Genomic DNA, 60,948 nt, shown 5'->3' on the forward strand with positions numbered 1-60,948 from the left:
GTGAGAGAAGGTCTCACTCCTGCATTTGTCCTAAAAAGACAAAGTGATTGTCAATAAACAAGGAACAATTGAACCCCCTCGATGTATTCAACAGGCACTTCTGCTGTTCCTCTGGGATGTTCATGGGGTTTCAGGAGAGCTTCACTTTTCCTCGTTCTAGTTTCGTCCGTTTGACTGTCCACACAGACATCAAGATCACCAGAGCAAGCATATTGTAGCTTAATTTTGGGATAAACTGCAAGACCAGTGCTCCATATTTAGGGTTTTGTATTTTTTTTTCTCACATAGGCTACCAAAATTCAAAAGCACAAAAACCTGCATTTCACCTAGTTAAATTATACCAGTCATATCTGCAGTTGGACTTTGTAATGTAGCAGCAAACCAATGCAGCTGTTCCAGTGGCAAGTTGCTCTGAGGTAAACATGGTTGCGGGAAAGCCCCTTATTATTGTGCTCCGGATGACGTTCCTCACTCTTCCAGTGTTTACCGTGGAAAAAACTCTTTGCCAGCGAGCAGGTGCTTCCTCAAACAAAGCTTTGCTCTTCCAGAAGATTTGAGGATTAGATTCATCTCAACAAATAAAACATGAATTATTGGTATTGCTCTGAAAGAGGTTATGGTGAATATTGATTAGAGGTATCCTATAGCATCATTACATTTAGAAAATGACATGGGTTTTGCCATATCTCTTTTATAGCAGGTTTTTATTTTCAGCAGTAGTAGCAATAATTGAGTGCTGTTATCGCATTTCCTCCTTGAGGAACAATGTCACATTATGCTCACAGCAGACCTACTTTCACATGAATGTGACCAACAAGCATTTTGAACCTGCTGACATAACTCTACACAAACCTGTTTAGACTAGGCCTACATTGTTACTCCTCTAGCTTATTAAACATAAGAAAGAGTCATTTCTAAAAGAAAACAATGTGTTAAATTGTGAAGCAGGTAATTGCAAATGCACAAATGTAAGATCCATTGTACCTCCCAAGCTCCGCCTACACAGGTGTTTTCACTGCTTTGGTGACATCATCATATTTGTGTAGAAGTAAGTAGGCTAATTAAAAACAGGTGAGGATCATGTGCAGGCCTGAAATACAAAATATAAAAGAAAAAAGAAAAATCTCAAAGCTGTAGGTATTCACCTGTTGTTGGCCACTAGAGACAGAGGAAATCTTTTTACATAGCACGTAGCGTAGCCTAGGCTAGTGTAGGTAGTGGTACTGTAGCTACTCCCAGCACACATGGAGCAACATTGTCATCAGTGGAGTCGGGTTTTTTCTGGAACAAGAATGAATGTAAGTCCCGTCACAGTTTTAGCTCTGCAGTCTTAACCCAACTCCTGGGGAAAAAAATAAAAAAAATCGATTGATGTTGTTTTCAATGTAATTTTATGAATTAGCCTAACCTAACAGCTAGCTTAGTTGCTATCTCTGCAGCAGCCATTTAGCCATCACATTTCCAGGCTGTAAAACCGAAGAACATGGTATGGACGTCTTTGTCATAATTCTCAATTTAACTACACTGTGTTTTAATCAGGTGGTTCCCTAACTGCTTGTTTGCTGTCTTAACTGCCAAATTGATTATCACTATAAGGCCAGTTTGGAGATGTTGAAAGACACATTTATGGGAGGTGAGTAATTCTCCTCAGTATTTGTGCGAAGCAAAGCAAAAACAACAAACAGGCAAATGTATGTGAGTGGGGGCATGGAACCTCCAGGTAGCTTATACAGCAAGGTGTACTTCTCTCAATACAAAGGCTTTAGAGCAGAGGCCTGCACCTGCACTGTGGCGTTATGCAGTCAATCAGAGTGACACCAATTATGTATGTCACATGACCTCAAGAGACTGTAAATGGAAACTCTGAGAGGGGCACATCCATCAGCTCCATCTAATGGGGTTCACTGTAGAAGGGGAAGTCTCAACAGACTGCCTCACGCACCCATTCAGATCTTTCCACAGTAGTTGATTATGGGATATCTATTATGCTTTCAATTATATTGGACAATTCAGTAACCCACATATAATTTAGTTCATTGATTTTAATGAAATAGGCTTCAGAAAGTGTCTTTGGATGGCCCTGTAGATCAGAAGGTGATGCTTAATGTTACTTCAGCTGCAGAGATTGGTCATTTTTCTTTTCTTTTTTTGTTGTTGTAATTTTACACACAATTATGTTTTGGATAGAAATGTTTGTGAATGTGGTGAATTGAACCATAGATTGTGTTCAATCATCTTTATGTTGTTGTTATTGCTCATCCAATATAACATTGTTTTTTTGTTTTTTACAGATTTACATCTGTGGTAAGTAATGTTGATCTGACTGTCACCATACAGAAACACTTCTGGAGTTTTAGTCAAACCAAGAATGTTGCATGTGTTGGTGGCACACTTTTGAAGTACCAGGTGTGATTTCTTAAATTTAATTTTTTTTGTTGTTGCAAACTTTAGTGAGAATAGATGAGAAGCCTCAGTTTATGATGCAAATGTCACAGGTCAGTGTCAGTGTTCTGATTATTGTGAACTTGAATTGTACTGGTTATAAAAGTGACGCAAACAATACACTTGAGTTTAAAGTACATTTATTTTCAAAGACAATTAGTACAGTACAGTACATTGAGCATAGGTAATAACCTCTGTACCACAGAGAATAATGTGTTGTCTTACTGATAAACACTGAACACAGAACTTCATAATACATAAAACCCTGCCATGACTTTTGCTACCTTCCAGAGATGTTTGATTTCATTTGCTATAGCAAGCTATGATTACCTGATGGGATTATGAAGATGCTTGCACTGATGTTTATCATCATCCAGATCCTTGGATGCACCACTAACATCCTGACATTAACAGTACTTTTTCTGCACAATAGTATGTTAAACATTCAAAATGGATATTATCAGTATTTTCTGGCTTTCCAGGAAGGTAAAGTATTAACTAGAAACAAACATAACTTTGTCCTATGTTAAAGGTGCTATATGTAAGTTTTCTCTGCTGCTGTGCCTGGTTTCAGGTGATAGATGTGGTGGAGACTGGCCAAGAGCTTCAGCCATTGTTATGTTTACAAGACATGAGGTCAGAATCCACGCCATGGGGAGTTTTACTTTTTTATCCTGTCGTGGTGGGTAGACTGGATGCTACAGTAACTCACCATCACAAGTGCTATTACAAGACAGGAGTGGATGTAGCTTGTAGTATTAAGTGCTTTGAATGGTTTAATAGGACTAGTAAAGTTCAGTTGATTTATCTTTTGGAAGAAGAAAAAAAGTGACAGGAATAGACACAAAAATAGTCAAAATTGGTATAAATAAAGAGCTTTTTAAAAACTTACATTTAGCACCTACCTTTTAAATTTTAACATAAATCTTCAAATAATACTTTGGATTACATTAAATACATTCACAGACCTGCTTAGTCCTGCAGAGAAAATTTGAGCAGCAATAATGGTGTAAATATACTGCAGTAGTTTGAGGAAAAACTACAGTATATGTGCGTTCATGACATCTTATATTCATTAATTTAACATTCACATAGTTAATCATTAATGAACACTGCCACGTTCTGTTTTAGGCTCAGTAAGTGTTATGAAACAAATAACCTATAGCTTAGTTCATGGAAATAAAAGTTTTAGTTTTGCATAAAACTATGCAAATGTTCTACATATAGTATATACATTCAAGTTTTAAGATTACTTTTTCATACCAGTGTATGATCAGTTGTGCATATATTCAGTCTCAGTGTTAGGAATGCTCTTACAAAGTGTTTGTATTTCTTAAGAGCATGATTAACAATGATTTAATATTATCAAGATCCCTTTTCTCTTTTCACTTTAAATGAAAAGTAAGACAAAAAACAAAACATTTCATTGCTTGTAGCATCAACATCATTAGCTGTCTTCTTGTCATTTTCTGTAGACCCTACAGTAGTTCTCTGGAGCAATTTCAATTACAGGGTCACAGTCAGGTTATGACTTTGACTCAAGGCTTGTAACTCCTTCTTGGGTGTTTATTTCACTCTCAGAATCCTCAACATCAGCATAAGCACCATCCTCAGATTCTGCATTCACTTGGGCCAAAGTGTCAAGCGGGATTAATGTTGTTTCCTCAGCTGGTTTGTTGGCTGCCTCTTGATTATCTGTCTTGCTTGGAGTAAACTCTTGTTCTCCGTCATCAGTCTCCTCCTCTGGCTCCTCTGAATAATCCTCTGCCTCATCTTCTCCATCAGCTGAATCTCCCTGGTTTCCACTCCAGTCTTCATTGGCTGTCTCAGTTTCTTCCTCCTCCTCTTCAAAAGGTTTGACACAGTCTTCATCATTGCCCTGGCTTTCACTTTGAATGGTTGCATTAGTATCTGCCTGTCCATCAGTGCCTTCATCTGTATTTTCCACTGGTGTGTTTTCTTCATTGCTTTCTGATATTTCCTCCACATCCTCAACCACAGCTGGATCCAGCTCCACCACATCATCAGGGCCTTCTGTTTCATTATTTGTCTCTGTTAAGGCATCCTCTCGATGTTCCTCAGTCATGTCACTTTCTTCACATGTTTGGTCAACTTTGTCAGAATTAGTCTCAGACTCATTGCCACTATTTTCTACAGCATCTTCATCTTCTCCTTCAGTCAGTTGCTGTGTGCCATCTTGTGCAGATTCATCCTCTGTGTTATCTGTGGGTTCTTGCCTTTCCGTTTGACTTTCTCCACCTTCTGTTCCTGATTCTTCTTCACCATTGCTTTCAGTATTGTCATACCCTGCCCCTTCAGTTTCTCCCGACTTTTCCCCTGCTGTTCCACTTTCTTCTGTCTCATCTCCTGTTGTTGCAGCCTCAGTGCAATCTTCACCTGTCACCTCCTCAGATTCCTCTCCAGTTGTTTCAGCTTCTGCTGGTTCTTCGACATGAGATGTATCATCTTCTTCTTCACCTTGTTCCTCTTCTCTTTCAATGCCATTGCTTTCTGTGTCTTTTTCAGATGGTTCTGACTCATGGAGGTCTTCGGCTTCACCATGTTCTGCATCGTTTAAAGCCTCATTTTCAACTGTAGATCTTTTATCCTCTTCTGCTGTCTCGTCTTCTCCTGTAATTCCATCTGCAGTCTCATTTTCAGCCTCAGCCTCTGAATCTCCTGACTCATTATCATTTGCAACGTTTGAGGTATCTTCTTCACCTGCAGTCTCACTTGCATCTGTTGTTGCATTGTTTACTGATTCATTTTCATCTGTGGCTGATTCATTGTTCTCCTCCCCTGATTCATTTTCTTTGGAGATTTCTTCTCTTGCAGAGTCAGGATCAGCGTCTACATTCTCATGCTCTTCTACAAGATTTTCTCCATCTTCATTTGTTTCTTCTTCGAGTTCTTCATTCAGTTTTGACATTTTGTTTGCCTCAGCTGTGTTATCACTCTCTGAGAGTTCGTCACCGTTTGTGGTGGTAGCCATGCCTTCTGCAGAATCTTCTTCACTGCTAGCAGCAGCTTCTCGTGCATCTTCAGTTGTCCCTGCTTCTGCAGAATCTTCTTCGCTGCTAGCAGCATTTTCTTGTACATCTTCAGTTGTCCCTACTTCTGCAGAATCATCTTCACTGCTAGCTGCAGTTTCTTGTACATCTTCAGTTGTCCCTGCTTCTGCAGAATCTTCTTCGCTGCTAGCAGTGGTTTCTCGTACATCTTCAGTTGTCCCTGCTTCTGCAGAATCTTCTTCACTGCTAGCAGCTGTTTCTTGTACATCTTCAGTTGTCCCTGCTTCTGCAGAATCATCTTCACTGCTAGCTGCAGTTTCTTGTACATCTTCAGTTGTCCCTGCTTCTGCAGAATCATCTTCACTGCTAGCAGCAGTTTCCCGTACATCTTCAGTTGTCTCTGCTTCTGCAGCATCATCTTCACCAGATTCATGTTCAGTTGTGTCTTCCACATCCTCTGCTACTTTTCCCTCATCAGCTGTGGTGGGTTCATCAGCTTCTGCCTCCACTTCATCTTTGCTTGTGGCAGAAATTTCTTTTTCTTCTGCAATCTCATCTTCAGCTGTTAATTTTTCAGGCATTTCATTGTCACCTGACTCAGACTCATCTTCACTCGCAGCCGGAATCCTGAAGTCTGAGTCATGTTCAGATGTAGCTGAAATTTCTGCCACTTCTCCTTTACTGTTATTTGCAGCTTCGTCTTCACTTGTGACGGCAGTATCTTGTCCCACAGCACTTTCATCTTCACCTGTTGTGTCATCATTGTCTGCAGTTTCATCTTCATCATTTGTGCCAGAACTTTGTTTTTCATCCTCAGTCATCTCTTTTTCTACAGACTCATCTTCTTCAGATTCATCTTCACATGTTGCAGCCACAGCAGACTCCTTTGCAGGATTTTCACTTTCAACTGTGTTGGATTCTGCAAGCTCATGGTTTGATTCATCTTCACTTGTGACATCCAACTCTTTTTCTGTAGCAGTCTCATCTTCAGTTGTTGCCTCTTCTTCAGCTGGTTCCTTTGCCACTCCATCAACTGTGCCATCATTTTCCTCTGTGGTCTCATCCTCATTTGTGGTGGCATCTTCTGCAGAATCAGCATCACTTGTGGCACCAGTCTCTTCTCCATTTTCAACCACTCCTGTTTCCACAGCTTCTTCTTTGTCTGATTCATTTTCTGTTGTGGCAGCCACACAAGTCTCTTCTTCTGGAACCTCATCTTCATCAGTCTCTTCCTTTGAATCATCTTCACTTGTGATTTCTTTATCTTTAGCAATATCGTCTTCACTTTCTGCTTCTTTTTCTGCAGACTCGCCCGCACTGGTAGAAGCAAGGTTTTCTTCATCACTGCCAGCCTCCACATCCTTATCTTTGTCAGATTCCTGCTCACTTGTGGCTGCCATAGTGTTCTCCTCAGCATTTTCATCATCAGCTGTGGTGGCTTCAGCTGTCTCATCTTCAAGTTCATCCTCAGTTGTAGCAACAATCTCTTTTTCTCCAACAAGCTCATCTTCCACCATTGCTTCTGTACTTGGTTCCTTTGATAGTAGTTCAACTGTGGCATTATTTTCCTCTGCACTTTCATCTTCATTTGTGGTGCCATCTAAATTCTCTGCAGAATCATCATCACCACTTGTGGCAGTAGTCTCTTCCATGTCTTCAACTACCCCTTCTACCACAGCATCCTCTTTGTCAGATGCATGGTCAGTTGAGGCGGTCACAGATGTCCCTTCTGCTGCAGGTTCATCTTCAGCAGTCTCTACATTTGATTGATCTTCATCTCTGACTGCCAGCGTTCTTTCTGCAGCCACTTCATTGTCTGTTGTTGCATCTTCAGTTGGTTCTTTTGATGATTCATCAGCTGTGGTTGCATCACACTTCTCATCTGCAGATTCATCTGCACTAGTGGCAAGGTTCTCTTCTTCATCATCAACTACCTTCTCTTCCTCAACTTCCTCATCATCTTTGTCAGATGCATGTTCACTAGTGGCTGCCATACTGGTCTCTGCTGCTGCATTCTCATCCTCATCTCCTGTGGCTTCAGAAGCTTCTTCCTGAAGCTCATCTTCACTTTCAATCTCACCGTCAGATGTTGCTCCTCTTGCTGGTTCCTTTCCTTTGACTTCATTCTCTTCTGCAGAATTGTCTGCTACAGTAGCAGGAATGTCTTCTTCATTATCCACAATCTCTGTTTTCATAGCTTCTTCTTTATCACATTCATCTTCTGTTGTGTCGGCCACATCAGCTTCTTCTGCTGCATTTTCTTTGTCAAGTTCGCATGTATCTGGGGCTGCCAAATCAGACTCTTCAGCTGAAATTTCTTCTGCCCCCTCTTTAGACTCATCTTCACTTGTGATCTCAATTTCTCTTGCAACAAGGATCTCATCTTCAGCTGGTTGTTTTGTAAATTCATCACCTGTGACGGCGTTATCCTCCTTTGTAGTTTCAGTTTCATCCTCCTCCTCATCTTCATTTGGGGTGGCTTCCATACTCTCTGAAGAATCTGCCCTTACTTCCACAACCTCATCTTCGTCAGATTGGTCTTCAGTTGATGTAATCATAGCAGTTTCTTCGACTGTGTTTTTATTTTTTACAGTGGTAGATTCTTCTTCCTCTATTATATCTTCAACTCTGTCCACTGTCTCTCTCTCTTTTTCAGATGTTTCATTTTGACCAATGGGTGTTTCAGACTTTTCCTCTGTCTCTACCATGAACTCATCTTCACCCATGCCTATGTCTGCCCTCGTATTTTCACCACTTTCATCGTCTGTTTTTCCTGTTTCCTCATTATCATCTGCAAAAGAGCTTTTTACTGTGTTGTCAGCAAAAGTCTGTTCTATCATTTCTTTGATGGTGTCGACTTCTTGCACTTCATCTGCTACTACTGCTAAGTCATCTTCAGTGTCGTGGTGTGCCCCATCCCCTTTCACTTCTCTTACAGCTTGGGCAATGACTTCTTCTACAAGTGTCTCTGCTGCTTTTGTCTTGTTACTAATTTCAGTTTGGGATGTGCATCTGGTGGCCTCCTTGTTGGTGTCAGTATTCTTCATTGCAAGAATCTTCTTTAGGTCAAAGTCCATGACAACAGGTGCAACATTCATAGCTTCTGCAGGAAGTGTCACTCTTGATTTAATTATTTTCTTCATGCATGTTTCACATGGACAGTAGTCATCATCAGTTTCACTGCGCTGGTCACTGTAAGATGTCCCTGTTGCTGTCTCATAACTTCTTTCTGCTTGTGGATCAACTGATTGTTTGGACATCATCTTCAGCCTCCTTCTTCTCTCCTCTGTTTGTGCTGTGGAAGCACGAGACATTGCCTCTTTAGGAGGTCTTGGTAGACCTGCTCGACCTTGTATTTTCCTCAGTTCTCTGTCTATACTAGTTTGGATTCTTTTGTGGACCTCTGTTTTGAGTTCACTTATCATCATGTCAAGTTGCTCATTATCATCCAAATTCCATCTGACTTTGAACTCTTTCATTGCATTTATATAATGTGTCATAAACTGTTTTTCTATTTTAGTTAATAAGGTCAAGACCCAAACTGGATCAGGATCTTGGGAGATCCTTTTGGTTAACTGTGCTCTTTCAATAATAGGAGGACTGCCAGAACTTGTGTCTTCTAGACATTCGGTTTCAACTTCCTCTGCAACATTTTGGCCATTGCTGTCATTTCCTGAGCTCTTGTCTGAGGAGGGTGGTGTTTCGGGTAGCTCCCTTGGACTATCATTGTTTCTTATTGTGTCATCTGTTGCTGGATCATCATCCTTTTGCTTGTCCTCATACATTCCCTCTCCCTCTCTTTCTGGTGTCCACTGAGCATGTCCTTCTGCCTCACCTTCATTAACTTCTTCTACTTTACTTAACGGACCTGGACTGGTATGTGGTCGGGACACACATGCATTCACACCATCACTACTTTTCCCAGAGCCCGTGGAGCCACTGTTGACATCCACACCAGATGAGGATGTATGATTGTACTCATCATCCACAGAATGGCGACCATCCTTCTTTGACACATTTTGATTTTCTATAGGATCACAAAGCCAAAGAGATTTAAGAATATTCATTAGTTCTTGGTATCTTTCATCTTTTTCATTTGCATTTTTAGGATCATGGTCTATTAACTGCAACTTAACGAGGCAATCCAAAAGACCTCTGGCTGAAGTGCTCAGTTTTCGTCCATACGTTGGAGAAATTTCTGGTAAACTGTTACATCTATCAAGCTTTGGATTTAAAAGTACTTTCATCACCTGTACAGAAGAGTGGAATATTTGTGTGGTGTCATCTCTCTGAGTACTGGTATTATCTGCATTTGGTACCTCTGTGGCTGTTTGTTCATCATCATTAGGGACACTGTTTGCCACATCTCCTTCATTTGTGTCTTTCGTATTCTCAGCTGCAGAGTTAGTGTTTTCATTATCCTCCAATTTATTCATTTCCTTTGTCTGGGCATTTTTTTGTCCATCGCAGTTTTCATTGAGTTCCTCCACGTCATACATATCTCCATCTGGTATTGTTTTCAGCCATTCATTTACAACCTCAGTAGGAGATGCATTTGGAAGGCTTGATGGGACTAGGTCAAAGTCATCAGCATCTGTGTTATTCTGTCTATATTTACTGCTTCTGTCACTTTTGTTATCATCAACATTTTTGCCAGTGTCCTTAGTGCCCAATGGACTTTTTGTTTTCGTCTTAGACACATTAGTGTGTGATTCACCGGTGGCTGAAGTCTCACAAATCTCCTTGACCATATCCGAACTGGACAGAGTCTGAGATAAATCACTCTCACTTGACTCTGTGCGAGATATTACATTACGTTTACTTCCTTTTGACTGGTGTGTACTCTGACATACTTCTAACGCTGCAACAGATTTGTTTTGCCTGCTTGACTTGCTTGTCTTGGAGTGACAGCTCCTTACATCAGTTGTATATTCTTGCTTCTCCTGCTCCTGCACACTAGATGTGGCTTTACCACTATCTTCAGGAACATCAGTAGGAGCACTGATGGGTGGGGACGTGTTCAACTCCTCTTTATTGTCTTTGTGTGTCGAAATATCCGTTGTCTTGGACTTATGAGATTTCATGGACAAATTTGACTTCACAGATAAAGAACTTTGTGGGCGCCCTTCAGTTTTCTTTAGTTTAACCTCAGATGTTGATTTTTTTGAATGTGCTGAAACCTTCGACTTTGATGACGTGGCTGTAGGTGGTCTGTCCTCCGTTTCCTCAACTGTCACAGCAGGAACTTCAGACCTCCTCGTTTTAGTTTGATTTGATTTTGTAGACACAGGGCTTACTGTTCTCTCCTCCTTTTCGTCAGTATTTTTATTAGCAGAAACTTCAGATACTTCTGATTTTTTTGATCTCACTGACATAGTTGATTTTGCTGAAAGGGCACTTGGTGCTCTGCTTGACGTCTCTTCAGTATTTCCCTCATTCAGATCATCGGTAGTTTCAATAGTAGGAATTTCAGGAGCTGCTACTAATTTGTTTGATTTTCTGGAGGTATTTGATTTAGCTGATTTGGCTGACATGGCACTATGTGTTCTTTCAACAGTGTCTTCATTACGCCTAGTCCTTTCACTGGAGGTTACTCCAGACATGTTGGACTTAGCTGACAAAACACTTGGTGTCCTCTCTGATTGATCTATTTCCTCACAATGTGTTTCGGCATTTTCAGGACTCTGAAAAGCAACTGATTTGGTAGATGTTGATGTCACATTTGACTTCATTGATTTGACAGATGCTGAGCTCTTTCCTGTCTTCTCAGTGTCCTCTTCAGTGTCACTAATTTTAGCATCTACTTCTGCAGGAACCTCGGAAGCTTTTGACCTCTTTGATACTGCTGTAACATTTGACTTTCCTGACTTTGTTGACTTGATGGAGGTACTGCTTGGTGCTCGCTCTGTATTCTCCTCATTATTTTCTTGACCACGAGCATTGGAAGCTTTTAAGTTACTTGACTTTGACTTTGCAGAGATATTTGACTGTGTTGATTTGGCAGATCTGGTTGATTTGACTGACAGGGTGCTCCTTGGTCTTTGTATAGTTTCCTCCACATTTGCAGTTTCTTCTGAAGGAACTTCACATGTTGTTGACTTTGCTGAATTTCCTGATCTGGCAGACATAGTACTTGCAGCTCGCTCTTCATGTTCCTCTTGATTAGGTATATTTTCTTCAGTTGGACCATCCTGTCCTGATTTTGCAGATTTGGCTGACATTGAACTTTGTGCTCTCTCTTGAGTTTCCTCCCCAGCATTCTCATCTGACATTGGACTTGCTCTTCCTGCATTCTCTGCATCAGCAATTTTTGTGCTGTTTTCAGAAGGGATGATAGAGGTTTTTGATTTCGTGGATATTTCTGAAACATTTGACTTAGCTGATTTTGTTGATCTGACAGATATATTGCTTGGATGTCTTTCTTCCCTGTGGTCATGTATTTTTTCTGACTTTGTAGATTTAGTAGAAATAGCTGACTTTGCAGATTTGGCTGACATGGCACTCTTTGCTCTGTCTTGAGTTTCCTCTTGATCATCTCCTTCATCACCAGTTTTTTTGGCAGAAGTCGTTGATTTTACAGATTTTGCAGACTTTGCTGATTTAACAGACAAAGCACTTTGGGCTCTCATTGCAGACTTAACAGCTGCTTCAGAAACATGTGAGTGGGCTGATTTGGCTGACATGCCGCTTGCTGCTCGTTCTTCAGTTTGGTCTTCATCATTGTCTACATCAGATATTTCAGAGTTCTCTTTAATGGGAGCATCATCAGAACATTTTGAACCATTTGATTTAGCAGAAACATTTGAATGGACTGATGCTGGACTCTCTGCTCTCTCTTCACCCTCCTCAGGATTTTCAGCATTATCTTCTAAGCAATTATCAGAGACTTTGGATATTTTAGATGTTGCAGAAGCTTTTGACTTTGATGAATTTCCTGATCTTACTGATACATTGCTTGGGGCTCTTTCTGCATCACAATCAGATGTATTTTCCTCAGCTGAACCATCCTGTTCTTTTGACTTTGCAGATTTGGCTGACATTGCACTCTGTGCTCTGTCTTGAGTTTCCTCTTCATCATCTCCTTCATCACCAGTTTTTTTATCTGCACGAACTTCAGAAGCAGTTGATTTCATAGATTTTGTAGACATTTGTGACTTAGCCGATTTGACTGACAAAGCACTTGGTGCTCTCTCTGCAGACTTAGCCGATACTGCAGAAACATGTGACTGGGCAGATCTGGCCGACATGCTGCTTGCTGCTCTTTCTTCAGTTTCCTCTTCATCATCGTCTTCAGCAGCTGCCTCAGAGTCTTCATTAGCTGGATCATCAGCAGTACATTTTGATTTGTTTGATCTAGCAGAAACATTAGACTGTGCTGACATTGAGCTCATTGGTCTTGTTTCACTCTCGCCTTCAACAATTCTTTCCTCAGGATTGTCAACATTGTCTTCCAAGGGAACCTCTGACCTTTTAGATACAGTAGAAACATTGGACTTTGTTGATTTTGCTGATCTGACAGACAAGTTGCTTGGAGATCTCTGTTCAAGTGCCCTTTTATCCGAAGTACGTATTTTTTCTGACTTTGTAGATTTAGTCGAAACATTGGACTTTGCTGATTTTGCTGATCTGACAGACAAATGACTTGCAGGTCTCTCTGCATTTCCCTCAAGATCAGATATATTTTCCTCAGCTTGGTCGTCCTGTCCTTTTGACTTTGCAGATTTGGCTGACATTGCACTCTCTGCTCTTTCTTGAGGTTCCTCTTCATCATCTCCTTCATCACCAGTTTTACTGGCAGCACAAACTTCAGAAGCAGTTGATTTCATAGATTTTGTAGACATTTGTGACTTAGCTGATTTAACTGACAAAGCACTTGGTGCTCTCTCTGCAGACTTAGCCGATACTGCAGAAACATGTGACTGGGCAGATTTGGCCGACATGCTGCTTGCTACTCTTTCTTCAGTTTCCTCTTCATCATCGTCTTCAGCAGCTGTCTCAGAGTCTTCATTAGGTGGATCATCAGCAGTACATTTTAATTTGTTTGATCTAGCTGAAACGTTGGACTGTGCTGACATTGAGCTCATTGGTCTTGTTTCACTCTCGCCTTCAACAATTCTTTCCTCAGGATTGTCAACATTGTCTTCGAAGGGAACTTCTGACCTTTTAGATACAGTAGAAACATTGGACTTTGTTGATTTTGTTGTTCTGACAGACAAGTTGCTTGGAGCTCTCTGTTCAAGTGCCTTTTGATCAGGAGTATGTATTTTTTCTGACTTTGTAGATTTGGTAGAAATATTTGACTTTGCTGATTTTGCTGATCTGACAGATATATTGCTTGGAGCTCTATCTTCATATTCTCTGTCATCAGATGTATGTATTTTTTGTGACTTAGTAGATTGGGTAGAAATAGCTGATTTAGCTGACATTGCACTCTGTGCTCTTTCTTTAGTTTCCTCTTCATCATCTCCTTCATCACCAGTTTTTTTATCTGCACAAACTTCAGAAGCAGTTGATTTCATAGATTTTGTAGACATTTGTGACTTAGCTGATTTGACTGTCAAAGCACTTGGTGCTCTCTCTGCAGACTTAGCCGATACTGCAGAAACATGTGACTGGGCAGATCTGGCCGACATGCTGCTTGCTGCTCTTTCTTCAGTTTCCTCTTCATCATCGTCTTCAGCAGCTGCCTCAGAGTCTTCATTAGCTGGATCATCAGCAGTACATTTTGATTTGTTTGATCTAGCCGAAACGTTGGACTGTGCTGACATTGAGCTCATTGGTCTTGTTTCACTCTCGCCTTCAACAATTCTTTCCTCAGGATTGTCAACATTGTCTTCCAAGGGAACCTCTGACCTTTTAGATACAGTAGAAACATTGGACTTTGTTGATTTTGCTGATCTGACAGACAAGTTGCTTGGAGATCTCTGTTCAAGTGCCCTTTTATCCGAAGTACGTATTTTTTCTGACTTTGTAGATTTAGTCGAAACATTGGACTTTGCTGATTTTGCTGATCTGACAGACAAATTACTTGCAGGTCTCTCTGCATTTCCCTCAAGATCAGATATATTTTCCTCATCTTGATCATCCTTTCCTTTTGACTTTGCAGATTTGGCTGACATTGCACTCTCTGCTCTTTCTTGAAGTTCCTCTTCATCATCTCCCTCATTGGGAATGCCAGGAGATTTCACAGACGGAACTTCAGCAGCAGTTGATTTTATAGATTTTGTAGACACATGTGACTTTGTTGATTTCGCAGAGACAGCACTAGGTGCTTTAACAGACCGTTCAGAAACATTTGACTGGGCAGATTTGGCCGACATGCTGCTTGCTGCTCTTTCTTCAGTTTCCTCTTCATCATCGTCTTCAGCAGCTGCCTCAGAGTGTTCATTAGCTGGATCATCAGCAGTACATTTTGATTTGTTTGATCTAGCTGAAACATTAGACTGTGCTGACATTGAGCTCATTGGTCTTGTTTCACTCTCACCTTCAACAATTCTTTCCTCAGGATTGTCAACATTGTCTTCCAAGGGAACTTCTGACCTTTTAGATACAGTAGAAACATTGGACTTTGTTGATTTTGCTGATCTGACAGACAAGTTGCTTGGAGATCTCTGTTCAAGTGCCTTTCGATCAGAAGTATGTATTTTTTCTGACTTTATAGATTTAGTCGAAACATTTGACTTTGCTGATTTTGCTGATCTGACAGACAAATGACTTGCAGGTCTCTCTGCATTTCCCTCAAGATCAGATATATTTTCCTCAGCTTGGTCGTCCTGTCCTTTTGACTTTGCAGATTTGGCTGACATTGCACTCTCTGCTCTTTCTTGAGGTTCCTCTTCATCATCTCCTTCATCGCCAGTTTTACTGGCAGCACAAACTTCAGAAGCAGTTGATTTCATAGATTTTGTAGACATTTGTGACTTAGCCGATTTGACTGACAAAGCACTTGGTGCTCTCTCTGCAGACTTAGCCGATACTGCAGAAACATGTGACTGGGAAGATTTGGCCGACATGCTGCTTGCTGCTCTTTCTTCAGTTTCCTCTTCATCATCGTCTTCAGCAGCTGCCTCAGAGTCTTCATTAGCTGGATCATCAGCAGTACATTTTGATTTGTTTGATCTAGCCGAAACATTGGACTGTGCTGACATGGAGCTCATTGGTCTTGTTTCACTCTCACCTTCAACAATTCTTTCCTCAGGATTGTCAACATTGTCTTCCAAGGGAACTTCTGACCTTTTAGATACAGTAGAAACATTGGACTTTGTTGATTTTGCTGATCTGACAGACAAGTTGCTTGGAGATCTCTGTTCAAGTGCCCTTTTATCCGAAGTACGTATTTTTTCTGACTTTGTAGATTTAGTCGAAACATTGGACTTTGCTGATTTTGCTGATCTGACAGACAAATTACTTGCAGGTCTCTCTGCATTTTCCTCATCTTGATCATCCTTTCCTTTTGACTTTGCAGATTTGGCTGACATTGCACTCTCTGCTCTTTCTTGAGGTTCCTCTTCATCATCTCCCTCATTGGGAATGCCAGGAGATTTCACAGACGGAACTTCAGAAGCAGTTGATTTTATAGATTTTGTAGACACATGTGACTTTGTTGATTTCACAGAGACAGCACTAGGTGCTTTAACAGACCGTTCAGAAACATGTGACTGGGCAGATTTGGCTGACATGCTGCTTGTTGCTCTTTCTTCAGTTTGTTCTTCGTCATTTCCTTCATCAGAACTCTCAAAGCCGTCAGCTAGACTTAGAGCAGAACATTTTGACCTATTTGTTTTAACAGAAGTTTTTGATTCAACTGACTGGACTGACATTGAACTTTCAGCCCTCCCCTCAGTCTCTCCAATTTCTTCAGATACATCACCACTGTTTTCATGAGGAACTGCAGAACCTCTTGATTTCTTGGACATTGCTGAAGCATTTGATTTTGCAGATTTAATGGATGTGGTTGACATATTGCTTGGAGCTCTTTCTCCATTTTCTGTATGATCTGCTGCATTTTCTCCATCTGCAACATCACTCTGCTTTTGTGTTTTAGATTTGGCAGAAATATTTGACTGTGTTGATTTGGCAGATTTGACTGACACATTTGACCGAGCTGATTTTACTGACAGTGCACTAGGTCCCCTCTCTTTTGATTTTGTAGATGCTGCAGAGACATTTGACTTTCCAGATTTTGCTGACATTGCACTTGTTGCCCTTCCTACAAGTTCCTCATCATTGTTATCAGAGGCAGTTTCTTCAGTTTGCATCTGTACATCATCTTCATCCTCATCACGGCCATCACTGTCTTCATTAGGAACTTCAGAAGGTTTAGATTTGTTAGATTTTGTAGAGATATTTGACCTTACCGACTTTGCCGATTTGACGGATATCGTGCTTCGTGGTCTTCCTGCAGATGCACTAGACTTAACTGACATGGCACTAGGTGCTCTCTCCACTGGTTCTTCTTCATCTTCAGAATTTACCTCACTCATTTCTTCATCATCTTTTGACTTTCTAGATGTCGCAGATACTTTTGACTTTATGGATCTTGCAGACTGTGCACTCGGTGCTCTTTCACTTTCATTACTTTTGGCTTGTTTTTCCTCATTTGTTTCATGTTCTTCTGCATTTTCAACACCTTTGGAAAGTCTAGATTTTCTGGACCTTGTAGATGCATTAGACTTTGTGGATTTGGCTGACATTTTACTTGGAGATCTCTCCACTATTTCCACTCCTTCCCCCTCACTTTCAGCTCCTGTAATTTGTACTCCCTCGGTTTCAGAGGTATTAGATTTTCCTGATTTTGCTGACATGGCACTTGATGCTCTCTCTTGAGTATCTTCCATATCTTCTTCATCTTGAAGCTTTGATGCTTTTGAATGTGTAGATCTTGCTGAGGTGTTTGATTTGGATGATATGACACTTGGCACCCTGTCTTGATCTTCTCCAGACTCATTAGCTTCCTCCTCCTCCTCCAAATTTTCATCATCATCATCATCATCATCATCATCATCATCATTATCATCATCATCATCATTATCATCATCATCATCATCATCATCTTTTGAAACAGGTATACTCCATTCAGATATGTCCTCTGAATTTTCCTTGAGTGGATTCTCAGAATTTCTTGATGTTTTAGATTTTGCAGAAACATTTGACTTCTCTGACATTGCACTTTGTGCTCTCTGTCCACTTTCATTTTCTTCAACAGGATTTTCAGTACTGCTCTCTGCAGGCGCATCTGATGTATCTGACTTTAATTCAGCAGAGGCGTGCGATGCTGCTGAGGTGGCACCAGATGTCCTTTGCTCAGAATCCTCCTCATCTTGTTCTTTATCTGGGAGAGATGAAACTTTTGATCCTTTTGATTTAATTGAGGCTTTAGATTTTGAAGTCATGGAACTTAATGCTCTTTCTTCATCAACATCGTCCTCTGATTGATGTTGTTCAGCTGCCACTTCTGACTTCATTGACTTTTCGGATTTAGAGGATTTAACAGATGTGCTACTTAAAGGTCTTACTTCCTGTGATCTGGATTTTGTTGAGGCATTTGATTTTACTGACATGGCACTTTTGGATCTTTTCTCCCCTACATCGGCAGACTCTGTGTCCTGTCTTTCTTCAGACTTATTTGATCGGCCACAGACATTTGATTTAACAGACATGGCACTTGATTGATCTCTTTCTGTCTCAGCTTCTTCCTCATCTTGTCCCCTTGCTTCATTCTCAGAAACATCTGTGACTTCACAGTGACAACTGTGTGAAGTTTTAGATTTTCTTGACCTGCTAGAGTGCGCTGAAGCATTTGATGCTCTGTCTGGGGGGATCGGAGATAAATGTTGTATTGGTGGTTCGCCATTTAACACTGTACTTCCAGTGGCCTCTTCCTTTTCAGGTGTACTATTTTGAGAAGATCCTCTTGATGTATTTAGTGGGACATCATCTTCCTCATCACAGTGATCCTCCTCATGGTCTGCCAACATATGTGAGTAAGTGCTAGGAGCAGATCTTGCTCGTTCGTGTTGCTCTGATGTTTTGAGCTGATCACTTGGGGAACTAATGCCACACACTTCACAGCGGTTCAGTGTGGAGGGTTGCACATCGCACTTTGGTGAGCAAGTCCCACTCCTGATAGTGCAGTACTCTACAGTTTCAGATGCTTCAACTGTTTGTTTCATGTATGTTTCTTTCCCCGCAACTTGCTCTGTATACTCTTCACTCGATCGAGACATGGTTTGCCTTTCAACCACCGTTCTGGAGACCATTGTATGTGAGGATGCACTTGAGCTAGAGGTTTGAATGCAGCGACTTGCTCCATGTGTCCCTGGGACATTTTTCCAGATGTCATAATCCTGGCACTGACTGCAACAGTGAGGACAGTGAGGTTCCTCAGTATGTCTTTGATGGCGCCTGGTGATGTAACCTTCATCTTGCTCAGCAGCAGAGATGTTTTCAGATTCTGAATAGCTTCTATCACTAACTTGTGCAAAATAGGAATTGTTATGTCCCTGGAGATACTCTAATGCCCTCCCTGTTGACTTTTTTACTTTTGTTGACCACTGCAATGTTTCATCATTTTGTAGCCGGAAGCGCACTTTCATTTCCATAGACAAACTGCCATCTTTGTTAACACGAACCCGCTTCTCAATATCATCTTCTCTTATTCCATCACTAGTCGGTGGGCAGGAATCCGCATTATCTGGGGATTCACTTCCATCCGGTAATGATTTGTCAGATGAACCTGACTGCCTGTTAGATCTGTTGTCAGATTCCAGTTTTGGAGTGATGACACTTTTCTTTGATGATGCTCCTTGGAGATAGAAAGAAAAGGACAAAAATAGATGGAATTAGGTCTCAAAATAATACTCAAAATTATAATCCTTGATATATAGCCTAAGTAGCACACAATACAGTTACTTATAACTAGAGATTAATGACGTATAATATAGCAAATAATTAGTAAAAAAAAAAGTTAAAAACTAAGGACGGAGTAAATGGTTTTTTAAAGCATTTATAACAAAACTGTCAAGATGTTGAGTCTTGACAATAAGCCATTTCTCCTACCCCCATGTCCTTCACTGGCTGCATCTGTGCGCGACCTCAAACTCAGTTTCGGAAGTTTGTCATCAGATGTTTTCCTAAAATTTTCCATGATGGAAGGATGAGAAGGCTCTCGTCCCACACAGACAAGGACACTGGGGCACTGCATGAGGCTCTGAACATTGTCAATCTGAAACAGAAGAACAGGAATTAGTTGAGAGTGATTCTGTTCATTGAATGAAGTTTACATTGAAATAAAAGCAATAGTACAAGGGATTACAGGTATATGTGGCATGACTTAACTGGAAAAACTCTAGATTTCTGGCAGATAATGTTTTGATAATAGCAATCTAAATCTAACCTAATAACCAATTTATCAGTATATTTCATCCATTAGACACATTCTCTTTGTCACAGAGACACAGCTAGACCACTGTTACCAAAATATTTTTTTGTTTACTATCTCTCCTCGTCAGCTTCTCAGGGCACAGTAGCTATGAGTGAACTGAATGCAGAACACAAAGCAGTAAGGCACATCTAATGCAGTTTCACAGCCTATGTAACATTTCCAAGTATGTGTCACATGCATAAAAGATGCCCTGGCTTGTATTTACCCAAGATCTGAACTTCTGTGGCCACCTTATATGTCACCTTTTTATTACTCAAATAGCATCACTATAGGGTCTATGTCCATTCTGTATTGAAAATGGAAGAGAAAAAAATACACACTGTGTTTGATGTTAGTTTGGCTTTTGGTAAATATCAGTTCTTTTACCATGCAGGACCCTGAACCAGAAAATATTTATACAGAAACATAACTGTTGTGATGACAATATGTTAATTGGGTCAAGGTATTGTCCCCTCATTTGTGCAACTGAGTGCTCTAAATCCCTTTAAAGACTCTGAGTGCAGCGGTGAGTCAAGACAAGATAAATATCCTAATCCAGGATGATCTCTGGGAGACTTCACCAGATGACAGTGCATTCTTGCTGTCATTGTCACACTTGTAAGAGTGGTGGCTATTGCTCAGCAGGAATGCAAGATTTCAGCGTGTGTGAAAGTAGCTGACTAAGTCACCACTATCATAACCATCATCATCATCACAGTGGTAGGATTATCTTGAATAGCTGAATGCTAATCTAGGGGGTGAATGTGCGCAGACCTGTTTCCCCTTGCACCACCACACATTGGCCTAATAAAAGTAGCTACACAAAAGAGTATTTGATTTTTTCTTAGCTTTTGGGAGTACAGTTGTGTGTTAGGCTATACTACAGATAAATTCATTGGTTGTTTGGGTATGTGTGTTTTTATTTGGTAGAGCAAATTAAATTGTATTGTGTGTATAAGTGTGCATTTATATTCATGGCAGTCACTATTAAATCCATTCTTTACTGACAGCTATGAAACTCTACAAAACAAATGCAGACTAAAATATTGAGAGTTTTGTTGATTTTATTTTGTTTGCGAGCAGTCTGTTTTGATGGCAGTGCAGTTTTGAATTTGAAATCCACTGTTGGTAAAGGCAGATGAATGGCTTCCTCCATGGTCACACGAAGCCTAGGTGAAGATAATTAATTACCACTGTGAGACACATTTCTGAGACACCACTGGTATCAAAATAGGGGAGTGGAGTTTCATCGTTGACCTGTTTCTACTCCCTCAAAAATAGCTCTGATTTGACCAAGATTAATGGGGTTTGGAGAGATACCCACACTCGGAATGTCTGTGTGAGGGAATATCCCTGTTTAATTCCCACATGCACACACTCAAAATGTTTATCCCCCTAGTCATAGATTGTAGCAAAGTATCAAACCCAAATAAACTGGAAAATCATCTGGATTTGCATGTGAATAACAGCAACCAGGTGTTGGGTGTTTCTCTACATTTCATATAAAATTTTAAAGCGCAGGTTTTACAGAAAACCTTTTGCACCTTATACAGATGGCAAAGATTTTTAAGTGTAATGACGGTAGAATGCTTTGCTTTAAATGTAGAATTAATGATGCAGATAGATAAATGAATGCAATACTGCTTAATAACCAAATAGTATTGTGATTATTTCACCTTCCTGTTTGTTTATATATTAACTTTAAAGTATGGTCAGTGATATTGATGTTCTGCACTCACATACAGCCATTTGTTCAGAAGCTCCAAAGCTCCTGAATGGAATTTAATAGGAATCGTCTTGTCACTAAAAGCCTCTTATTCACTCTGATAGCCTTTATGCTTTTCAAAGCAGTGCAAAAGCTAAACAAGTGTAGACAATCAGAAGTCATGGTACTACTGTTCATTTCAGATTTGGCCTTCCTTTTCAGTTCATAAAAACACAGGGGAAGGTATTTACCTAGGGTCAAGCACGGAAACTTCCTCTTGGAAAAAGAAGTTTCCTGAACACAGAGTAAAATGTCATACAGCCCCTGTACTCCCATTTCAGCGGTTTATATAAGATAAAATCAAGGAAAAAAGGGTACATGAAAACTAAACATATCTTTACATAATCTCCTGGTTCCAGGTGTTTATAATCTCACCTTGCGGCCCTCCACGGTGTAGATCTTCCTGATGTGATACTGCATCAGCTCAGAAACTTCCTCTAAGAAAAGCCCAAAACTGTGTAGACTCCTGCGGTGCAAGACGATGGTCTTCCTGAAGGAGGGGTCGCTGTTCTTCACCAGCATCACCCTCTTATTGTACCTGTGATGATGAATGTGACGGTCTTGGCCTGATTGTGCCTCCTCAGGTCTGGTTGGCCTGTCGAGAACATACTGGTGTGGATGATGATGGTGGTGATACGGTGTGTGAGTGTGATACAGAGGCAAAACCTGCGGCCCTAAGGCTTCCAGAGCCTTGTTGTGTCTGTACTGAGAGCAAAGGTAGCATTCTTCCAGAGGTGGATGATGGGCCACCATGCCATGATGGGAGATCCTGGGGAGGTGGGGGGTGCTGTGCTTGAAGGGCAGTGAAGACTTGTGAGAGCCTTCACCTCCAACAGTATTGAAGCACTGAAAGTTGCGTCTGTGCGAGGACATTATGGGTGGTGGTGGTCTCTCTGCTCTGGATGAAAGATGGTCTCACATGAGCAGAGGAAGGGTGCAAAGACAGGGAGTTGTCATGTTTCTCCTGAGCTCTCTAAGGGAAGGGAATGCAGCACATGTCTGCAGGGCTCCCACTCATTCCGGGCTGAAAGACAATATAGAAAACACAGCAGGTTAAAGAACAAAAGGGAAAAGTCAATTCCTGTTTTCTTTACCCTGCACTAACCAGTGTGCACACAGTCAACTTCCAGTTGCACTTTTATATCCATTTTAGCTCTTCCTGGTATCTCAGCATGGTTCCTCAGCATCTCCTCTAAAGTGCTTAAGTCTAAAGTAGTGCCTAAAGATGTTTGATGAGGGCTGACTTAAGTCTTGTCTGAAAAGGAAACTCCTTATAGAGACACCTTAAAGGCTGTGGGTGTAATCAGTATAATGCTTCTCTTCTAGTTGTACAAAGTCAAGGGTGACTGGACTTTTAGTTTCATGGCTGAATATGGTTGAACATAATCTACCATGTGAAAGACTGGAATCATTACTGACATGTATTATATTATATATATTATATTATATGTAATAATTTTATTGAGATTAAGAGACAAACTTGGGTATGCTTTTTCATGGACTAAACCTTAAATCTACTATATTTTTTAGACAATTATGAATACATCCTATTTTATTTAGTTTGATAGATAATGCATTTATTGCAAATTTAGCAGCTATTCAAATCAATACAGCAAATACCAAGTGTATATTTAAAAGATACATATGTCAGTTTTAGAGTATGTACAGACTGTTGTGAGGATCAAAGAGTAAATGAAGACAGGGATAATGAGGATATGACCACAAATAAATCCTTCAAGTGACTTTAAATAACAAGCTTAAGTCCCTGCTTGCAGTGAAAGTGGACGTTACCTCAGTGATTCTCCCTGTCACTGGAGAAATACATTCCTAGCCAGCTTTTCCTGCAATCAATAATGCAAGGATTACCTATAAAAAGCAGAAATATCTGCAATAAGCACTATGTATTCTTACTGAGACAATACAAGGAGGTAAGGATAATTCATTGTTGCTTGATGGAAAGGGATGCAATCCCACTATGAAATACAGACACAAATGAGTCAAATTCTGTGACTAAAAAATAGGCTAAGCTTGACTGACACCTGTAAAGAACAGGTTTGGCTGTTGTCCTTGTCCTTGTATTAAATGCAAGTGTTTCCTCCAGCTGAACATTTTGGAAGCATAAATCAGTAAGTAATTGGTTGCTACAGATATTCTTACGCCATGCTGCCAACCTTGGTCTTAAGTCTTGATTTGAACCCATACCCATCTATCAAAGGCATTTTCATAATGTTAAAGGGTAACTTGGGAAGAAAAGTTTGTTCTGTACATCACCAGATGAATTATGTTTCAACTGATTGAAATCAGGGGTTTGAGGATAATAACTGAGGGTATGATCAAAATCATTTAATTTGTAAAGTAGCCATACAAAGCCTGCTGTACTTAAACTTCGTACTCTGGCCACTGTTAGGAAAGACAGTAAAGGTTAAGTGTAATAACATAATTTTAGATCTATATTCAAATATTATAATTTTTTATTCAGACTGGTTTGCCATATTAGATATAGGTTTTGGCAAAATAATAAATGCATGTAAAAGAAAAATACTGTAGCATAAGCCTGTCAAAAACCATTAAGGTAATTAAATTGTTGCTAAGCAAATGAAGTGCCTGTTTCTACTCAGTGGATTACAAATGCAAAACATATTTTTTCTTTATTCATCAGAACCAGGAAACATATGTGGCCTTGGATCCTTAGTATAATGCTATTTATCCCTAAGGTGTCATGTTAGCCAACAGAGGCTCCTAAAAGAGTTCAAACAAGGAAAATGAAAATCACATCCTGCATACAGGCCAACCTGAGTTCATCCAGTTTAACATGCACTATTGTATCTTTTCCTTATGGGAATAACTACTGCACAGCATGTCTTAAATGCTAACTGAGTTTGATCTTTTGCGAGTGCAGTTTCCAGTGGCTTGCACACTTGCAGTTTGGAGTACAAAATTCAACACTTAATGTGCAAAAAAATTAAACAGCACAGCCCCGTAGGTGGACTAAGTATGTATACTCACATGATCCATAATCATAATCCAGAGGATAAATGAAAGAAAGTGAAAACTAATAGTCCAAAGCCACAGAATGCACGATGTAAACTCCCAGAGACACAGCAGAGCTGTTGCAAGCAGAGAAACGAGAAAGCAGTTCAAAAGCCTCCCTCCAGAAGCGGGCCTACCTGCTAATCAGATACATGGGAAGCTAAGGATAGAATGAAAAGCCTTGCTAATCACTCTGAGATTGGACTGAAATCTGCTGAGGCTTTGGACACATGACTTGGACTTCACCATTGCATAAAGGGAGTTAAACACGCGTTTAGAAAGCAGTTCAACACTCAGTGACAGTCTATGACTAGGCATAATATTCTTTCATTTGTCCCTTCAGGCATCATTGTATGACAGTAGTTTGTGCTGTCTTTTGTCTCTTACTCTTTATTGGTTTGGTTGCTCGTCTGTGTGTTTTCCCTGAGCATGACAATGCATGAAAAACTGGTTTTCTACATTTTCCTACAATGATTTTCAACAGCCACTAACTTTACTGCACCTGTTGCAACTCGCGTTTTCTTTTCACTGAAGACAGACACATTACTGAGGATAAACAAATTGTGATCTGACCTGTGAGGTTATCGCTCAGTGCTGAAATGTCTTGTGGTGAAATACGTCTTTTCTGACTGTAGTTCAAAATGCAATGTGTCTGTTGTACAGGTTATAATGGATGCATAAAAACTGTATTTAGGCAGCACTGATACCCAAAGTGCTTTACAGTTTGCATCTCATTCACCTGCTCACATAACGACAGCAGTAATCTATCCTGCAAAGTCTTGGACTGAGCGTTTTGCGGTCCTGTGTTCTGCTTAAGTGCACTCCAGCACACAAAGAAGCGAATCTGAGGTTTTAAACGCCAACTCTGTTGTGGTTATTATTACTTCCTGAGCCACATATCACATAGACTTGTTGGGCATCTTCAAAAGAGCTCCATAAACAATATAATTAGCTTAAACAATAATAAATAATAATATTCATAATGATAATAGCAACAGAGTTTCTTTTGGTTCCTCCGTGTGGACATTTTTGTGAACAATATATGAACAACAGCCCAGTCAACAAGTGTCCTAGTGACATTCAGTCAAACTGTCACTTACCCACTTATCAGCACTCCTAATTAGTGTCTAATGCTCAGTAAAACAAAGGAAATATAATTAAGATAAACCAATTGCCAGAGGACAAAGAGTTGTCTCAAGTGCTGCATCAAAATTAATGGGCAAACACGGCAGCATTACAATTCACCATTTATGTTGTGGGGCACTGTGATACTGATAGAAGAAGCACTGCCCTCTGCTAATTAGCCTACTTCCAGCCAGCTGCTTGGCTGGCACTGTCTCCTCGAGCAGATTGCTGGGGCAGATCTTGTGAAACGCTCCCAAGGTCAAAAACATACGTGCTCCACCTGCATTTGTTACATGTGAAAGCATCTGATGCTATTTTAGACACTGCACTTTCCTTGTCTAAATGTCACTGAGGGTCAACTGGCTGTTTTCAAGGACAAAAGATCTGCCACAGAATACATGAAGGGGTCACTCTTATCAAGGGTTTACAGGCAGCATGCCGATCCCTCCCAGAGATGCCGGGAGTTTCAAGAAGAGCCTAATCACAGCAGCACCCACTCCCACAAAGCCTACAGAGTAGACACATACAGAGGGGCTAGCTCTCACGCCGCCATCTGTCCTTAGTCATAAGGAGCTTGATGGGTCATGGTGGGGTGGAGTTGACTTGAGGTGGGCAGATTTATTGTATCCTGACTCATCGGAGAAAACAGAAGAAAGACCCCCCTCCTGCTGAGTCATGACAATGCTGTTACTTACAAGATGTGCTGAGGACATGGTTAAGTTACTCTGACATGGGTTTTCCTGTATGAGGGAGGCATCGCCTCTGCTCTGAAGCACTTACCATCAGTGTGAGTCAGCTCTGACAGATATGATTTATCCCTCAATACAATTTTTGAAACAATATTTTTCCAATTCAAAGACTCACTCCTGCAACTGCCACAAGCGTCTCAGAGCCACAGGTGCCCACAATGAAATTATTTCCTGGAAGCTGTAGTGTGCATTAAACAGGATAACCATTTAGAGTCTTGTTAGCCTTCGAGCCTCCGCCATGCAGATGCAGTTTGGATCACAGTCACAGCAGGATACTCTGAAGCTCATCATCTGTCAAGCTCACACGTGTGCACTGATGCTCAGGCTTAGCACTCCCCCCTCCTGGCTGCAGTTAAAATACCAGGTCTAATTAGGGAACAGCCTGCTGTACAGCAGGACTACAGCTATGTTAAGTCATAGTCCTACTAAACCGGTACACCCAGGAAGTTGAAGCCTTGATGGATGACTGCAGTTAAAGGGCAAGACTTGGACATTTACCAGCAAGTTGCCAGATCCAATTAAATGCAAACGATATGTGGATTTGGAGATAATTTCAAACTGGTTCTCTAAGTTTGTAAGTAACTAAAGTGATTTAAAAATACATTTTAGAACAATTATGACTATAATGATCATCTACATTTCAATATCACTCTAACCAGAAGAGAAGGGAAACACCCTGAATGTATCACCAGCCCATGCATGTCAATGCATGTTAAATTAGACATCCTAAATAAATGACCAAGAGAAGATATAAAGGGCAAACGCATGTCTATGTCACTAGAGAGTTTAATCTATAGCATAAGGGACCTGTGTAAGTCTCATGGTAGTGAGTGCCCAGACAGTCTTTACCTCTGTTTAATCTTTAACCTTTACCTGTCACCCTGAGTTCACAGGGAGGGAATGTAAATATAACCAAGAGTCAGAGCGATTTACACAGAAAGCACATTTACACAATCCTACACCAGGTTCACGCTCTGAATAGATCCTGTCATGCTTAAAGGAAACTGCAGAAGAAAGCTGATTTTCACTATATCACTTTAAGTCTTACAGTGCAGTTTGCTTAAGAGTTATGATTATGGAAAATGTATCGGTCTAACTTCAGTGTGGTGATGCAGCTGAGATATTAAGATGAGCCTGAACACGATAGTGCCGTAGCCTGTTACCTGTTTGCATGTTAGTCTGCTATATTTGTAATATGGTTGCGTTTGAATTGAATCAATTGCATTTTAAATGAACAAATAAAAAAAGAATAAAATAAAATGAGAATTTTAGTACAATCAGTATGTGAGTTCAATTTGCAGGCTTCAGTGGATACGTGACTGCAGCTGCTTGATCTGCTTATCAGAGCTTTCAGCTATCACTGCTCTTAAGTATTCCGCCATCTGCAATAAACATAGACCTATCCAGCTTATATCCTGTTTTGAACCTGTCAACACGGTACTTTAGTTGAAGTGTCTGAACTCTGGGGACAACTGTGTGAGTCATTTCCGTGCGTCTCATTTTTGATGTTGAGTCTTGAAGGAAACAGGGCCGAGCATCCAGCAGGAAGGGATTCCTTCAAGCTCAGACATCAACAACATCCCGAATATTACACTCATAACGTAAGGCAGGAGGAATGGGAGTGAGCATGGAAATATTGCCAGAGTGACCCGTTGCCAAGGTCAGTCAGGAGCATTCTTACCCAGAAAATTCGGAGTGTAAACAGCGCACATCAAGGCGGCGGAAATGCTGTGTGTCATGGCTGACGTACTTTATCTCTGAATAAGCAGCAGTAAATGAGTTTGTTGTTCCTGTGTGTAAGAACTTGCATCACTGTTTTAAAAGTGATTCATCACTGGTGTGCAGTGCAGTGAACCTAAGCATAGGTTTGGAAATGAAATGTTCACAATCGGTTTCTGAATGCAGCCTTCGAAGGATGCGGCCCCTACAACAGTACAACAGCTATCATGTCTTCATGTCATCAGGAAACTGACTATAGAAAAATTAAATGCTCTTTTACTGCTGACTACTTTTTTAAAGTTATTCTTTATTCACTAAAATCACCAACAGAAAAAGAAAACACATTGCTGAGGCTGCACATTTCACCAGTTCACCACTGTTTGGCGAAACACCCACACTCAGCTGTTTCACTGTGTCATGATAAATGGACAAAGAGACAAAGTTGATGCAAATGTCAGCTTTATGTTTTTTTTTTTTTTTTTTTTTTACAGATGCCTGATGGTGCAGGTGAAATTTTGCATCTAGCAGTTTTAGCTGCCCATTACAACAATGATAATGTTGATACGACAACTTCAGTGCTGAAGAACATTCTCCAAATTTGTTTGTTTGAAATGGACAAGAAACGTCTGATGATACTTGTAAGAAACGGCAATGTTTGTTATTGAAGTATAGCCTACTGTACCTGATGATAACAGTTCTTTTTTGTCTGACCATCAGTCCAACTAACACCCAAAGATAAATAGTTTACAATAATGTTAAACAATAAATAAGGCAGTGAAATTATTAGTAGTAGTAGTAGTGGTATATGATTGATGGGGACCCCTCACATAACTGTTCCATCATAACCACATTAATCTAATAAATTATATGAGCTGAAATATTTTAAACTTAATGGCTCTCAGTGTTTCTGTGAAGCTGTCATTAAGCAGTGTGGTGGTTTGCTTTGTCTATCCTCCACAGTAGCTGTTAAAAGGGGCTCTCTCACACCACTGAACTTATAACATCACTCATCTAACTCATTAGTGCGTCTGCATTTCAGGATGCACGTTGAGTAAAGTCTGTTGGTGCAGGCCGACGGGGCCAGATTGCAGCGTGTAGGCTCACTAAAATGGAAAAAGATGGAGGGTGATGTTAAGCCGTCCCAACTTTGCAGGAATTACCCAAATCCTTTGCAGTAGCTGTGTATCAGGGTTTTTTTTTTTGCATCTGAGTCATGACTAAACATAGTTGTCTAATTATGAAAACATTACCTCAAATATTGTAATTAGCTCAATTAGCACGTGGGTCCAAATACATAATGCCTTCTCCAGTTCTTCCCACAATACGAGATCACACACGGAACAGATAAGGCTGTTCTATCTCTTAAATGGAACAACCACATTGCAATTAGGAAGCACAATAGGAACATCCTCCTCCACATTGAGGTGAAGAGTTACACCACCCCTGGGAGAATCTGCAGCAGTCAAAAACAAGCCAAATAGCGCTGCAGCATACATAGTGGTGACCAGTGAGAGAATATGCTATCAGAGAGAGAGAGAGAGAGAGAGAGAGAGACCAGGGCAGGTCAGGCTGTAAAAATAGGACATGCACTGCAATTTTGAATCACTTAAATAATAAACCCTAAATCTGCCTAAATGTGTTTTCTAACTTTTCAAACCCGAGTTTTCCAGGCTTGTTTCACTGTTGGTTAAGTTAATACTTATACTTATTGAAGTGTTTTTATGGAGAGTTTACCAAAATGCACTTACTTCTGGAAAAAAAAGCACATTTCTCAATCCTTTTTTGTACATTCTGCAGTACAGCACAGGCTTTCCTGCCTGTGCCGGTTTTGGTAATCAGGCTGCGCTTATGGGTAAATGGAAATCTAGCCTTCTCCTTCCCTGGGTTGGCAGCCATGTGCTGGCCTCCCTCTGCGCTTTTTGCTGGTCGCCTGTATCTGCTTAGAACAGGTGCCGGATCCTGTTCAGCTGCAGCATTCACTGCACAGGTACGGGTGGGAGGCCCTTGGCTGCTCGTACAGTCCCCCAAGTTTTCCAGGGGTCCCCATCTGTGTCCCCGCACATCCTCTGCCACATGGCACCTGTCCCTCGACGAGTCTGGTCCATTCTTCGTCCGGCGACGTACACGCCTGCCCGCCACCCCACACTCTGCCTGTTGTTGAGCCACAATGAGATGAAGAATAGCTGCACTCCATAATCCCTTGCTGTGAGATGTGTGTGCGTTTTTTTCCCCCCTTCTTTTCCTCCTTTGGCCAGATTCTGGGCCAAGTACAAATTGTAAACAGGTTATTATGCTGCTGTAACACACTCCAACTGGAAATGCACTCCGACAACATTTAGTATTTACTGATGTAAGTGTGTCTTCATCCGTCACACAGAGTAGTTTAATTTGGTTTAAAGTTCACTGCATTTAGTGTGATGAGGACTACTGTATGTAATGGGTTTGTTATTTTCAATTTGCACAGCTTAAAAGGAAAAGATGTCATTTTTTCCTCAAAGTCACTCCAGTGTTCCATTCAGGTGTAAATAATAAATCGTGATAAATGAAGCTTAAATGTCCCGTAGCAAGAACACAACATCTCAATCAAACATCAGCAGTATGTAGGTTTAAAGGGCATCTCCGTCCCATGCATTGATATGCCTTAGTCACGTAGTTCAAATTAGCCACTTCCTCTTGACCTACAGTTAATACGCAAAGAACGTCATATAGCACGAATGGTCAACCTCCAAAGATGACGTGATTGGACGCTCCCTAGCCGGCTACACAATAGACGCTGGACCAACCAGACAGTCAGCCTCCTCCATGCCTCCGGAGGACACAATATTTAAAGTGATCAGTGCTCACCTCAGTCCCAGCAGATGGATAATACTTTACACAGCTGTGCAAGCTCTGGGCCCGGTCAACACACACCGAGCCTTATGTTGTTACCTTGACAGTTGGTGTTGAGTTAGACCGCCGAGTTGTTTGTTTGCCCAGGGAAGTGACATGACGGCAGGAGAGGAAATAGGAAACATAACAGACTACCTGACAGACTCATTCCACAGGCTTGACCTGAGACTGGAACCGAGCCAGCCAGCAATCAGAACGAAATAACAAGAGGAGCCTCTCTTGTTTGTTCAGCCTATATCCTTATATTTGCAAATATTGTAAATCTTGTGATCCCATAAGTGTGTGAAAGATTCAATTCAGGAAATTAAAGAGATGATGCACTGCCATTCACAGAATTCCTGCATGTACCTCTGTGTACATAGAGCAATTTTTATATAGTGCACAACAATGTCAGGTCACAGATTTATTTATGTATATGTTTATTTTCTCTTTCCTTTCCTTTTGATTTATTGCAGCTAAAAGAGCCGTGCTGACTGTCTTTGATACAGAGTCCGACTAGAGGTTAAGATGACAATGAGTCAACTTCTCGGGAGGAAAAGATCGAGGCTGACAAGTTGAGTGTTTTGCCCTCACTTCCCGAAAACGTAAAAGTCACAGGCTCCACAGAACTGAGATAATACTCCTGTAGAGCTCTTCTGGTTGTTTCAGAGAAAAAATGACGATATACTAATTACAGATTAGCTTACTGACTTATTTAGTATTTTTCCAATGAAAACCGCTGCATATTTAATGGATTGATGCCAAATGGAGGTTATTATGTTGTATCTGTGCATCTGCAGAGGAGGCAGCACCATTCCTTTGAATCTTAATAGGATTGTTGCGTTTGTATTCTAGCCCCTGTATAAATATGTCATATGTATTTAAAGCTATTTGATCTTGTCTGCTTTTGCTGTAAAATGAAACCATTATTTATCAAGTTCTAGTTGTTTAACATTTGATATCAAACTGATGCTGGAAGTTAAAAAACAGGGGGTAAATAAGGAATTGTCTGGAAAAATGCATTCCTACCATGGTGAAATTATTATTATTTGCAAAATGATATATGGCAGATGCATGATTTTCATTGAATTTTGACTTTCAAATATATTTTGTCTCAATGGTAGCCGTAATTATTATTTTTTCCTCTTAAAAAATCTCGCGGAATATCAAAGCATATAGGAAAGATACGATATGACGTTCAGCAGTCTATGCTCAAGTATAGCAACTCTGGGTTCTTGTCATGTCGTCTAACACGAGGATGATTTGTTGACGCTTGTGTCTTTGTCCTTGTCCATGTTACCATGTCCTACCCTGAGGTGGTGGACGTGATTGTTGAGACACTGCAGAGTGTCTTTACCAAGGGAGTCTGCAGCAGCACCCTGACCTGACCCCTGGCAACTCTGGGGTGGATGCCGTACCGCAGACTACTTTTTCACCCCCCGAATGCCTGGGGCAGCACCCGTCCAGCTCCCACATCCAAAATATGGTCGCACTCAAATGGACCCTCCACAGAGTTTTGAACCCCTGCAGGCACAAAGGGTAATGATATAACCCCATAGAAATGAGCACATATACGGCCAGCTGCAGACACCCGTACATGATGAATGTTGTCATTCTGGTCACTTTAATCACAATCACAGTAAGCGTTGGAAGGTCTATCACAAAAGCAGGGTCATGCTTCGATACGGGAAACAAGTAAGGTCATTTTTGTGTGTATACATTCACCACAAGTGTTGTTTTCTGTTTTTTAAGCAAGCAGTGTTTTGCTCATTACTGTGTGGACTTGTGCAGTGTGTCTGTGTTTAAGGTGCAGCAGGCCAGGTTGACAAAGCCTCTCCTGAAAAATGGTTGGTGAGTAAAGACGGGTAAGTAAGATGCTAATCAGCACGGCCGTGTTTCCTCCCGCTCACTGAACAGCGGGTTCCCTTCCCTCTCTCTGGCTCTTTAATGCAGGGCCCAGCCAGGCCCAAACATCCTGACGGAGAGAGGCTTTTCCCTTATCAGTCAGGAAACACCGCTCCTCTGCCACATCCTTTTTACAAGAAGCACGACTCAACCGTTCCCAAAAAATGCAGGAAGACCAGCCAGACTCCAGGATTTGTCAAAAGCCCCCTGAATTCCTTTTATCGAAAAAGAAAAATTCAAGAGAACAGAGAGGGTGAGAAGGGGAGGAGTGGAGAAAGGAGAGGGGTAAAAAAAAAAAAAAGGAGAGAGAGAAAAATGAGGAGCATGTAAAACAGTCAACGAAGCCCCAGGATTTATTTTTTTATTTATTTCGCACAGATTACGAAAGGTCTGCATCAGCAAGATATAACACGGGATGAAGGGGTGGGGGTGGGTGGGGGGGTAGCTGGAGTGCCTAAGAATGGCTCCCAGAATAAGACTCCAGCAAAACAAAGGACGGTTGAGATGGAGGCGGGTGGCGACGGCTGTGCCTGTTTTACACTAATCCTCTGAACCGGGATGAAATGAAAGCGAGAGGAGACGGATGGAGAAGGATGATGTGATGGAGGGTGGAAAAAAAAAAAGCGAGCGGGGGTGTGGGTGTCATAATGGGCCATTCCGAGTACAACAGCTACACAGCCTGAAATAGGAGAATTAATAGTGTGACGTTGAATTCAAAGATGGACAAGTAGCACGCACCGTTTCCAAAAACTAAGCAGCAGTCCTACTTTTCTTTATTGTTTTTATTTTGCAATCTGATTGTATTCAGTGCGTGTGTCAGTGGAAATGTGTTTCTTCTGCTACCACACAATGTCTTATCTCTATCTGTTATCAGTGACTACCAATATCTCCAGTTCAGGTGTAAGAAGAACAAACTCCTGTTGTGGTGTTGTCTGTGGGCACATTATCCAAGTAGAACTGCATTAATATAAAAATTGACCTTTATTTTAAATTATTGTCTTTCACAAAACCTAAATCAGCATACAGTTATAGTTACCATTATTATTTTTCTTCGTAGAGGTTATGATTATATATTATTAAGTACTTGAGAGGAAGTATAAACGCCTATTTTTTCTTAATTACACACTGTTTTTGTTAAATTGCATAAGAAATGTCCAACTAAAACCTCATTCAATTACAACTACTGAGGTAAGACTCCCAAAACAATGAGAGCGAGAACATAAAATACAAACATTCGAATGGAAAGCGTTGATAATAGCATTACAGTTAGCGTTTATGCAAAACATCAAAGGACTTAAATTAGCTTCTAAAGAGCATCTGTACACACCTAGGTGACAACAGTAATTGGTGACATTTACAAGTGGAGGACAAGTCTTTTTACGATTGTTCTTCTGGTTTAGAAATTTCATGACAACTGGAGGTGGCATACTATAGTATTTTGTGTCTGCATCCCTGAGGTGTCCATCTCCCTTTTCTTCACACTCCTCCAATTGCTCTTTGTTCTTTCCTCGGCTCCAGACAATCATATTGCTCAGTAATCAGTTCAGTCCAGTTCTTCTTCATCACGGTGGGATGATGTTGCTCACGGGCGCCGATAACTTTAGAAAATTACACACAGGAGAGCTCGGACGTTGCACCCAAGCGCAACATCATCCCACGTTCCTTCACCACTTCATTTCAAACCCTGTAGTCTCTTATCAGTCACAAGTTACAGTCGGCTGCTGCAACGAAGCTTACGAGATGCCGTAGTTGTTGTAGTAGGCCGCTGTTGCGTCTGCCAGTACGGAAATTAGGCTGGTTTCCGTGGTGCTACTGGGACACGCGGTGGCAGAGGCGGTGGCGGCCGACGCCACCTGGATGTGTCCTGTAACGGTCATGGTGCCGGCCTGCTCGGGGTGATGGAACCCGGGTCCAGTGGAGTTCAGGTACTGGTCAAACTCATTGCGGTCCACCTCTCCCAGAAGCTCGGCCTGGCTCAGCTGGTCTAGAGTCTCCAGGTGGCCGTGTGTCTCTGGTGGGGGGGACAGCTGGCCCAGGTGGCCCTGGTGGAGCCCGTGGTGCATCTGGGGGAAGGATGAGGTACTGTAGTAGGACAGCGGAGGCCCGGGGATCAGCCCACCGCCTCCTCCAGTCTGGGACATGTGAGAGATGTGACCTATGTGTGCGCCCCCGCAGTGGATCGGGGTCTGAGTGTAGTCGGTGTGGTAAGGGGGCGGGCTGCCCATGTGCGTCTGACTCTGATGGTGCTCGTCTGGACAGGAGGCTGAGGAGGAGCAGGAGACAGAGGAGCTACCAGACGTTGAGTAATAAGAGGGGGGGACGTGCTCGTGGTCCATGGCGTCCAGCGGGGACATCTCGGGAGGCGTGGGCAGGCCGTAGGGGTAGGTGTCGAAGCTGCTGTTGGAACCGGCGTGGTCCCTGAAGCTTCGGACGCTGGGCAGAGCCGGGCTGGGGCTGGAAAACCCTCCGCCCATGCCGTTGGGGCTGCCCTCGTCTTTGTCCAGGGGGTGGCAGAGGGCGCGCTGGTCGGGCAGGACGTTCTGGTCGGGAGGCAGACCGCTCAGGAGGAAGCCCGGGTCCACTCGCTTGCAGATGCGTTTCAGCTGTTTCTTCCGGCGAGGCCGATACTTGTAGTTAGGGTAGTCCTGCATGTGCTGCACCCGGAGCCTCTCTGCTTCCTCCACGTAGGGCCTCTTCTGCGGGGGAGTCAGGGCCTTCCATGACTTGCCTGGATGAGGAAGAGACAGACGCATTTTTTTTATTTTATCCACAAACAATGAATATGGTTCAACAAAGCAAAAGGCAACTCACTCTGATAAACTGATCAATAAATTCATGTCTGTTTTTTTTGTTATTATACAATATTAAAATAACATTTTTTCTTACATTCATACAATTTCTTTAACTTGTTAAATAACTATAGGCTTTAAATATTATCAAAATAAAATGTTTTTAAAATCTGCAGGCCTGCACTTTTTAGATGGGAAAAAATAAGGTGCTACATTAATATGAATCAAGCAAAAGAGAACTTTATAATATATAGAAAGAGTTATATAAATATACAGCTTAATAAATCTTAATTTTTAAGTCTTGATTTATTTATTCAGACACAAAAAAGAAATCTCTGTATGAAAACTTTAAAACCCAACAATCAACTCCCCTCCTTCCTTCTCTGATACAGAATTGTATCAAATAAACTCACCTGTAAATAGTGAATAGCCTGATTGACATAATCACCCATTGTAGCCTCATTTATAAAGTCGTATTTTACGTGTTATTGCAGTTTGTAAGTTTGCCTGCCTGGTTGTGTATCTGATTTACGCAGATGCCAGATTTGGATCTTGTCATATAACATTAATCCAAGTCGCCAATCCAACGCAAAATCACACTTTTCTTTCATTTTCCAAACTGTTCTTTTATCATGATGTGATGACTTCATTTTTGAGTTTAATGCATTTTTTTATCAAGAAATTGAATCAGTGGCTCTTCAATTAAACGAGTAATTTACCTCGTCTAATTAGGAAAAGCAGCAATAAAAAAGTAAAGTTATTGTTTTTTCTTTTACAGTATTGAAGGTTATTTTTGTTTTTATTTAAGCCTGCCTTTCGGCGTCTGACACAACATTAAAACTTTTGTAAAACAACGGAGGCCTGAAGGGATTATACATTTGAGGAGAGTTTAAAAAGTAGCAGTGATGATAATGAAAAAAACAAACACTTTGATATAATATTCTATATAAAACTATACATAAATATGTTCAAACTTGAATTTCCAAATAACTTTTTCTCTTCTCACCCAACATTTTGCTGAGCTCGGCGTTGTGTAGGTCTGGATTCTGAACCGCCAGCCGTTTGCGCTCATCCTTGGCCCAGACCATGAACGCGTTCATGGGCCGTCTGATCCGCGGCTCCGGCGCCTTGTCCACCGGGGTCCTGTGCGGGCCGTGTCCGTCGGGCACGTCCCCGTCTCCTGGAGGACACTCGAAGGACTCCGGCCACGACGAGTACGCGCTGATGAGAGCCGCCATCTGCGCGCTCCAAACTTCAGATCAGATGCGCCTCTGGCTCAAAGTTGTGTGTTTGGGTCTCTTTCTCTCTGAGCGCCCGCTACACACTGAGGGCTGATTTTTTTTTTCTTCTTCTTTTTTGTTTTTTTACAAAAGAAAAAAAAAAAAGTAAAATCACTTAAACTGTTTCAGGAAAAAAAAAAGATCCAGCTGTGACTAAGACTAGAGAGCTACAGGCTACAGTCAGATGTCAGTGCAGGTTTTGAGGAGAGAGCACATTTACGCGCAGGCATCGGCTCCTCCTCGTCAGTTATGATTCAGTCTTTCCTGGTGGATGGGGGGAGCGCTTTATATTTGAGGAGCAGGTTCCAGGAGAAACCCCGGAGGACTCTCGGCTCCTCCTTGATTGCAAGTTGAGCCCCGTGAAAAGGGAAGAGAGAGAAGGCAGCATTTCAACACTACTAACTACTTCAACATGGCCCCACAACAAAACAACACCTCACACTGACAGATAACACATAAACTAACAGGATAGCCAGCATAATAATCCACTCACTGCTCACCATTTACAAAGTTGTGTCAATCCAGGAAACAGAGAGATCTTTTGCATTAAAGTTGTTGTGTTGTAGTAACAATCAAACAGAGATTAGGCAACTACAACCAACAAGGAAAACCTCCACCTGACAAACTTGTTCTGCAGTGTAGTCAACGACATTACACACTAACTTTCAGTGACGCTGTATGATTTCTACTGAATCTCAAAGCCAGTATGACATGGTATGCCTAAGCAAACAAAAACACTACACTCCCACTTTTGGAGGTTCATTTTATTTATTTATTTTTAACATTCATTAATTATAATTTTTTTTTTCACTGTTCATCTTTAAGTAAAATCCTATTCTGGGACTTCTGCAAACGTCTGTGGGTGAGAGGAGGGATAAAACTACTGAACACACACTACAAACAAATCAGTTTCCTTCTGTGGCCATATCAAATCCAGGAGTTCCTGTTGACAGGATACTCTTGGGCTGCAGCCACTGAGTAGCTCACACTCTCCGTCACACACACACACACGCACACTGCTCAAATGTTTGCCTCTGATCACAGGTCAGATATTGACCTATATCTTGTTTTGTGATACTTGTGCAGGTAGGAGAGAGTAACCGAAGTGCACATATGAAGAATTTCCAACTTTGTTCCTCCAGGGTTAATCCACGGGCAACGTGCGTCTTAAATTGTAATACATGTTTGTCAGTGAGAGGTGCCCTCCAGCAGCACCCGTCAAACTCAAGTGTCAGCTCTCTGGCTTTGTGTTGAGACTTGAACACCCCCCCCTCCCACACACACACACACACACACACACACTCACTCACTCACACACTCACAACAGGAACAGGATACGGCACCTGAAGCCACAGATTGTGCGCAGAGCAGGCACATTGGTGATATATAGGTCTGCACTTCCTCCTTGCCGGTCTGACGTGGGCCACGCTGATGAGCAGTCAGTGAAAGTCAGCACAGCAGACCGAGCACGAGCTGATGGAGGCCACTCAGTCACAGACACAGCAGCACAGACTGGCACTGTGTCACATCAGATTTGCAATTTGGACACGTGAAAGCTCAGAGTTTTAAAAAAAAAAAGAGAGGGGGGATTCTGAAATGACTAATGTGTGCTCTGTGTGTTCACTGCTGTGTGGGTGTGAGTCCTATCAGCCTGCTGTTGTTCACCCCTTTCAGTGTAAAAGACATGTGGCTCCTAAAGATCTGAGGAGGGGGCAAGGGTTGTCTTTATGTACAAGCTGCGTGGAGGCAAGTTTCACTATAGCAACACAACTTTTAATTACTTTTTCTTTCTCATACACAATCTGCTGTTACACACTTGAGTATTGTTTATTTCAATTTTCAAAATAAAAGCAGGCAGCATCATTCTGTATTAACGTCAGTGAAGAGTGGTGGAAAAAATGTTATGACGCACATTTTAATTTAGCAAAGTTTAAGAGCCATTTTTTAAAATCCATTTTCTAATATTTACTCCACCTGCTACAGGAACCAACAGGTATAGTAATAACTGAGTCGAGATATTTTCGGTGGATGACTAACATGACGTGAGGAAGAAGGAAATGCACCTTGACACCTGAGAAGCTAGCTGACAGTAATAATCATGAAAAACTGTGACGTTCCTAATGTGTCACATTTAACAGCTGTACTTTCTGTGCCCTTCTTTGACTTGTGCCACTCAGTCGTCGTTCAACCAGACCAGCTTGTTAAGAGTCGGTCTGTCAAGTCAGGGAGAGTATTTCATAACTTTATGTAACACGCTTGCAACATGAAGTGGTGAGTGCTGTGAAAGCTGCCTACGTTTGGATACAATAAGTTTAGATCTGTACAGCTGCTCAGCTCAAGTGTGTCTTCACAGCTCTATTATATTTTCTTTATCCACACCCACCTATATGTATTTCCCTTGAATAGAAAAAATAAATAAAACATTTGCAACAATTTGAATTTATTTAAAAACTGGGTTGTTTCTGGTGAAGCACCAAAGTTTTTTAGTGCATACATCTGATGAGTGAGAGGGAGAGAGAGAGAAGGGAAGCCCCATTTAATGACATCTGTTCATTCAACATCAGAGAGATGACTCATTTCTCCATACTTCTGTTGGTGTTACATAACTGACTCTAGATCACTTAAACAATATGGAGTAATTCATTAGACACTGAGATTTGATAATACAATTTAAATAATTTCAGGCTAGAAAAAAAAAAGCCATTGGAATATTGCTTGAACAAAAAAGTAAAGCTTATGTTTCTCAGATGGAGACAGAAAAAAAAGATGGCAATAAAAAAACAACATTTTGACACAGTAGTGACAAAGACAGGATGAACATCTTCAACTAATTTGAATTATAGTAGGACATTTTATATTTCATTCATTAAATATGATAACCTTACAATGTAGCTAAGTTCACCTAATCATCTAATAAGAAAATATTTTGTCACCCTCTGATATGTGAGTTATACAGTTTACGCATTGTGGAGCCAGGCACACAGAAAGACATAGACTCTGGACAGAAGTTTAACATCTCTGGGCCTATATTTGTCTTTTGAATTGAATAGAGTTAAATAACAAGTGATAACCACTCATGTCTGTGCAGTAAATATGAGACTACAACCAATAGGTGCTGTGGTTAGCTTCGCTTATAGCTTAAAGACTGAAAGCAGCCAACATGTCTCTAGCTAAATGAATCAAAGTCCTCCTACCAGCACCTTTAGAAACTCAGTAATTAACAAGCTTGTTGACACAACAAAAACCGATGTGGTTGTATGAGGTGTTATAGATGATATTTCTTTACTTTATATGCACTGCTCAGGGTGTGAGTGGCACTCATCTTTTTATCAAGGCATTTTACCATCTGCAGAAACAGTGGTGGGTCCCAGAGTCAGAGTTTACTTGGAAGCTTGATCCAATATTACGCTCCTCTCTCCTCGCTGTAGCTAAGTGTTCATCGTGGACAGAAAACAAGGTTTTACGTGACAGTTCAGCTGGTTGGCTCATGGAAAGGCATTTACCCTCCGAACCCATAACAGCACAGATCCTAACTACACCCTATTCTTGATGTTTCTTCTTTTTCTTGTCCTTTTTAGATTTCCTCTCTACCACCACCTCCTCCTCCTGACCTCCTTCTACAATACTCGCATCCTCTTGATGTTTCTTTTTCTTTTTCTTTTTCTGTGCAACCTCCGATTCAACTGTTTGCTCCTCAGATGCCTCGTGTCCATTCAGCACCTCTGTTTCCTTTTTGTGCTTTTTAAGCTTTTTCTTTTTGGATGGAGGCTGCTCCTCACAGTTCTGCTCCACACCAGAGGTGGCGCTGCTGTTCTCATCTGTAGCTCCCTCGTTATCGTTTTCAGCCATTTTCCTCTTTTTCTTCTTTTTCTTTGAACGTTCCTGGTTCTCAACATCTTCCACTACGGCGGGAGCACTGCTGTCGTCTTCCACCATCTCCACCTCATCCTCAGCTTTATTCTTCTTCTTCTTCTTCTTCTTTTTCTTATTGGGCTCCTCTGTGTCGTTGTTGCTACTGTGGACGGGACTGGCTTCTTCAGATGGACCCGATGCGTAGGTGCTCTCTGCCTCCTCTGGGGACGTAGCGCTCTGGGCCTGGCCCCGAGCCTTCTTCAGCTTAGCCATTCGCTGTGCAAAGTACTCCTGCATAGTGAGGGTACTGGTCACTGTGTTGGCGATGGCCTCTGGATCCAGATCGGAAGGAGCTGGAGTCGTACTCTCCTCCGCCTCTCCCGGGGAATCGCTGCTGTTGCTCTCCTAAAACAAAAACACACAAATGACAATATGGGGTTAGTCTTTGAAGCAGCATCTAGACAGAAATAACCGGCAGACAATGGTTCGCTCAGAAGCTCAAGTGACTGTCAGTCAACATGCAGAGATTAACCAGGAGAAAAAGGATGTTGATGCAACAATAGGTGTTAAAAGCGTCACCTTAAAATAAGCATCTCAGACTTGTCACACCTGACACTTCTCATCTTTTTCTTGCAACACTACGTAGTTCCACATATCCAGCTGTGTGTCCTTGTGCAGTCAGCTCCTGCACCGATGTCCCACACCGAAACAGCTATTTGATAATAAAGAGAGCTACAGCTGAGAGTTGACTTTTCCCACCAGAATGAAACAACATCTGTGTCTGATGAGGGCAGACCGACAAAAACATAAGTGCTGACAGCACGCAGGAGCCACTTCTCAGTTCCCAGAGTGACACCAGTTCACTTCCTGATATTTACAGTATCAGCAAATTATTGAATGATTTATTGCAAGTTGCTCCATATAACAGTCTTCAATTAGAAAGAATGACAACAAGTCAGACCTTTATCCTTCAAAGCTTTGAAGGAAAACACAAATGGTAAGCAACAGATTGTGTTGTAAATTTGGTGTGACCACTTATTTTCCATCAGAGGTGTTGATTTTTCCTCAAGTTCTTTTGTCTACTTTTTAATTTACATACTGTGATGTTCGTTCTAGGGCTGCCCCCGACCAAAGATTTTAGACATTTATGGCGATTAGTCAACTATTCGACAAGACACGGTTCCAAATGTTTGTTTCTTTTTTCCTGCGACCAATCGACCAATGAAATGTTGCTCGACTAATGACTTTTTGGTCGACCAGTGCTTGTTCGACTATTTGGGGGCAGCCCTAGTTTCTTCATCCTTCAGGAGATGCTATAAGAATCTACTTGTGATTGTATATCAGTTTTGACGCGTATGCTCACGCCATCATGACACCTTTCCTCTTGTAACATGACATGATCATGAAAAGTTGTTAAAGATGAATTGTTAAGATGACTGTTATAGATAAATTCATGCAGCTGTCAGCTACAACAAACACAGTAATATCACTGTCACTGACTGTTGAAATGAAATTGGCCCACAAATCATTAAAGCTTAAAATTAGGGATCAAATTAAGGACCAAGAGCATCACTCATTTGTTTTGGTTTGTTACACCACCTCCAGTCTGGAGATACGAGTCAGTCTCCCCAACCTTCAGGCTCCACGTTAAACAGTGCCAACTTTACAACTGTGAAGCACAACACGGTCCGGGTCCAGTACTCCACTACAGCACGAACAATTTGTCACCTCACCCCTGCGACCCATTTGTCTTCATTTTCCTAATGGCCTACTCAATGCATAATGATTCGTCCAGAAGAATACAGAAGCTCCTCCTGAGGATCGCACTAAACAATGCTGCCGCTGTGTATTACCTCAGAGATGGCCGAGTGGACGGCATTTTTCAAAAACCCTACAGATCAGAGATAAATTGAAAAATATTGTCGTGTCGAGTCGCCTCTTGGTGTGGCCTTTAAACTCTTACATGCAGATTACACTATTTTAACCCTCAACGCTGATTGAGATAGACAAGCTAACTGATGGTTGGGTGAAACAATGTGGACGCACATGCAAACAGGTCTTGTGGGAACTAATAAACTGAAATACCGACACATGCGCTGGGCTTTCTCCACACTATATCGGATATCGGCTTATGATTTGGTTTCTTCAGAAATTAAGGATTATCAAAAGTGTTGTTTCTTTAAAGCAGCCTCTCGGGACTTGTGTGAAATCCTGCAAGCTATTTGTCTTAACCCACTAGAAGTCAATATATTTCCATAAAGGAACGTACCATTGTTTTTGTGGGCTAATATATTGATTAATACAGCAAAAATGATTGCTCTGCGAATATACCCCAAGCATAAATTCTCTCCTCAGGCTTTAAATTATGCAAGAAAAATAACATGAAAGACTTCAACTGATCCGACCGAGTATTACATAATATGATTCCATCTGAAGTGAATTGAACAGGTTGAGAAGCCTCGGACCGACATGATTGAGGCTATATGATATGGCAGGTGTTACTTAAAACTGACTGAGAGAAGTTTTCTGCCACCTCAGACCTCGACGGGAAAGAACCCCAACTTCTAACAAGGGGTGGGGGGGGTTAGGCCCTTCAGGTGAGGTGCTGCCATTAGACAAAACTTTCCAACTTCTCAGAGAAAATCTATACTCCCTGTTACTGCACAATGGCATCCTCTCTACTTGGGAAAGTGGAGATGGGGCTTAGAGCTGACAGCGCCAAACAACATGTAACTGGGATTTGGGGAAGATGGCTGGGGGCCACTTTAGAGCTACCTGTGAAATTACTCTCAAGAGAGAGGAGAGGGTGAATGAGCGAGGTGGAGGGGGGACGGAGGAGAGACTGACTGAGAGAGGAACATCTTCATCAGGGGACAAGTGGCTGCAACTTGGTCTGTGGTTCTTCCTCACTGCCTGGGGATCTCCATTAGACTCTGATCCGACGGAGGGGGAAAGTGCTGTGCTGAGCGCCGGCTGGACACACACGTACAGTATGAACCTAACGTTACAGATCCAGTTGGTTTTGCTGGCAACGCTGGAGGATTTTTGTTGGCGAAAGCTGAGGGCAACGTGTCGCTAAGAAACAACTTGGCAGCGATGCTTAAGATCGTGTTTCCCTATTTCCAGGTGTGTGTTATTTTCTCTGGCCTCTTATCACTCGCCATCCACTACTGTAGGAGCTCAAAGACTGTGGGAGCTATTGCGTGTTTTAGGCAGCAGGCACAAGTTGATATGCAATTCCCATCCTAAGCCTCACAATATCAAACACTTAAGTTCTGCAGGATCAATAAATAAATCAATAAATTATATCACCTAGGGTTATTTCTAGACCTTTGTATATAAGAAAGCATTTCCTCTCTTGCAAAGACTGTGGGCCATATCGAAACAAACCTGTTTGCATACCTAAACAGTTACTGAAAAAATAGGCCAGATGTTTTTAGACACAGAAATATCTAGGGAGATGCTTTGAAAAGATACCTGGCAGATGATTGGATAAGCCATCTGTCCATCAACATCTATCACAGACCAACTTCAAACAAACAATCAGATGTTGCATTCATTTCTTTCCTACCAACAGAGCCAAAGACATTACTGCAGATCTTTGCCTTTCTGTCAGTGAAGAAATACTCTGTTTTGATTTACTGATGTTATAGTAGGGCTGGGCGATATGGACCAAAAGTCATATCCCGATATATTTTGTCTGAATATCGATATACGATATATATCCCGATATTTTTCCGCAAAGTGAGAGCAAATGTTCAGTCAAAATTAAAGCCAAATATGACAAGTCACAGGTAGTTTTATTGAAACCGGCTATTTCACTGAACAGTTGCAAAATCAAATGAATAAATAATAAACAGGTTTCTTCATCTGGTTCATGAATAAATGTTCAGTTGCTCAAATAACAAAATATAAACATAAATACTGCCTGACAAGAGTACCTTTTTTGAAATCAAAGTAATGGAGTAATGGATTTTAGAAGGCGTGATTCCATAAGGCCTCTTCTAAGATCAATGTTAAGAGTTGGCTGGAAATTTGAAAATATTGTCATTATCATGTATAATTTATTATAAGACATTTCTGTAACATAAACACCAGCTATAGCAGAGTCTTATAGAAAGGCACTCTTGAAATAAAAAAAACTATCAATTGTCTGCACTAAAAACTAAAAAACAACAACTGCCTTGTGTCTCTGTTATTTCTCAGAGATTTTTTTTTTTAACCTGGAGGCACGTGACGTGCCCCACGTCTTTTCCGGTCAGTCGTCATGGAAACGTCACGTGACACTCACGGACCCACGGTTTGGACCAGAGTGAAAACAAACGTGTGTAAACCATGGATGTATTATATCATAGATCCATGGGGTAAACGCAAACCTTTTTACGAGCTGTATCTGGTGAAAGCACCGCGGCTCACAGAGGTCTGGAGCTCTGACGCTGCTGCAGGGGACGACGTGCTAACGGCTAATAACAGCTAACAGCCGTGCTACAGCAGCTGACTGAGCCTCTAGAGCCGCGGCTCGGCTCGTTAACGGCAACGAGGTCGACGTGGACTCGTGCGTTCCTCTCGGTCAGCTGGTGAAGCAGCGGTCTGAAGCATGAATAAAATAGTTAGAGGAGGGACGGAGCGGAGCGCGGCGAGCAGTGCAGGGAGCTCCAGATCAGCAGCCTGAATGGAGCAAGGATCACAGCGCAAATTTGAACTATATCGATATATGCGATATGGTCAAATTCCATATCCCATTAAAAAATATATCGATATATTTTTTATATCGATATATCGCCCAGCCCTGTGTTATAGCAGCATTGACACTATCCTCTTTTTACGGTTGCAATTGTTGTGTAGTGGTGACATTGCATTGTTGAAATTGCTAGCAAAAAGGGTGCTAACAACTGTGGTTTAACTACAAACTAATAAATACTGTGGAGCCTTGCAGGATGGATCCTCCAGCTGCCTCACAGTTAGGAATGATGCTAAAAGATCAGTTCAAAGTAATTAGGAGGTGAACTGTGAGTAAAGTGACTCCACAATGTCAATATATTGACAGCAATATCTAGAGTTTGCAACACAAGGCAACATCAGGTTGAATATTTTTTTTCTCTCTCCTTTTTTTGCTAAAAAATAGTGAAAAACTACACTACATTTTCTTATGAGATTACGGTGTAATGCTATATAGTCATATAGGTTTTGAGATGTAGATGTAGGTCTACTACCCACATCTAAAAATATATAAAACCATTTCATAAAATCTGTTTAATTTCTAATATGGACAGAATGACTAACAAAAACTGGAGTCTCGGGCTACAACACAGTGGGGCTGACGACTGGAGGGTTGGAGAACACACCTATATCCAGTCGTGTCTACTCCTCCTCCTCCTCCTCCTCTTCCCAGACCCAGAACCCCAGGAAAAGGATGCGCTCAGTGCGCTGTGTGCAGGTCTGAGATAAGGCTCCTTCGGCAGAGGAGCGGTCTGGCTGGCTATCGGGCCCTTCCTGCTCCGCGCTCCCCCCTGGCGGGGGCTGGGGCTGGGCAGGGAACACAGGGAGGGCCCGCAGAGGGTCCCAGAGAAAAGGAGAGGGTGGGAAGACATTCAACAGGCCGCCTCCTTCAAGACACTCCAGTTCCATCTCTCCCTGCTAATGTAGCCAATGGAAAGCCAACGCTAAGACATGTGCCAAAGTGCCAAGATACTGAGGCCAACATATTCAGTAGCAGAGTCTATCAAGCCAGCAGAGGGATGGTGGAGACGGTTCATTAAAGTGCATGTGAAACTTTTTGGACACAACAAGATTAGTAGAAAAATGTATTCGATGGATGACCGACTGAATCTAAAACCTTCATAGAGCAATAAAAACGGCTGTGTCATGTCTAGCCATTTATAAAGTGAGACTGAAACTCCATCATCAGTACTTGTAGTGAATGTCTGTCTTTGTAACATATGATCAGTCCAAGACCAAGCCTAGTTCAACCCAACTATACTTTAATTTTATCAAATAGTTGTGTTTCCATCCATTTAATTCTCTAGTCAGGTTGCATTAAATCACTGTCAAACTGTCAAAAAAACTAGGGGTGGAAATCACCAGAGGCCCCATGATACCTCAACAGGAACACAATGTTATTGCAATTTTAAACATTTTTGCAATATCCTGCATATTGCAGTAATTAAGAATTGTGATATATTGATCCAGATGGGAATTCACCTGGTGTTTCTGTAAATGCTTGTAAGTTCTTATACCGATTCTGTGGATCAGCACAGGCCAGCCCTATTATTTTCATTTGACCTATTATTAAAGTTAAAAGTGGGCTCAACATCAAACATTTGCTGATCAGTTCTTTTCTGTTTAAAATGAAATCATTTAAACACATGACGTCTGACAGAACAGACCGAACAGATTACATACTGATCTGATTGTGAGAGATGATACACAATGGTCGGCTGCAACTCTTTCACAATACAACTTTAGTAATTGATAATCACACTCAAAATCACACAACAAGCGTACGATCTATTTGTTATGAACACAGGTGAGTTGTAAAAATTCATAGCTATACGCTGGAACGTTGCCAGCCCAATACTGCTGATGCAACGATAAAACCAGTGAATGCGGTTGCTCACAAAAAATTTGAGTGAACAAGACACCTAACTCTCTGCAGTACTGGAAGGTTTTTAATGCACAACCCTACAGACATGCAGTGCACTTCTATTTATAAAAAGTTGAGTTAACACAGATCTGATTGGTTAATTTGCCATTTTTAATGACGATGCAAACACAAGGTCACAAAGTGTACTTGTTTTAGATTTATGAAGTTATCAAATAGGTAAATATGAACAGTTGTATAAAACTAATCAGCTTTTAGAGGTAAAAAGCCACCTTCTGGCTCACATGTTAATTAGCATTTGACAAAGCTGCAGTTGCTCATTTATTTTCTTAAAAACTGCCTGTTTGCATTACTTGCTTTTTTTTTTCTTCAATAAATTCTAGCCAATATTGGTTGGGTCTGTAATTGCATGAGTGTGCCCTCATTGTCCTGCCACAATAATAAATTTGGCGATACTCAAGGTCTATGGATCAGGCCCTGATTAGCCAGCTGTCTCTCCCTGATGAGCGCGCAGGTCCAGCAGCCCATCCTTCATGAGCCTGATGTGGGCGGACAGAAAAACAGGTGGATACCTTATTCCCTGGTAAATAAGCAAACTCTTCAGTTGACATCAATATTTTTGAAGTAACACCACTGCCTTCAAACTCATCCAAATAATTATCTCTCGTTTCTGCTGGACTGATGTTAACACGTGGAAACAAAGTTAAGAACTATAAAATGATCTTGCCTGCGTACATTAAATGCCACACATGGAAGCCTCCACAAAGCAATACGTTTGCTAAAGGCATACTTTCTCTGCGTAGTTAAGACAAAACACCAAAAAAATGGCTTTTGAAAAATTGCACTTTGTGCCCAGTGCGAGAACGTTTATCATAAGCAACAAATGAAGACAACATTATGCATGCAGCGTGACTACCCTGTGCTTGTTCAACACTGCAAACGCTCGCCGACAAAGCCCTCCTCAAGAGCAGAGGGGTCCCTCCGCCCCAACCGCACAGAGGGAAGATACAGTGATTATTTTCCCCAGCTGTGATTTATTAGATTAAAGAGTCAGTGATTAAACGGTAGTCGGTGGCTGTAAACAGCCGAGAGGGCTGGAAAATCTTTGGGCGGTTAGCTTCACCAGGCGGTAATTACCCTGGCCCCATGTATTCCAGCTTAGGCCCGTAACTAAGAGACGGACGCCCTCTTTTTCTTTCTTTTTTTTTGTCCTGTGCTAATCTGTAAGTGTCAGCGAGCTGGCATGGCCAGGAGGGAGCAGTCCACACAACTGCCAGGGAGGTAGGTGGTAAATGCGTGGTGTGTGTGAGTGTGTGTGTCTTTGCAGAAAGGAGGAGGAGGTGGGGAGGGGGGGACGTTTGGCGGGTCTTGATATTTTCAGCGGTAGAAGCGAAAGGGCCTGTCAACAAACCTGCTCAAGAAAGGGAGAACTCTTGCTTGAGGTAATTAGATGTTATCTGAGAATGAATTAGAGCTCCTCAGCTTCACAATAAGCCAAAGTCACTGCGTGAGTGCACTGGCCCATTCAAACTGCGCCAAACACACTGAGACAGCGCACGTTTACACCGGCGTCCCCTTTCAACAGATCCACCCTGCAAGGTAACGGACAACTGAGCCAAAAAAAGAAAATCTCTGCTTTGGTGCCGCATTTCTATTTATACTGTCAATTATACAGAGCAGTGGGCCTCTGCACTAAGTGAAGAGTGATCCTGTTGGTTTAGACAAACACTGAAGAAGTCAAATACAACAAATCTGCTGAAATAAATGCTTCAATATATTTTGTGATAGCTTCTAACGGAAACAATATCAGCTTCCATCCTAAAAACAGAAATATGGAAAAACAACAGCTTTAAAATGACCTAAACTAGACTAATGGTTGATTCTGTTACTTGTACGAATCAAGCTGGAATAAAATGAACATGTCTGAGTCTTGTGTTTATTGAAGCTACGACAATGTTGACTACATTGTATTTGTGCCTTATCAATAACCAATAACCATCTGGATAACTTCAACAAGATGAAAAGTAGAACACCAACTCATGTCACTGTTCACAGGCCACGGTAACAACCTCTACTTGATACTTGCAAACTAGAGTTGCACATGATTTCTGACCTGAAAACACATTTTGCTTCTGCGCTGTCAGCAAAGCACAGAAGACGCCTCGCCGACGCATCTGCCAAACGCTGAGCCCCCCCCACCCTCCCCCGACCCTGCATCGCCCTGGCTCCATATTCCTTAAGATGGTGGTACCGGGGGAGCCCCTGCAGACGTGCGATCCTTCATGTGGACGACGCGTGGGCAGGAAGAACGTGCAACAGGTGCCACCCGATGAGGCCCCCGATCCTGGGCCCTTTGTGCCTGAGCGGGAGTGGGAGTGGGAGAGGCCGCAGAGGTCACGCTGACCCGGGAGCAGGGTGCGCCATACCAACCGTCTGACTGGAGGGTTCAGCCGTCAAAACAGGGCTTGTACCGAGTTATACTCAACCATTTTTCTTTCCTGACATGTTCAGGGAGTGCCAAGGTAATGAAATGATCAACGCACTAATCATTTCAATGTTTCTAATTGTCAAATAGCTGTCAGAGTTCACCACAAAACTTAATTCTTTACAGAGATAAAAGTTATATTCACTGATGATGCAGAGGTTGAAGCAGTCTCCAATTCAAACAGATTCAATTCCAATTTAATTTTCATTACATTCAATATTCAAAATATCATAAACTAGATATTGTTTTGAAAATGTGGCTTAAGACAAAGGGGAAAAAAACTCAAGCGTCTTAATTCACAAAAAAGGAACGTGGAAGAAAATGTAGGTGGAAACATAAAGCTATGGCTTGTTTCCACCTTTCATCTGAGCTGGCGGCTTTAAAAAATGACTAACTTTTGTTGATGTATGAATCGGCGGGGAGTCTATTTATCAGCAGGCCCTCTGCGGTCGCCCGCTTGGGTCCCTCAAGTCACAAGCCGCGTCGCTCCCCTTTGACTGATTAATTAGCCAATCAGAGGACATTTTTCACTGGGCGGCAGAATGGTTTATTTCAGCTAATGCCGGGCTTTCGAGCTGAGGCCCGTTGGAGCCTCGTCGGCTCTTTCGGCCTGCCTGAGTGGCCGGGCAGAGGGGCAAGGGAGATAAATCAAGCTGGGCTGGCCCTCCATGTGGCTCCCCTAACTAAACCCCCTGAGGAGGGCACGGAGAGCCGGGGGTGGTGGAGAAGGAGGAGGAGGAGGGAGGAGTGGGGAGGGGCGGGGGGGGACGCAGGACGGCCAGGGGCACTGCTCGCCCGCCGATAAGCACGGGGAGCACGGGGCTGCCAAAGTGCCTTCATTTAGAAAGTGGCCGGGGCTTTTTGATATCTCGGCAGAGAGAGCCTGTCGTTTGTCATGAGGTGAGTAATTGTGTTGAGGGGAACAAGAGGAGGCAGGAGAAGAGGCGGGGAGGGGGGGACGGCTCGCAGGCGTGGGATGTGTGATGGATAACAGAGAGTCGTATAGATGGACAGGTGCTCCACCACAACCTGATAACCCTCACCGGTCAGGGAGTGTAAATAATGGTCTTAAGCATACATTTTTATGTGGCTGCACGAATGGGTGGAGAGAAAAAAAAAAGAGTAATTTATCCGTTTTCTAGTGATCTGGTCAGGGCGTAACATTATTTATTGTAACTACTTTAAGGGCAGTAGTTCAGGGGCAACATGAATAAACACGATGAGACTGGTAGCCGTCTAAATATAACCAATTAACACCGAGGGGTTGATAATCTGTCCCATCTGCTCATATGTTCTTTTTCAGCACATCCAATGTTGCCTTTGATGAACAGAGGCATGTGGGACTGCTCTGCGCGTGTGTGTGTGTGTGTGCGCATTTCGGGGAGTGTTGTGAGCAGCGATAAGAGGCGAGCAGGAAGCACATCACTGCAGAGGAAGGAAAACCCCAGCAGTGGGGAGAGAGGGTGGGGGGGGGGGTGGAGGGATTGGAGAAACAGCAGTGGGTGGTGGGTGAAGTGCTGGAAGATTCATGAGGAGGAAGGTGGGCAGTCCTGGAGAAGCCGATCCAGATTTTGGGTGAGGGTCCTCCTGGCCTCACCTCGTCAGGATGCAGATGTGCGATAATGCGACCGGCGGCGGCTTGAACAAACTACAAATTCAACTCCAGCGCCGAACCTGAGCTGCACACTGTTTATACAATCACCGTGCAGGGACACAGCAGTGTGGGCTATGGAGATTATTGCATGTGGGCACACTGTAGATCACATTTTGTGCTGGGACAGTGGTGGCGGAGAACTGTAAGCACAGATCAGTGTGAACAGAGGGGTCACTGGCGGTGTCACTCACACACACTCACAGGACACTCGATGCACAATGCCTAAAGCTTGATTGGGCCATCACCCTCTTTACCTCTTCCCGGCAACCTCAGATGTTGCTGGGCTTTAACACAAGGCCTCATGGGAAGCCATTGTAATTGTGTTCGGTCTTTTCGATATGGTCAATGGTGTCCCTCCTGGCGGAAAAATAACAACCCATAACCAAACGATTAGGGAGAAAATGATGGTGTATATTGCCTGCATTTCCAATGTTAATCAGCTGGGGAGCAGCGGCCATTGTGATGTTATGGCTCAGCACCTGCAGGGGAATAGACAAGGGGTTTTTCCTTCTACAATTTATGGATTTCAAGATGCCAATTTCTTCAAGCCAAATGCTTGAGATAAACAGAGAAAGCCAGCAAGAGGCTTCTCTGTGTCTCTCAGTCCAAAAGCTACATTTATCATTGTCCTTGTGGCTCTGTATGGGGTCAGCAGAACTTATCACGGCAAACGTAAATGAGGACTCATAAATCCGTTGAAAAAATAGCAGTTTTGAGTTATTGCACCATGTCTCACATCTTTACAATTGAAATTGCTACAGTTTATGTGAATGCAAAGTCAGAAATCTGCTTTAGTTGATCATAATAACGCTGAAGCAGCATCGGAAATCTCACTAAAATTTAAAAATGTCTTACCGTCTTTCACCTCGGTGTAGATATGTGGTGTGACACAGTTGTAAGCCCCATTTATTTCCACATTTCATCTCTGACAATAACAATTCAAGCACTGTTTTTTAAAGAAGAGATCAAATAGAGGTTTTGTTTTTGATTACTAAGCCAAAAGGAACTTACTGGGCTTGGATTCAACTTGCACCTGCCTGAGCCTGAAAGCTACATTTAAAAAGGCGTTAGGGCCAGCAGAACGCCAAATGGCAAAGTGACATTTGAAGTGATCAACCACCAATGCCAAGAGCAAAGAGACAACTTTTTCTCTTTTTTTGCAAGCGTCATCATTTCAGATTTCTGCACAGCTCACCGCAATTTTGATTTGCCTTTAATAATGCCCGCTGGCACATTTAACTACCCGATGTGAGCGCTCCAAGACAGAAGCGGAGGGGAGGGGAGGGAGAGTGTGAAGGAGAGAAGTAGGGGGCAAGAGTGCAAATCCTTTAACTGGATTTAGGTGCTGTTGCCGCCATCAGTGGCCTGTTGGCAGCGTAAAAGCTGCATGCTGTGACACGGCTAATCTAAGGCCACGGGCTGCTCAGGAGCCGGGCCCTGTGGAGGCAGAAGATCACATGATGCTACAGCCGCTGATAGAGGCATCAGCACCAGTGGTCATCCTTAATTACCAAGACAGAGGCAGATCAGCTCAAGCCACCTGGCCAGAGGTCTCCCATCTCCTCCTCCCCCCGATGCGTACTTGATTTTGACTTGAGTCAGGGGCCTTCCCTCAGAGTTTACACAACTACTGCTTCACTACAGGAGCAACTTTCATCTTGCCTTAGGAATATTCTCTGTTGAAATGATGGGGGAAAAAAAAACCTTTGTTGCACCTTAAATGACTTTAAGGCAATATAGGAAACGTTCATGCCCCTTACCTGATCTTTAGGAGCTCTTGTTCTCTTCCCAAAGATACAATTAAGGTCCGTTTCACTGCGGGAGGACAGGTCCTTTCCTACAAGACAGAAAAGAACAACACTTTATGATTTATTTTGTTTATACAAACATGTCTTGGTCTAGCGACTAGAAGCACAGCTTATTTCAACAATATAAAATTAAACCTATCCAGACAACTTGATAGTTGCAGATGAAAGCATGAGTGCTTTAATGTGTATGTTTGGGTGAGTGTCTGTGTGTGTGGGGGTGGGAGAGGGGGTCCTCTATGTAAAGAAATAGGTTTGCGTGGCTTGCTTCTTGCTCCAGGGATAAAACAGCAAAGAAAAATAAACCGACGACAAGGCCTGCCACGCCACGCCTCCGGATTCCCATTTTCAAGCCGGGCCTCAAAGACTCCTGGAGCACACAGTTGTCTGTCTGTCTCGGGTCCTGTTCGTACAGCTGCATCCTCTTCCTTCAGCGAGGCTCTGATAACATTTGGTTATTTATTGCTTTTAAACCTTTATCTCCCCTGCTCTTGGCTTTGAAAGCCACTGCACATGCAGGTCTAAGAAGTAAAACCAAGAAAGAATGTGGAAAACTAAAATAAATGAGGAGGGGGGGTGAGGGGAGGTGGAGGGGGCCGATGGTGTTTCTTAACCAGCAGACTGAGGTCAAATGTAAAAATTATGCCCAATCCGACCTCTCGGCTGTTTGGACGAGGAAGTACCTGTCAAAATTCTCAGGCTTTCAGGTGAAAGTGCAAATAACAATGTTCTGATAAAAAGAAACTTAACTCTGCATGTCCCTTAAACATTTAAAAAGGTGAGTGGATACCATTACACAGGAGGGTGATGACATGAACGCAGCTCAAGTGTTATTGAATACATGCCTGTTTCCACGGTCACCGGTGAAATGAAGAAAAACTAGTCAGGCCGGCCCTACAATTATAAATCTCTACCTGGCAAACACTCAAGTTATCCGATCAATCTCTCATCATCAATGTCTCCTGTGTTAAAACACACAACTGGAGCGATAACGTGATAAAACGCTGTTATATCTTCAGGGAATGAACACAACACAATTATTAGCTGAATGCATGTAATGTTAAAATCTGTTTCGCTAAAAGCCCAAAGGCTGTGGTGACGCCGACCGCGCGGAGCAACGAATTGGAGAGCTGTAGTTAAATTCTGCATCAGCCACCCTCGCTGCCCTGACAGGTGATAGATGGAGGCAGCAATTAAAACTGGGTTACTAGTTTATGCTGTGGGCCCCCGGACCTCAGCAGCAGAGAATTTGGTGCCTTTCCCCACAAACAAAGGCCATCAATCCTCAGTGGTGGCAGTGAGGGAGCCAGCGTGAACAGGATATCAATAAAAAAAAAGAGAGAGAGAGGCAGGAGAGAGTGAGGAGGAGGTATGCACTGAGAGGGGAAACTAAGATGTTTGGTGGAGCTCTCTGATGTTGCTGCAGCTGGTTTTTGCAAGGTTTAATATCAAGGGCAATCAATCAATAAGTAACTCATTGCCACAGGGGGCTAATATTTGAGTAAGAAATCACCAAGGTTAGTAAATTGGTTAAAGACTGAGCATTTCATAATGACTTTTTATCTTTAAGGGTATGAATCCAGCTATTTAACAGCAGATTCAATGGTTGACCTTTGCTTGCCCATGGAGAACCTCTGCACATCCTGAACTATGAGAGTAGTACCTGACTTTTTCAATCTCTCATGTAACCAGCTTAGCAACACTAAATCTATTACAAAGCCTTAACTTGGCAACAGCTTCACAGGGAGCAGAGCCAGCATCGGAGCAGCCAGTGGAAGCATGCAAACAGGCGTGGCAGGTTACATGTTGCCAGGTAACTCTTTGGTTGCCCATGTTGATCCGCACCACAAACTGGACACAGTGGAGGCAAAGTCAACAGAAGGAGACCATTTAAAAAAAAAAGGATAAATGAATAAAATAGGACTTCCTGTGCCTGTCGGGTCAGAAAATATTTCCAACATTGAAACTAATGACAGTTTCACAGTCAAAGTGCACTGAAACTTCACGTCTGTCAGGGCGCTCAGGGCAGGTTGAGAACTGAACTCTCAGGTTTCCAATTTAGGTATGACACATTTATAGACAAACAAGAAGCGCTAGCGTCTCCTCCGCTCTATGGCAACTGTTGCAGGCCTCTTTGAGCAGAGAAAGGTTATAGTGGTGTTGTGTTGCCAAACACAGCTGCATTGACAGGTATAGTGCCCAGATTGAATTTCAGTGAAAACATTCCCACCAGCATTTCCACTTTAATCTGCATCCCCTCTCTGCTTTCTGACAGTTGGAGAAAATAAAAAATGATGGACAAGCGGGAGAAAATGTGTGAGGTGCTACCTGCTCTTCCACCTCCGCTGACATTTACAAAACAGTTGGTGTTGATAATGGACAGGATCTCCACAAATGGATTAAAGCTAAAGCCTTGAGGGATCAGACGTTATTAGTTGACAACAGGTTGGGGTACGAGTGCATCCTAATGCGAGGTCAATAAAAAGCCCAAGTTCACAGTCAACAGAGACGTTCAGAGGGGAAACAAGACATAAATGTGTCCGTCTTGTGCGGGCCATTGTTTGAGGTCTTCACTCACGGGGTCAGTGAGGCCATTTACTATATTAGTATTAGCTAGTTGTTGTAATTTGAATAAGCCGATTTCAGCTCAAAATCCAAATGATACCTGACCTTACATTTTCATAACGCAGAGATAAAAAAAAATGTCCCCATTGAGGGAAAACTTTGGATTTAGTTGGTAAAACATTCTCCAAACACCCCAAGTTAATCCAAATTTCCTATGCAAATGTGATGAAAGGTCATGAGGGCAACATTGCTGCTTTTTCATGTTGTCTCTTTATATCACATTTTACCTGGCTCAAACAGATGAAGACTCAGAATGGGGACACAAACTGAGGCAAAAGTGCATCTGTGTGAGTCACAAAACTTTCAACTTGAGAAAAACTGCTACATCATTTGTTGTTCGTGTGAAGGATGTGTTAAGAGCAGGGGCAGAAAGGTCTTGTTGTGCAAAGTGAGGAAAACCAAAAGTCACCATCACTCCCAATAATATCTGTGCTTCGTGTCCTCAGTGTGCTTTGGTGCATCCCTTCTGTCAGGGACATGCTTTTTCTGGCTCCTGCCAAATTAAGATCACAAAAACAGGGAGAGGGTCTTGGGGGAGAGACTAAGGCCACGCTTTATCAGGAGGGGTCATCTAATGGGACGCACAGCCCCTGGGAGCTGTTGTTTTTGGGGGGCCGGTAAATGGACATGCCAGATGCCCCAAACAGGAAACAGGAAGTAGCTATTGAATGACGTAAAATATAAAAGCCTCTTCCAGGTGAGGCAAAAGTTAAGATATTTTGTTTTCCCATGTAAGCTGACCTGATGAGAGAGATGTGAACCAAGTAACACAACGTTACAGATTTAGCACTTTTACATGTGTGCATATTTGATGATGACTTGTAAAATGTCTAATTAAAACAAAATACTTAAACATATCAGCTACTGAAGCTTAAAAACATGCAAATCTAAATGCAACGCAAAACTAATTTTGACTTTGATCATTTTCCCACAAAATTGTTCACGTTATTACTCAACTATGCTGCACATTCAATTTAGCCAGTCAGCAGTAAAATATGGGCTAGTGGTTATTCATTTTGGTCTCCAGTGGTCCTGAACACCAAACTCCTCCTCATGCCTATCAGTGTACTTGGCCTTGACCGGCAAATCTTGACTTCCTGACGTGTAAAGGAGTAATGAAAGTAGAAGGAAAGGGTTATTAATAACCTCCCCTAGCACTGACCCGGGCCAAGTGACCCAGCACAGGCTGACAGAACCCTGATCAGCGTCTGCGGTCTGAGCCAAGTGCAAAAGGCTCAACGAGGGGGAAAGGAGGCTGTCAGTGTGCATACATGCAGGTGACACATAGGTTTATATACTATGGAAGAAAACTGAAAAAGCAGAGGCACCAATGAGTTAGTGGTGGTGGAGTTTTCCCTAAAAACTAACACTGGGTCCAGTCTGTTTGGGTTTGTTGCAGGACACCACAGAAGATGTTTTTCAAGTACCCGATGTAATGAGTGATTAGAGAGATGTAAATCACTGTGTGCATCTTCCCACATTTTTCCTCTGATCTGTTTTACATCAGTTGTTGAATGGCAAACCCACCTTTAGTAAACTTCATGTAATGGACCCTCTTTTTGGAGGTCTTGGATTTCTCTTCCAAGCTGAAGCCTTTCTGCTCATCTGGTGGAGGTTCTTCAGATTATAAAGAAAAATTCATCACAGTCAAATGTAGTTACAAATTCAAAATGTTCAGTATAATTTCACAGAACCTCTGCCAGCTCCCATAAATCACTCATCGATGTGCTTTGTCTTCTAGCATGGTGACAACAATTATGTTCATTATGCGACAGTGACTAGATTCAGACTTTACTAAATGTTGCACCATGGCACCCCCTATTGGTCAACGCATGGACCAACCAACCAGAAAGGCTGCATATGGCCTGACTTTGTTCTTGTCACATGTGGCACTGCATCTCGAGGCTGCTGGCACAGATACCAGATCAAAAAATGAGTAAATATACATCTTAAAAACACAGCTTAAGTAACTCTAAACTCTAAATGGTGATAACTACCAGTGCCAGACTGAGTAATATATTGTTCAGTGCATTTCCATATCACTACCTACAAAAAAATATCTAACAATTTAATCACAACTTATCATAGTACATTAACTTTTAGACAAAGAGCAGTGTTTATTTTTACAAAGTGGCCCTTTTCCACTTCATGGTACCAGCTCTTTTTGAGGGTTTCATTAGGCTAAAGTTGTGGACACTACTTTTCCTAAACATGAAAACAATATAAAAACTACTACTACTAATGCAGTGGGAAAAGAAGTACTTAAAGGGACAACGAGGAGGTTTGGAAAAGCGAAGCGTTTTCACACTACATTTATGAGCCTCCGCGCGCACCGTAAAATTCTTTTGACCGGCGCAAGACGGACTCATGTTTTCATTCATCAAGAATTAAAGTCAGAGGTTCAAAGAGGTTCACATACCGTCGTAGTTCTGACCATAAACGGCGATTCAGCTGCGTTATTCTCATGACTCGTTGCGAAACCGAAAGTAAAAAACGCTGGTCGGCTCGACCAGCATCTCCGCCACCACTAATAATAACAAAATAACGATAGAGACAGAACGATATATTTATCGAAAATGGGCCCATTAACAAGTGTGGGTAGCGGAGATTCATCCACATGAACGTGAGACTTTTTTATAACCGAATAGAAACTCCTCGTTGTCCCTTTAAACAAAAGCAAGTAGAGTTACTTAATGCCTGAAATGTGATTAACCCATAGAGCTGACACCACATTATACAAGTTCATCAAGTTCATTTGCTGCACAGATCAAACGTTGTGTACACACCGTTACTGTTGTTGTTTTGACCATGGCAATTGTTCAGCTGAGCAAGCAGCTCATTGAAATCATCCTGGTGGGCAATCCACTTGTCCTGCAAACACAGCAGATTTCACCTGTTATTATGTTCAACAATAACAAATCTGTTTAGTGCTTTTACTTTAAAAAGTGTAAATAGTGTAAATGTAACCAACTTAAAAGGCTCATACAAAAAGGCTTGGTTTGTGGTTTGCACACTAGTTACCAGTTTGGGCGCAAAACAAGCGGGTGATGATTTTAATGTTGGAATAATGAGAGAGGTAGTGACAGCTGGATGTACACCACCTTGTTTTATGCTATGCTGTTACTAATGCACACACTGGTTTACGTGAGTTTGGTTGGGGAGATTTTAGCTTTAGTTTTATCTACTAAGAGAGTATTTTATGTCACATTGCTGTGAGACGAGTGTGATGTTGCTATGGTGCATTAAAATCAGGTATCAAAAGGGTCAATCTTGGTATTTGTGCAGCAAAAGTGTAATTCACATGTGAAATAGTTATCATTTAATAAGGGAGACTGCAATACTACTCAAGAAAAATGCTTATAGGTGTTTCAGCAGTTTCAATAAATCTCCTCAATACAACACTTTAAAAAAAACCACATTGTTCCTACAAAATGAATCATAACTGTTAAATCATTAAATGCTGGCAGAGCTCACCTCGTGGCTGACGTTGGTTCCCAGCCCATAACTGTCATTTTTGACCTTTACTTTGATATGGTCAGTAGAGCCTTGCTCGGTCCTGCCCAGGCCCTTTTTGAGAGGAAAGACATAAGGTCATGAGACACACACTAAGTCAGCAACTTAGCCATTCACTGTCCATGTTTTAAAAAAAGAGAGAGAGCTCCATCTCTTCACATACCTTGCCCTTGGACCAGCCCATTCGCTCCAGCATCTTCTGGCCGAATTTGGAGTCATCCTTGCTCCAGGCGCTGTTCCTGGGGTCAACGGACCACTTCTGTTTCTTCCGGGCTGCAAGGAGAGAGCAGCAGTATCATTACATAACAATCACCCCAACACCGCATGAGGGGGTCAGGGTAAGACCAGCTGACTCCAACTGATCCATGTGCAATCACAGTTTAAACTGTTGTTTATCAAGAATCAACACATAGCTGAGAAATATGAACTGTAATAGTCAGTTTACTCCACAACTACAATACACAGAGACAGATTAAACACTAAGCATATGGCTGTCAGTCTCACATCGTGATACTGTCCTGTGTCTCAGTTATTTCACAAACCATATACTATGCCGTCTCGTGGTCTGTGATGTCTGTAAACATAGGCTAATGACTGACAGCTGTCATCGTTCACAGCGCGAGACCAAAAGCAAAGTCCAGGTCATGAACCGAGACGACGAATGTGCAAAGTTTATTTTAAAAGCACTGCAAGTAAAATATATGTGACTATTTAGGACAAAATATTTGATAAAATTAACTAATGACGCGTTCCTGTAGAAAAGATGCAGAGTTAAAGGGGAAAACACGTGTTTACCCAGAGTGCTTTAGCTAACGTTAATGCTAATACTAATGCTAGCTACCGGGACACTTGTTCAAATACAACATAACGATTATTTTCGAAAGAAATTTTCTTGACAATAGTTAGCGGCGGTTTTTACGAACATAAATCACATAAATACATAGAGTTACATCAAAAGAAAAGCGAAATATCCATAAAAACTGTAGAGGAAAACTACATACGCTCAGCAAGCATGGACATCCTGGGGTCCTTAACCAGCTTGACGAAACGTGAGTAGGCTTCCTGTAAAATGCCTGTAGAAAATGTCTCACCGCGCGGGTTGTTGTTGTTGTTAATGTACACGTAAAAATGTTATTTCTGTGTCCTGATCCATGAGTATGAAATCATTAAAATAGTTAGTTCTATTCATTTAATTTCAACAGTGAATACTTTTACTATTTTCATTCCGTATAACTGCAAGTTATTTCCTTCGCCAACAGAGGGCGCCACACAGTTTGAAAAATTACACGTGTGCAAAGTTGGTAATGA

At 42.0% G+C, this 60,948-nt stretch overlaps 2 protein-coding genes across 2 annotated transcripts; both read right to left on the minus strand.

The window, feature by feature from the left end:
* Positions 1-33,748: 33,748 nt before the first annotated feature.
* Positions 33,749-37,346, minus strand: sox7 (SRY-box transcription factor 7). Its single transcript, XM_084000663.1, has 2 exons — positions 36,832-37,346; positions 33,749-35,764 (listed from the first exon to the last, which is right to left on the minus strand). The coding sequence occupies exons 1-2, from the start codon at positions 37,061-37,063 to the stop codon at positions 34,770-34,772; spliced, it is 1,227 nt and encodes a 408-aa protein (XP_083856789.1). The 5' UTR covers positions 37,064-37,346; the 3' UTR covers positions 33,749-34,769.
* A 2,203-nt stretch (positions 37,347-39,549) lies between these two features.
* Positions 39,550-60,667, minus strand: pinx1 (PIN2 (TERF1) interacting telomerase inhibitor 1). The gene is made up of 7 exons (XM_084000769.1): positions 60,642-60,667; positions 59,804-59,913; positions 59,602-59,694; positions 58,914-58,998; positions 57,655-57,744; positions 53,458-53,534; positions 39,550-41,362 (listed from the first exon to the last, which is right to left on the minus strand). Exons 1-7 carry the CDS (start codon positions 60,658-60,660, stop codon positions 40,646-40,648), a joined length of 1,191 nt encoding a protein of 396 aa, XP_083856895.1. The 5' UTR covers positions 60,661-60,667; the 3' UTR covers positions 39,550-40,645.
* Between the last annotated feature and the right edge of the window lie 281 nt (positions 60,668-60,948).

Source organism: Trachurus trachurus (genome assembly GCF_905171665.1).
Source record: "Trachurus trachurus genome assembly, chromosome: 24".
In the NCBI taxonomy this organism is placed as follows: Eukaryota; Metazoa; Chordata; class Actinopteri; order Carangiformes; family Carangidae; genus Trachurus; species Trachurus trachurus.

Coding starts and splice junctions, on each gene's coding strand:
- sox7 (XM_084000663.1), bottom strand. CDS start 37,063: ATGGCGGCTCTCATCAGCGCGTACTCGTCGTGGCCGGAGTCCTTCGAG. Junction 35,765..36,831: donor CGAGCTCAGCAAAATGTTGG/GTGAGAAGAGAA, acceptor TTCCTCATCCAG/GCAAGTCATGGAAGGCCCTG.
- pinx1 (XM_084000769.1), bottom strand. Junction 57,745..58,913: donor TCAAAACAACAACAGTAACG/GTGTGTACACAA, acceptor TATAATCTGAAG/AACCTCCACCAGATGAGCAG. Junction 41,363..53,457: donor CAAGAGCTCCTAAAGATCAG/GTAAGGGGCATG, acceptor TTTTTGTTTTAG/GAGAGCAACAGCAGCGATTC.